The 72,089-nt window shown below is 42.0% G+C and overlaps 2 protein-coding genes across 3 annotated transcripts; both read right to left on the minus strand.

Annotated features, from left to right (window-relative positions):
* Window positions 1-10,894: 10,894 nt before the first annotated feature.
* Window positions 10,895-20,383, minus strand: LOC120930925 (gastrula zinc finger protein XlCGF8.2DB-like). Of its 2 annotated transcripts, XM_040342063.1 has the most exons (3): window positions 20,276-20,383; window positions 18,099-18,219; window positions 10,895-12,162 (listed from the first exon to the last, which is right to left on the minus strand). In XM_040342063.1, exon 3 carries the CDS (start codon window positions 12,113-12,115, stop codon window positions 11,042-11,044), a length of 1,074 nt encoding a protein of 357 aa, XP_040197997.1. In that variant the 5' UTR covers window positions 12,116-12,162; window positions 18,099-18,219; window positions 20,276-20,383; the 3' UTR covers window positions 10,895-11,041. The 2 variants fall into 2 exon arrangements, with proteins under 2 accessions (XP_040197997.1, XP_040197998.1); XM_040342064.1 differs by lacking the exon at window positions 18,099-18,219 and having other exon boundaries at window positions 20,277-20,382.
* A 12,059-nt stretch (window positions 20,384-32,442) lies between these two features.
* LOC120930926 (gastrula zinc finger protein XlCGF71.1-like) lies at window positions 32,443-40,454 on the minus strand. The gene is made up of 2 exons (XM_040342065.1): window positions 40,334-40,454; window positions 32,443-33,477 (listed from the first exon to the last, which is right to left on the minus strand). Exon 2 carries the CDS (start codon window positions 33,429-33,431, stop codon window positions 32,724-32,726), a length of 708 nt encoding a protein of 235 aa, XP_040197999.1. The 5' UTR covers window positions 33,432-33,477; window positions 40,334-40,454; the 3' UTR covers window positions 32,443-32,723.
* Window positions 40,455-72,089: the final 31,635 nt, after the last annotated feature.

A 72,089-nucleotide genomic window follows, 5' to 3' on the forward strand; every position in this document is an offset into this window, starting at 1 on the left:
TTTTTGGAACGGGTCGGGGACTTTTTTCCCCGCAAAAAGCAGCGTTTTGCATGTAATAGAATTCAATGGACCTGCATCCAAAATGCAAGCACAGCGTTTTTACCGCGATTTGCGTTTTGTGTTTTTTTTTACCTGTTTATAGGAAATGTAAAAAAATTTAAATTGATGGCAAAAAAAAAAAAACGCAAATCGTGGTAAACACACGGTAAAAACGCACGTCAAAAAACGCAACAAGCACTGCAAAAAGCACTGCAAAAACGCTCAAAGGGAACATGCATAGGTGTGAATCGAGCCTAAGTGCACTAGTAGTGCAATGTGGATTTGCCTTTCGTCAAAATAACCCCCCATGTCTTTTCAGTTAGGGTTTAGATCTGCTTTAAATGACTATAATGCTGTGTTTACACCTACTGTATGTGAATTGGATGTGGTTTTCCCTGCCGCATTTAATTTGCATTGTAGGAGATTGTGACTGTCTCTCTTTGGAGCCGGTTCACATATCTTCTCTGCAGCTCCGGTACGAATTTGCACAGTGGTCCTTTTGTTTTTTTTCAGGTCTGAATTCAGCCCAAAATTTGGTCTGGAATGAGATCTGAAATGGTGAACAGGAACGCACCGGCTGTGAGCCGCATGCGGAAATAGTGTGAACCCAGCCTCAGGATCTCCCCTTCTGTTTAATTCCTATATAAACTAATAGATTGTAAGCTCTTCCATATTCTGTATCCTTCCTTTATGCCCTAACAGGATGTATGCGCCTCTACCTTAAAGATTGCTCCTCTATTCCACTCGAAAATTCTTAAATAGGAAGGGGTGGGTCAAATTTAAATTAGGGGGTGCATGAGTTTAGTCAGGCCTAGGGCAGCACAAAACCTAAATACACCACTGCGGCTGGGTTCACACTGGTGCAATGCGAGAAAACCATGCAATCCGATTCCAGTGCGGACCAAAAAAATGGTTCTGTACCCTTCTGGTCCGAATTCAATGCAAATTCAGCCATTCAAACTATATGGCTGAATTTGTATCGGACAGATATCTCATGTAATCTGCACATGCAATGTCTATTCGCACCAGCGTGACCCCAGCCTACATGTTTTTGCTTAAAGAATATATGGTGACACACCTCACAAATTCATTGTTATGAGCCTTAACTAAGAACACAAAACATTCCTTTACTATTCCCTGTATCTTTTGTAATATAATCATAGTATCACTTGTTTATGCTAATGATGTGAAACATTCTTTTCATTTAGGGTTCCACCCTATTGTTTTCCCTTTACATAGAATGTTAAAAGGGTTCTAAAGGAAAAAAATGTTTCCCTATATAGCTTCCTTTACCTTAGTGCACTCCTCCTTCACTTACCTCATCATTCGATTTTGCTTTTAAATGTCCTTATTTCTTCTGAGAAATCCTCACTTCCTGTTTTTCTGTCTGTAACTCCACACAGTAATGCGAGGCTCTCTCCCTGGTGTGGAGAAAGCCTCTTGAGGGGGCGAGCAGGAGTGTCAGGATGCCCACTAACACACAGCTCCTTTCTCTATCTGCAAAGTAGAGTGTCCTGACACTCCTTCTCGCCCCCTCCCCCCTCAAGATGCTTTCTCCACACCAGGGAGAAAGCCTCACATTACTGTGTGGAGTTACAGACAGAAGAACAGGAAGTGAGCATTTCTCAGAAGAAATAAGGACATTTAAAAGCAAAATCGAATGATGAGGTAAGTGAAGGAGGACTGCACTAAGGTAAAGGAAGCTATTTAGGTAAAACATTTTTACCTTTACAACCCCTTTAATTAACTTGTCCTGGCTGTGACTGTGTAGCTGAAACTTTCTATAAAAAAAAAAAAAAAAAAAAATGAGATGAAACTTTATTATTTAAGTAGATTGCACCCTTTCAGCCAATCAATTAGTCAAAGGTGGTGAAATAAATAAAACGTGAAGCTGGGTTGAGTCTGCTACAAGAACTGCTGTACAAAAAACTTCTGCATGACCCTAGTCTACATTATACCAGTTTGGTACAGTTTTTTAAGCTTTGTCCAGGTTTTGTAATTAGGGCCTGGAGTTTGAAGGTTCCAGAGAGTGTCTTAATTGGGGTGGAACCTTCAGGCCGGGTTCACACTGGTGCAACAAACGCTCCGACATTGGGAGCTCATGTCTCATGACGTGTGAAAATTAATGTTTCCCTATAGGAGCCGTCTTAACTGGTTCGGCTGGTCGGACCGACTTTGAAAATGCTCCCTGTACTACTTTGGTTCGACTTTGATCCTATTTCAGCCCATTGAATATCATTGAAGTTGGATCAAAGTCGGAACACTGTCTAGCATGCTCCAACTTTGGCATGCGACTTGTGCACTGCTGATCTTAAGGGGGAACTCCACACCAAATTTTTTATTAACCGGTTAGCAACCGCCCTATAGACGAAATACGTCTACAAGGCGGTTGCTTAACTCTGGGAGGGCGTCAATGTACGTCCTCCCAGAATCGCGCTCCCGCGCGCCCTGTGGGGCGCGCACACGGGAATCTCTGTGACCTCCGGACCCGGCTGATCACGGATCACGGTAAATCGCTGCTGATATCGGCGGTTTACCAGGTGATCGCTCCATCCAATGACGGAGCGATCACTAGTAAACAAACCGGCGTCATGTGATGACGCCGGTTCCTCCCTCTCCTCTCTGTACCGAACGGTACAGTGTGAGAGAGGAGAGGGGAGAGAGCGCATGCAGCAGCAGCTGCTGCGGGCTGGATCTGTGACACATGCAGTCACAGATCCAGCCAGCCATCCATGCCTCCCTGTGCAATACTCTGCAATGCCCCAGCAATACTCTGCAATGCCCCAGCAATACTCTGCAATGCCCAAGCAATACTCTGCCATGCCCCAGCAATACTCTGCAATGCCCCAGCAATACTCTGCAATGCCCAAGCAATACTCTGCAATGCCCCAGCAATACTCTGCAATGCCCCAGCAATACTCTGCAATGCCCCAGCAATACTCTGCAATGCCCCAGCAATACTCGGCAATACACTGCAATGCCCTGGCAATACTCTGCAATGCCCCGTCAATACTCTGCAATGCCCCAGCAATACTCTGCAATGCCCCAGCAATACTCTGCAATACCCCGTCAATACTCTTGCAATGCCCCAGCAATACTCTGCAATGCCCCAGCAATACTCTGCAATGCCCCAGCAATACTCTGCAATGCCCCAGCAATACTCTGCAATGCCCCAGCAATACTCTGCAATGCCCCAGCAATACTCTGCAATGCCCCAGCAATACTCGGCAATACTCTGCAATGCCCCGTCAATACTCTGCAATGCCCCGGCAATACTCTGCAATGCCCCGGCAATACTCTGCAATGCCCCAGCAATACTCTGCAATACACCAAAATACTCTGCTGCAATACCCCAAAATACTCTGCTGCAATACCCCAAAATACCCCACAATACCCCGCAATACCCCACAATACTCCACAATACCCCACAATACTCCGCAATACCCTGCAACGTTGCCTATGGGGATTCTTAGGTAGCGAAGTTTGGCGCCATTCCACGAGCGTGTGCAATTTTGAAGGGTGACATGTTGGGTATCTATTTACTCGGCGTAACTTCATCTTCCACATTTATGCAAAAGAATGAAGAAAAAATACAAAATTTACTAAATTTTTTAACAGAAACAAAGAAAAATTCTTTTTTTTTACAGAATTTTCAGTCTTTTTTCTCTTATAGCGCAAAAAATAAAAAACCCAATGGTGATTAAATACCACCAAAAGAAAGCTCTATTTGTGTGAAAAAAAGGACGAAAATTTAATTTGGGTACAATGTTGTATGACTGAGTAATTGTCATTCAAATTGTGAGAACACCGAAAGTTGAAAATTGGTCTGGTTATTAAGTGGGTTTACGTGCCCAGTGGTCAAGTGGTTAAAAACCGGCATGGGTTCCCCCTCCAAGAGCATATCAGGCCCTTGGGTCTTGTACGGATTTTAAGGTTTTTTACCCCTACGCTATAAAAAAACGTGTGGGGGTCCCCTCACAGATCCATACAAGACCCTTATCTGAGCACGTAGCCCGGCCGGTCAGGAAAGGGGGTAGGGACGAGCCGTACCAGACCGCATACCCTCAAAATGGGGGGTAGGTGCTTTGGGGCAGTGAGGCGCCCTGCGGCCCCCCACCCCAAAGCACCCTGTCCCCATGTTGATGAGGAAAAGGGCCTCTTCCCGACAACCCTGGCCATTGGTTGTCTGGGTCTGCGGGCGGGGGGCTTATAAGGGTGCCCCCAGACACCGGCCCCCACCCTATGTGAATGAGTATGGGGTACATCGTACCCCTACCCATTCACCTGGGGGGGAAAAAGTATCAAGAAAAAAAACACACTACACAGGTTTTTAAAGTAATTAGGCAGCTCCATGGGTCTTCTTCCGACTCCGGGTGGTCTCTTCCGGATCTCTAGTGCCTTCTCTGCGCTCTCTGGTTCTTCTCCCACTCTCCGGTGCTTTCTGCCTTCTGCCAGGCACCTCCGCTATCTTCTGCCAGCTCTTTTGCTAGTGGTGGCCCGGTCTTCTCAGTTGTCTTCTTCCGATGTTGACTCAACGCTCTCTCCCGCTGTAATGCCCTGTGCGTGGTGTGCAATGATTATATGTCATTTGATGACCCTGCCCCTTATGACATCACAGTCCCAGGGCATGACACTGTGACGTCATAAGGGGCGGGCCAACGCTAGTAAAAGAGCTGGAAGAAGATAGCGGAGGAGCCCGGCAGAAGGCACCAGAGAGCGGGAGAAAAAACAGAGCGGAGAAGTCAGAAGAGACACCGGAAGTAGAAAGAAGACCCCCAGAGCTGCCTAATAAATGACTTTAAAAACCTGTGTAGTGTGTTTTTTTTTCTTGACACTTTTTTCCTCCAGGTGAATTAAAGGGGGCTCACGGATTTCGATAAGCTCCCCGCCCGCAGACCCTGACAACCAACGGCCAGGGTTGTCGAGAAGAGGCCCTTGTCCTCATCAACATGGTGACAAGGTGCTTTTGGGGTGGGGGGATCGCAGGGTCATTCATATATTGTACTGATGTTTGTTATTTTTCTATGTTACTCCGTTTAATATTGGCATTGTTCATGTATTATTTATTAAAGCTGATCTTCAGCTTTTAGTGAAGTTTCATTGCTTCATTTGCACCAAGCTGGTCCAAATGAACAAATTACTTAAGACAGGCAGGGACCATCAGCACTGTGTGTAACCTCAACTACATACAGGTCATTTTCAGAAAATTAGCATATTGTGATAAAGTTCATTATTTTCTGTAATGTACTGATAAACATTAGACTTTCATATATTTTAGATTCATTACACACAACTGAAGTAGTTCAAGCCTTTTTATTGTTTTAATGTTGATGATTTTGGCATACAGCTCATGAAAACCCAAAATTGCTATCTCAAAAAATTTGCATATTTCATCCGACCAATAAAAGAAAAGTGTTTTTAATAAAAAAAAAGTCAACCTTCAAATAATGATGTTCAGTTATGCACTCAATACTTGGTCGGGAATCCTTTTGCAGAAATGACTGCTTCAATGCGGCGTGGCATGGAGGCAATCAGCCTGTGGCACTGCTGAGGTGTTATGGAGGCCCAGGATGCTTCGGTAGCGGCCTTAAGCTCATCCAGAGTGTTGGGTCTTGCGTCTCTCAACTTTCTCTTCCCAATATCCCACAGATTCTCTATGGGGTTCAGGTCAGGAGAATTGGCAGGCCAATTGAGCACAGTAATACCATGGTCAGTAAACCATTTACCAGTGATTTTGGCACTGTGAGCAGGTGCCAGGTCGTGCTGAAAAATGAAATCTTCATCTCCATAAAGCTTTTCAGCAGATGGAAGCATGAAGTGCTCCAAAATCTCCTGATAGCTAGCTGCATTCACCCTGCCCTTGATAAAACACAGTGGACCAACACCAGCAGCTGACATGGCACCCCAGACCATCACTGACTGTGGGTACTTGACACTGGACTTCAGGCATTTTGTCATTTCCCTCTCCCCAGTCTTCCTCCAGACTCTGGCACCTTGATTACCGAATGACATGCAAAATTTGCTTTCATCCGAAAAAAGTACTTTGGACCACTGAGCAACAGTCCAGTGTTGCTTCTCTGTAGCCCAGGTCAGGCGCTTCTGCCGCTGTTTCTGGTTCAAAAGTGGCTTGACCTGGGGAATGCGGCACCTGTAGCCCATTTCCTGCACACGCCTGTACATGGTGGTGGCTCTGGATGTTTCTACTCCAGACTCAGTCCGCTGCTTCCGCAGGTCCCCCAAGGTCTGGAATCGGTCCTTCTCCACAATCTTCCTCAGGGTCCGGTCACCTCTTCTCGTTGTGCAGCGTTTTCTGCCACACTTTTTCCTTCCCACAGACTTCCCACTGAGGTGCCTTGATACAGCACTCTGGGAACAGCCTATTCGTTCAGAAATTTCTTTCTGTGTCTTACCCTCTTGCTTGAGGGTGTCAATGATGGCCTTCTGTACAGCAGTCAGGTCGGCAGTCTTACCCATGATTGCGGTTTGGAGTAATGAACCAGGCTGGGAGTTTTTAAAAGCCTCAGGAATCTTTTGCAGGTGTTTAGAGTTAATTAGTTGATTCAGATGATTAGGTTAAGAGCTTGTTTAGAGAACCTTTTCATGATATGCTAATTTTTTGAGATAGGAATTTTGGGTTTTCATGAGCTGTATGCCAAAATCATCAATATTAAAACAATAAAAAGGCTTGAACTACTTCAGTTGTGTGTAATGAATCTAAAATATATGAAAGTCTAATGTTTATCAGTACATTACAGAAAATAATGAACTTTATCACAATATGCTAATTTTTTGAAAATGACCTGTACAGTGCCATGTTCCAGCAGTGGAATTAAAACTGCTTGTCCCACATCCAAACCAAATTGAGTAGGGCTGCTCACCTATTCACAGGGAGCTTTGTATTTCCTGAATTAATGCAAAGCTTCCTCTGATTTCGGCAGACATCTTAATATTATCTGTCTGACTTTCTTCCTTGAGCAATCACAGAAAGCTTTGTATTCATTCATAAAATACAAAGTTCATTGGTAATTGCGGAGCAGCACTTAGTACGACTCAATTTTCTGGGTGTGGGATGGGAAATTTTTATCCCACTATCAGAACACAGAGCTCTATACTGTACTGCTGAGCATCTTATTGAATAAAATAATTCACTTGGACCAGCTTGGTCCAAACAAACAATTTCACAAAAAGTTTCGATCAGCTTCAATCCTTTCGCTGCCAGAGACGTTTTTTGTATTTTTTTTTTGTACAAGTTTAAAACAATTTTTTTTCTGAAAGCACACACTCTAGTTAATAAAATAGTGATAAAAAATGTTTAACTATGACACTTGTGTAGCACCCTCTAGTGCAGGGATATGCAATTAGCGGACCTCCAGCTGTTGCCAAACTACAAGTCCCATCATGCCTCTGCCTCTGGGTGTCATGCTTGATGCTGTCAGAGTCTCGCTATGCCTCATGGGACTTGTAGTTTGGCAACAGCTGGAGGTCCGCTAATTGCATATCCCTGCTCTAGTGTGTTCTAGAAGTTAGTATATGCAAACCATACTTTGACTCACATTTTTAGCTGGGTCAGGGTTTATTAGTTCAGAGCTGGGTGATTTCTTCTGGCAGCACTCTGGTATCTCCCCCTGGTCTAGAAGGTTGGAGAATCTTCTAGAACTAGAGGATGGTATTTAGGAGGAGCTGCCCTGAATATTTATGGGGCCTTGGTCAATCCTCAGCAGTAGGCTGAGACTACTTCATAAATAGACTTGGGCCATGCCAGCAGGGACAGTTGGATGGAAGATGGAGATACAGTCTTGAGGAGGCCGTTGGTGGCCCTCAGGGGTGTCCCCTAGTCTGAGGGGTGTTCTGCCTTGGGCCAGGTCACAGGTGCTGGAAGGATCCTGCCAAAAACACACAGAAGGAAGCTTTCCTGGAGACACGGGAGCAAGTGAGGACAGAGTGAGTAATGCAACAGTGTTTGGGACTAGCAAAGGAGGGGGAGACTGCCACATTTAATCCTTCACGAGAGTCAGTAGGGTGGACTGGTGTAGAGGCACAGACAGGAGGGCTGGTGAAAGGGGCAGCTACAGCTATGGGCCAGCAGTGCCTGAAGAGGTGGTGCTGGGATCAGTGGCCACAGAGGAGAAATTACATGCCGTTTCACTACATCTGTGCTACACTAAAAGGTGCTGTGAGTTCCTGCCTTTAATGGGTTGTTGTTAATCTGACTGGATCTTGTCAGATCATTTTTGGAGTGATTTTGATGAAGCAAGGGAGTGTGCCGGAGGAAAGTGAAGGAGACTGTATATAGGAATGTGTCCCCGAAGTTAAGAGGGCATCCCATAACTTTGCATCTCTATCCAAGTTATTAACCCTCTAACAAATAACAGACATAAAAAAAACAAAGCTACGGATTTGGTGTGCCTGGCTGTGCAGGCGCGGGAGATCCAGATAATCTACAGCTCCTACGGGGGTGTGCTACACTTGATATTACTGCAAAGGTCCAGGAAATGCAACATTTCTGTAAAAAAATAAATACCACTAAATTGAATTTTAGCACAAACAAATGCAATAAACCACAAAACCATTTTTTAACTATAAAAGACGAGGTTGCACCGAATAAATAGATAACCCACATGCCAAACCTTAAATTTGTGTGTGCCTGTGAAATAGCGACATATAGATCATCCGTTTTGTGTTACAGAGGAGGTCTTTTATTGTTATCACTCCAGCATGCACAGCGTGTAACAGGTGCATCGCAATCAACATTTTCACATGTAGGCACCCCCAATGTCTGCGTTTCCATTCATACATGTGTATATGTGGGGGTAGACATATCATTTTTTGTGATCCCTTTTATAGGGATACACAATCGATGACGTCACACCTACAGCCACACCCCTCTACAGTTAGAAACAGACATGAGGTCATACATAACCCCTTCAGCGCCCCCTTGTGGTTAACTCCCAAACTGCAATTGCCATTTTCACAGTAAACAATGCATTTTAAATGCATTTTTTTGCTGTGAAAATGACAATGTCCCAAAAATGTGTCAAAATTGTCCGAAGTGTCCGCCGTAATGTCGCAGTCACGAAAAAAAATCACTGATCGCCGCCATTAGTAGTAAAAAATAAATAATTAATAAAAATGCAATAAAACTATCCCCTATTTTGGAAATGCTATAAATTTTGCGCAAACCAATCGATAAACGCTTATTGCAATTTTTTTTTACCAAAAATAGGTAGAAGAATACATATCGGCCTAAACTGAGGACATTTTTTTTATATATATATTTTTGGGGGATATTTATTATAGCAAAAAGTAAAAAATATTGAATTTTTTCAAAATTGTCGCTCTATTTCTGTTTATAGCGCAACAAAGAAAAACCACAGAGGTAATCAAATACCACCAAAAGAAAGCTTTATTTATTGGAAAAAAAAAAGGATGCCAATTTTGTTTGGGAGCCACGTCGCACGACCGCGCAATTGTCAGTTAAAGCGACGCAGTGCCGAATTGCAAAAACTGACCAGGTCCTTTAGCTGCCTAAAGGTCCGGGTCTTAAGTGGTTAAATAAAATATATTTCTATTTAACCCTTAATCAACTCCAATATGGTGTAGTCAACACTAATACTGTACTTAAATGTATCCCCCCATTTATAAAATGTTTCCATTTCCAAAGAAAATAAAATAAAAAAATAACACAAAACATATACCACAGTAAAAAATAAAATAAAAAGGCCTTTTTTCCCCCCACTATTTGCAAATAACATTTCCGGATCATATTTTTTTTTTACATCATTCTATACAGGACAAAATCAAATAAATTGTATATTTTTTATTTTTATTTACAGCAAAACTTTTTTTTCGAAAACACTGCTCAAAATAGAAAACCAAGCATTTTATTTTACTTTACAGATTTTGTTTATAGATTGCAAAGAAAAGTGTTTGCAAGACTATATTGGCAGAAGAAATCCAGTGTATAAACCCAAACACCCCCCCCCCCCCCCAAAAAAAAACACCCACCCCACACGCACGTACACTAAACATTACTTTATTATATTAAGTAATGGTTGTACTGTAAAAATTCCAATTTAACACATCTTTTAGAACTGCCAAATACAGTAATTTTATGGAGACTAGAAATCAGTAAATGTGGCATTCACCAAAGATTAACTGCAGGTGACTTTTCCCAGTGAATGTATTTTAAAGTACAGTGATAAGATTCACAGTCAGTGAATGTAATTACTATTGTATACAAAAAAATGCCCCTTAACATAACATTATATTTCCATACACTTCTTCCGAATACTAAACAGAGATGCTTCATGCAAGTATAAAATGTGTTTTGCTAAGGTATGGTCAGACTACTTCAGTTTTTAATGGTAGATCACATAAGGGTTATATAATATGGAGTGTGAACCATTTTTTTTTAAAATTTGTATCATTAAAGTGGAGGTTCACCCGGAAATGTAAATCTTTAACATTAGATTGATGCTCATTTTGTCTAGGGGAATCGGCTAGTTTTTAAAAAAATGAAGCAATACTTACCGTTTTAGAGAGCGATCTTCTCCGCCACTTCCGGGTATGGGCTGCAGGACTGGGCGTTCCTATTTGATTGACAGGCTTCCGACGGTCGCATCTATCGCGTCACGATTTTTTGAAAGCAGCCGAACGTCGGTGCGCAGGCTCGTATAGAGCCGCACCGACGTTCGGCTTCTTTCGGCTACTTGTGACGCGATAGATGCGACCGTCGGAAGCCTTTCGGAAGACTGTCAAATAGGAACGCCCAGTCCCGAAGACCATACCCGGAAGCGGCGGAGAAGATCGCTCTCTAAAACGGTAAGTACTGCTTAGTTTTTAAAAAAAATAGCCGATTCCCCTAGACAAAATGAGCATGAATCTAATGTTCAAAAAAAATTTTCGGGTGAACTCCCGCTTTAAGGATTTTAAACGTAGTCTAGAGGAGGGTCACATCACGACCCTGCTGTCTAGGGTCTGCGAATTAAAAAAATTACAAATCTCATAAAAACATACTGGATAGACTTCCAATATTTGGGTTATTCAGCATTTCCAAGGATCTCGCTGCAAGAGTTGTGATGCAATCCTGTTCAGTGCAGAAGCCAGAGGTAAGGCAAGTACAGTTTCCCCCCCGCGGGTGTGTTATACTACAGCCATCATATGATGGGAGGGAGGCCTGATCTAATGAGCGGACCTGGTTTTCTTGTTCAAAGTATCCGAATGGCTTCTCGGCTGTGTGCATCGTCTGATGTTTAATAAGATCTTTCTTGTCTGTAAAGCATTTATCACATGTAGAACATTTAAATGGTTTCTTTACTTTGTGAATTTTCTGATGTCGAATGAGATTTGACTTTTCTATAAAGCCCCGGTCACATTCTGAACATTTAAATGGGTCCTCTCCTCTGTGAGTCTTCTTATGGGTTGCAAGATGCATCTTTCTAGCAAAGGAAAGGCCACATTCTGAACATGTATATGGCTCCTCTCCTGTGTGAATCCTCTGGTGTACAGTAAGATTGTGCCTTTGCGCAAAGTACAGACCACATTCTGAGCATCCATATGGCTTCTCTCCTGTGTGAGTCCTCTGGTGTTTAGTAAAATCTCCCTTGTGAGTGAAGCACTTGCCACAGGTTGAACATCTAAAGGTCTTTTCTCCTGTGTGAATCCTCTGGTGTTCAGTAAGTTCTGCCTGTTTTGTAAAGCTCCTGTCACATTCTGAACATATAAATGGCTTCTCTCCGGTGTGAATCCTCTGGTGTAGAATAAGAGCCGTCCTTCGTGAATAGCATTTGTCACATTCTAAACATTTAAATGGCTTCTCCCCTGCGTGTCTCCTCTGGTGATTAATAAGAAATAACTTTTTTGCAAAACACTTGTCACATTCTGGACATTTAAATGGCTTCTCTTCTGTTTGCATCCTCTGGTGTCCAGTAACACTTTGATTTTTTTTGAGGCATGCTTCCCATTCAAACCATGAACGCGCTTTCTCTTCAGTATGAATCATCTGTGGAACTGTGTGATCTGACTTAAAATTGAAAACGTCCTCATGTTGAAAGCACATATCTCCTTTGTTGGTCATCGCGTGCTGCTAAAAAACAGCTGAGAGTAATGCACTTTTCGGACCTCCTGTTAAGGAAAGAAAGAATACATTGTTTAAAGTGGAGTTCCACCCATAAATATAACATTACATCAGTAGTTTTAAAAAAATGTCATTAGTCCTTTATGAAAACATTTTTTTTTTTTAGATGCCTTCAAAGTGTTGTTGCTAGGCAGAATAGTTAATCTTCCTACTTCCTGCACCTAGGTGCTTAAGGCTTCCTAACCTACACCGCACAGACTCCTGGGAATGTAGTAGGTGTAACTTTCCAGTAGTCTGTGCACTCCCCAGTCTCAAAGAATCATGTGACTTGGACAGCACAGGTGCTGAAACCTGATCTGACACTGCTTGTGCCACACTGAGCATGTGCGAGATTTACAAGGCTGAAATCCAGGAAGTCATACAGTCTGGCTTCATGATGCCCACACTTAAGATGGCCCCAGTCAATTTCTATTTTATAAAGTGTCTAAATGCTGTAACAACCCAACAAAACGGACCTTAGTTTACAGACTAACTTTACTAGAATACATTAAGCTTGTGTATTACAGGGGTATTTATATTTAAAAAGTGAAATTGTGGCCGGAACTCCGCTTTAACCACTTCCATACCAGGTACTTACGCAGCTTCCCGCCCAAGCCAATTTTCAGCACTGTCGCACTTTGAATGGCAATTGCGCGGTCATGCTACACTGTACCCAAACAAAATTGGCGTCCTTTTTTCCCCACAAATAGAGCTTTCTTTTGGTGGTATTCGATCACCTCTGCGATTTTTTTTTGCGCAACAACTAAAAAAAGGCTGAAAATTTGGAAAAAAAATTACGTTTTTATTTTTTTCTGTTAATTTTTTTGTAAATACGTTTTCTCTTTCAATTACGGGCACTGATATGGCGGCACTAATGGGCACCGATGAGATGGCACTGATGGACATCGATGAGGTAGTACTGACGGGCACAGATGAGGTGGCACTGATTGGCGGCGCTGGTATGCGACACTGATGGGCACACATAGGCGGCACTGATGGGCACACATAGGCGGCACTGATGGGCACACATAGGCGGCACTGATGGGCACACATAGGCGGCACTGATGGGCACACATAGGCGGCACTGATGGGCACTCATGGGTGGCACAGATGGGCACTGATAGGTGGGCACTGGGCATGGATGGGCACTGTGGGGTGGCACTGATGGACACTGGGGTGGCACTGATGGACACTGGGGTGGCGCTGATGGACACTGGGGTGGCGCTGATGGACACTGGGGTGGCAGCACTGATTTTTGCCAGGTTGCCAGTCAGTGCCCATTTGTGGGCACTGACTGGCATCTTTTTTTCTTTATGCTTTTTTTTTTTATTTATTTTTTAGACTTTTTTTTTTTTTTCTGGCATTTATTTTTTTTTTGCCCACCCTGGTGCTCCAGGGTGGGCATCCCTGGTGGTCCAGTGTGGCGATCCGAGGGGGGGCTGCGCTGATAAACAATCAGCGCTAACCCCCCCTGTCAGGAGAGCCGCCGATCGGCTATCCTCTACTCGCGTCTGTCAGACGCGAGTGAGGAAGAGCCATCGACGGCTCTTCCTGTTTACATCGTGATCAGCCGTGGTTGGACACGGCTGATCACGTGGTAAAGAGTCTCCGCTGGAGGCTCTTTACCGAGATTGGAGATGCAGGGTGTCAGACTGACACCCCGCATCACCGATCGCCGCGATGCGCGCCCCCACGGGCGCGCGCGGCATGAAATCCTGCAGGACGTTCTAGAACGTCCTGTCAGGATTTCATAACCACTTCCCGGACGTAAATCGGCCATAGGCCGGGCGGGAAGTGGTTAAGCATGATAAACAAGTCTGGCCCAAACCTTGGCTGTTCAGGAGTTTGGCAGTACCACCACTATGTATAATAGCAATATTACTACCATTATTGTACATTACAGCTTCACACCATCAATAATTGTTATGGATGATGGTGGGTGCAGGCACCACTGAGTCTTTACCAACCAGTCATGTCATTATCCCTACACACATTGTTGGGGGATGGTTTAAACACTCGAGCCCCGGAAGGATTTACCCATTAACCACTTCCTGCCCGGTCAATAGCAGATTGACATCCGGGAAGTGGTTCTGTTATACTGGCTGGACGTCTATTGATGCTCGTAAAAAACACCAGAAAAATGGCCAACAAGCAAAATCCCATTTATTTAAATGGCCCTGTTTATATCCAAGCGTTTTGTAGCCTGAAGCACAATGACTGAATCTCAAAAAAGTACATGAGCTTCTTTTTGCGCAGATTACAGGAGATTTTTTGCTTTTTACATTGGTGACCTTTTGACCAGTGCAAAAACACGCGACTTTCTGCCTGAAATTAAACACTCAGGCGACTTGTCATGTGACTTCAAAGTCGCATGACAAGTCGTACCATATGATTTCCAATGAGTACCGTTCATATCTGTATGACTTCAAAGTAGCCCCCGCACTACTTTGGTCCAACTTTAATGTGACTTGAGGTCCATAGACCAAGAATACACAGGCATTGCTTCAAGTCCCATCAAAATTGCGGCAACAAAAAAAAAACCTCACGACTTTCAGGTCGCAATTGTGGAAACCTAGGCTTAAAGGATCACTAAAGACGATTTTTTTTTAAAATAACAAACATGTTATACTTACCTCCACTATGCAGCTCGTTTTGCACAGAGTGGCCCGAACCTGTTCTTCTGGGGTCCTTTGGCGGCTGTCTCGGCTCCCCCCGCAAGAACTCAACAACTCATGCGAGCGAGCTTGCATGGTGTTAAGTTCTTGCGGGCGTGCTCCCGTGATACAGCCAGCGGCCATAGCCGCTTACTGTATCACTCGGCCCCACCCTCCCCGGCGCGCCGTGTCATTGGATGTGATTGACAGCAGAGCAAGCCAATGGCTGCGCTGCTTTCAATCGACCAATGAATGAGCCGGGAAGACGGCCGAGAAGCCTGCGCGGGACTTTCGAGGGGTCAGGTAAGTTAACGGGGGGGGGGGGGGGGTAACTGGGGGGCCACTAATACTCGGATTTTTTTTCACCTAGAATGCATAGAGTGCATTAAGGTGAGAAAAACTTTTACCTTTACAACCCCTTTAACCACTTCAATACAGGGCTTTTATACCCACCTCCATATCAGGACTATTCTGGCACTTCTCTCCTACATGTACAAATCATCATTATTTTGCTAGAAAATTACTCAGAACCCCCAAACATTATATATGTTTTTTAGAAGACACCATAGGGAATAAAATGGCGGTAATTGCAACTTTTTATCTTGCATGGTATTTGCGCAATAATTTTTCAAACGCTTTTTTGGGGGAAAAAAATGGTTTCATTAATTAAAAAATTAAAAAACAGTAAAGTTAGCCCAATTTTTTTGAAAAATATGAAAGATGATGTTACGCCGAGTAAATAGATACCCAACATGTCACGCTTTAAAATTGCGCACACTCATGGAATGGCGCCAAACTTCGTTACTTACAAATCTCCATTGGCGACGCTTTGAAAAAATTCACAGGTTACCAGTTTAGCGTTACAGAGGAGGTCTAGTGCTAGAATTGTTGCACACGCTCTAACGCACGAGGCGATACCTCACATGTGTGGTTTGAACGACGTTTACATACGTGGGCGGGACTTATGTGTGCGTTCGCTTCTGAGCGTGAGCTACCGGGGACGTTTTAATTTTTTTTATTTATTTATTTTTTATTTTACTTATGTATTTTTTACACTTTTTTTACATTTTTTTTTGATCGCTTTTATTCCTATTGCAAGGAATGTAAAAATCCCTTGTAATAGGAATAGTGTGAGACAGGTCCTCTTTAAGGAGAGATGCGGGGTCAATAAGACCCCACATCTCTCCTCCAGGCTGGAAAGCATAAGATTGTGAAAAAAAATTCACAGATCTCATGCTTACTAGCCGCAATTGCGGCTTTGTTTACTTACAGGTACCCGGGCGGGACATCATCACATCGCGCCCGGGCCTCTGACGGTCATAGAGATGACTGGTGACCATCTGCTTCCTATCCGGCGCAGGGCGAACCTTTCTCCGGGCCCCCGATGGCACGGGGGAGCCCGGAGAAGCACCGAATGGCGAGGTCCCCTCCCACCGCCTATAAGAACGATCAAGCGGCGGAACCGCCGCTATGATCATTCTTATGGTGTGCAGGATCGCCGCTGGAACACAATATCTGAATGATGCCTCTAGCTGCAGGCATCATTCAGATATCATCATACAAAGTCCAGGACGTCATATGACGTCCACCCAGGATAGGAGATCCCCTTTGTGGACGTCATATGACGGTGTGCGGTATTGAAGTGGTTAATGATAGATTGTATATGGTATAGAGGGAGTATAAATGTTGTCCAGATATTACCACTGGAGTTGATATCATGCATATTATAAAAAGGTAAACATTGGAATAACAGATCATGTGATTAAGGAGTATACATTGTACTTCCTACTTTAGGACCCGTTTACACCTGAATCACACGGGGACATGGTGCTAGTTCCAGTGAAATGCAGTTTGGCAGCCCATTCATTTGAATAAGCTGCAAATTGTACCAAATAATGCAAAAAAAAAAAAAAAAGGGGAGCATGGTGCGTGCACTAGTATTCCAAAACACATCACACCAAATCACAATGCAAATGCAACCACCATGCGATGTGACACAGGCAAATGCACTGCATTTGTGATCTGCATTTGGAATGTCCTTTATAATAGATTGATACCCAGAGCAGATCACAAAGGCAGTGCTTTTAAGCCCCATGCACACCATCAGATTTTCTGCAGATATTTGTCCTCAGATTTACCAAAACCATATAATAATATGAGGTCAAACCTTAAGAGTTTCAATTTGTATGCAATCTGCAGATAATCTGATGGTGTGTACGGGGCTTTAAACACAGTGTGGGAACTTCTCACCGATCACTCCTTTCCGGCACCATGTTCTGGTGTAAGGCTCCATTCACACTAATGCTTTTTTTGATGCATTTTGCATTTTGCAGAAATGCAGGGAAATTTTTTAACATGGTTTCCTATGGAACATGTTCACATCAATGCTTTTTGTGTGCCTCTGCGTTTTTGGAAAGAGTCAGGGACTTTTTTTCCTGCAAAAAGCAGCGTTTTGCATGCAATAGAATTCAATGGACCTGCATCAAAAACGCAAGTGCTGCGATTTTGCCGCAATTTGCGTTTTATTAACCTGTTTATAGCTGGTTGTTAAAGGAAATGTAAAAAAATAAAAATTACTGCCTAAAAAAAAAAAAAAAAATAAAAAAAAAAACGCAAATCGCGGTAAAATCATGGTAAAAACGCATGTCAAATGCAGCAAGCACCACAAAAAGCATTGCAAAAACGCTCAAAAGCAACATGCATAGGTGTGAATCGAGCCTTAAATCTTTTTTTTTTTAACATTAGATTGAGGCTCGTTTTGTCAAGGGGAATCGGGTGTTTTTTTTTTTTAACAATTGAAGCGGTACTTACCGTTTTAGAGATGCATCTTCTCCGCCGCTTCTGGGTATCGGCTGCGGGACTGGGCGTTCCTACTTGATTGACAGGCTTCCGACGGTCGCATACATCGCGTCACGATTTTCCGAAAGTAGCCGAACGTCAGTGCACAGGCGCCGTATAGAGCCGCACCGACGTTCGGCTTCTTTCGGCTACTCGTGACGCGATGTATGCGACCATCGGAAGCCTGTCAGTCAAATAGGAACGCCCAGACCCGAAGACCATACCCGGAAGCGGCGGAGAAGATCGCTCTCTAAAACGGTAAGTACTGCTTCGATTTTAAAAAAACTACCCGATTCCCCTTGACAAAATGAGCATCAATCTAATGTTAAAAACATTTTTTCGGGTGAACTCCCGCTTTAACCAGCCCTAAAATACTTTACCATCACTTACAAAATGCACTGAAATACTCTCTGCTGCTAGATTATCTCTCAGTTCAACATACAAACACCAACCTGCAATGGAGTAGTATAGGGATCCCTCAGTATCTCCCTGGCAAAGCAATTTTTCAAACTACCCAAGCTCTCTCTCCTTTAATTCATCTCCATTCACTAGCGTGTGCTGGCTTCTGATTGGCTAAAAAAAAAAAAGTTTAAGTGTATTTTATTACATTTTTTATTTGCCTTTAATATATTTAAAGCGGTTGTATACCCTCTTGTCATACACGCACCTACAGGTAAACCTACATTAAGACTTACCTGTAGGTGCTTGCAATATCTCCTTAACCCACATAATTAAGGAGATATTTGCAGAAAAGCAGGCACTGATGTCTTTGGCGCATGCATGCCGTAGACAACAGCACAGGCGCACTGAGCGCCGGGGCTCTTGAATGGGAGCCTGCCGGTAATGTGGGCATGTGCGTGGATCGTGACGTTTTGGGTGTATGCGCGTGAGTGAGTCATCACCAGAGCGGCGATACCCGGAAGTCACTCTGGGTATTATGGCGGCGATGGAGGACATGTCCGAGGACCGCTGCAGGGGCTTCGATCTAAGATAAGTAATTGATAATGAGCTAGTATGCTAGTCATACTGTCTCATTATGCGCTTGCCTTGCATGTATAAAAAAAAATGGGGTATACAACCGCTTTAAATTGTCAATGTCCTTTGACAGTACCAACAAAAATTCCGCTGCCCCATTGCATTCCAAATTCCCTACTATATTTTGGGAAGAGGGTACCCATATAACAAATTCTATACACTCACACGGAGCAACTGTCTATATAAAGCCTCATACACACGATCTGACTTTCTGCGGACAAAGCCTCTGACTTTTGTCTAAAAGGGCGTTGGCCGTGAACTTGTCTTGCAAAAAAACGGCAAAGAATTGTCAGCCAGCAAACATAAAACTATGTGGTTTTTCAGCTCTTTAGCGCCACCCTTTGGGCAACTTCTGCTATTGTTGTGTTATGGTGAACCTGAGCATGCGTGTTTGTACTTTGGAGTTTTGTCTGATAGACTTGTGTACACACGATTGGATAATCCAACAACATACGTTTGTTGGCGGACAATTTTAAAGCATGCTATCCAACATTTGTTGGCAAAAAGTCTGACAATTGTCCGATGGAGCGTACAAACGGTCGGATTTTCTGACAACAGCCTGTAATCAGACAATTCCCGTTGGATTATCCGATCGTGTCTACGAGGCTTAAAGGGTCACTAAAGGAAAACATTTGTTTTGCTGAAATGACTGTTTACTGGGTATAGAGCCATAAAAGTTAACTGATTCCCTTTAAAAATGATTACAAATAGATAAAAATCAATCATATAATGTGCCTGCAGGTTAGTTTCACTTTTAAACTGGTTTCATGTTCCTGTGAACTAGAGAGACACACAGAACAAAAACAAACAAATCCAGGGCAGTGTTTTGTTTTTAAAATGAATCTGATTGGTTCTGTTAAGTTTTAGACACACAGTAATGACAGCTTAGACCACAGTGAAAATCTCCCAGTACGATGGTTATAAGGAAACAGACAACCAGGAAGTGTGGAGATCACAGCAGAATTACAGCTACTTCAAAGCAAAAACGAACAATGAGGACATGAAACCAGTACTGCAGCAAGGTAAAGGAAGCTATTTAGCTAAAAAAAATTCCTTTAGTGATCCTTTAAGTGTATTTTTTCCTGAAAATGTGTGTTTGATAAATGGCTGTGCAAACATCGTGTGACATTAAAAATTGCAACAACCATCATTTTATTACCCATGGCCTTAAGGATTCTAAGTCATTTTCTAGCAAAAAAATATAAATGATTTTTTTTTTAATGGATGTGAAAAGTGTCAAAACTGGCCCAAACTGGAAGCTTTTAAGGTGACTGCATTGTTGGTGGGATAATGATCAATGGTGTTTCAAGAGGTGGAAAACTATTTTTGTTGAGGGTATATGGACCAAATTTTGGGTTAAATATCTTTCTATTTAAAGTTTTTAGAATATTTGTACAAAAACTTAGTGAAGCTATTTGTAACATCAAACACAACATATCTCCTATGTTTTAAGGTGAGCACACACCCTGCACGGGTGGTGTTGAAATATACAGAGTGTACATTCGTTTTCAGAACATGCAAGAACATTGGCTGGGGGTCAAGAATCCCAATTCATTTTAACAAAAAGCCCTATGATATATTTGTTATTGCTTACTTTCTGAGTATACCCTGCCTGGAATGATGGAGCATTACTGATCTGGAAGATATCTGTGCAACAAAGAGTCGGCATCTGATCTACAAAAAGGCTAATTTGAGACCAGAGTAGTAATTGGCCCAATACGCAAGGTGAGAGTACACCTGATCTTTAACCACTTCAATACAGGACACTTTCCTCCCTTCCTGTCCAGGCCAATTTTCATCATTCAGGGCCGTCACACTTAACCACTTAAGCCCCGGACCAAAATGCAGCTAAAGGACCAGGCTCCTTTTTGCAAATCGGCACTGCGTCGCTTTAACTGACAATTGCGCGGTTGTGCGACGTGGCTCCCAAACAAAATTGGCGTCCTTTTTTTCCAACAAATAGAGCTTTCTTTTGGTGGTATTTAATCACTTCTACTTTTTGCTATAATAAATATCCCCCAAAAATAAATATATAAAAAAAAATGTTTTGCTCAGTTTAGGCCGATACGTATTCTTCTACCTATTTTTGGTAAAAAAAAAAAATCGCAATAAGCGCTTATCGGTTAGTTTGCGCAAAATTTAAAGTGTTTACAAAATAGGGGATAGTTTTATTGCATTTTTATATATTTTTTTTACTACTAATGGCGGCGATCAGCGATTTTTTTCGGACAATTTTGACACATTTTTGGGACCATTGTCATGTTCACAGCAAAAAATGCATTTAAAATGCATTGTTTACTGTGGAAATTACAGTTGCAGTTTGGGAGTTAACCACAAGGGGGCGGTGATGGGGTTATGTGTGACCTCATGTCTGTTTCTAACTGTAGGGGGGTGTGGCTGTAGGTGTGACGTCATCGATTGTGTCCCCCTATTAAAGGGATCACACGGTCGATGACGCCGCCACAGTGAAGAACGGGGAAGCTGTGTTTACATACAGCTCTCCCCGTTCTTCAGCTCCGGGGACCGATCGTGGGACTCCAGCGGCGATCGGGTCCCACGGTCACGGAGCTTCGGACCAGGTCATGGGCGCGGGCGCGCGCCCATGACCCCACGCTTGGGCTTAAAGGGCAACGTACATATACGTTGATGTGCCCAGCCGTGCCATTCTGCCGACGTATATCGTCGTGCAGCGGTCCTTAAGTGGTTAAATGACAATTCCGCATCATGCTTCACTGTACCCAAACAAAATTTTTATCATTTTGTTCCCACAAATAGAGATTTCTTTTGGTGGTATTTAATCACCTCTGGGGTTTTTATTTTTTGCTAAACAAATACAAAAAGCTCATTTTGAAAAAAAAATAAGTATTTTTTTTAGTTTCTGTTCTAAAATGTTGTAAATAAGTATGTTTTTTCTCCTTCACTGATCGGCACCGATGAGGTGGCACCAATGAGGTGGCACTGATGGCCACTGATGTAGGGTTCACACCTATGCGAATTGAGTGCGGCTTAAACCGCATCCAATTCGCATAACATTATAAAATACATTGATTTTAATGAGGCTGGTTCACATATGTGCGATGCATTCACACTGCGCATTGCCCAAAAAACATGTGCGTTTTCTAGGCATTGCGATGCGGTTCAGGTGCAAATTCAGGCCCATTATCTTCTATGGGCACGCATCTGATTTGCAGGTGTGTTCATTTCTCATCAGGATTTCTCTCATTCAACTCAATACACTTCCCCCCCCTCCCCTCTCCCAGGTCTCCAAATTCTCAGATAAAACTGAGATGATCTGCTGAACAGTTTTCTTATCTCTTGGCAGAGATAACAGAGCTGGAATTCGCACCGCACAAGTGTGAATCCAGCCTTATATGCAGCACTGATATGAGGCACTGATGGGCACTCATAAGTGGTGCTGATAGGCTCTAAACGGCGACACTGATGGGTACATATGGGTGACACTGATGGGCACTAATAGATGGCACTGATGGGCATCACTTGCATGCATTACTGATGGGCACTGTGTGGCATCATATATGGGCACTGATTGGCATCCCTGGCGGCCATAGGTGGTCATCCTCAGGGGGGCTGCGCTGATAATAAAATGAGCGCAGACCCCGCCCACTCAGAAGAGCAACCGATCAGCTCTCCTCTACTCGCTTCTGTCAGACGGTAGCGAGGAAAAGCCGATACACGGCTCTTCCTGTTTACATCGTAATCAGCTGTGATTGGAAACAGCTGATCACGTGGTAAAAAGTCTTCAACAGAGACTCTTTGCCGAGATTGGTGTTGCGGTGTGTTACACGCCGGCTGTTATCCTGAAAGGCTTCATATAACGTTCAGTCAGGATAATGGAACCACCGCCCAGCCATCATTTAGCCGGGTGGGAAGTGGTTAAAGAAACTGATTTTGAATGATGTGGAGCTTCATGTGAATATTCAATTCAGGCTGGGTTCACACTATTGCAAAATGGATGTGGTTACCTCTGCATCCAATTCACACAGCAGGAGACTCCGACCGCCTCCTTATGAAGGCGGTTCACTTATCAGCGTGCGTCTTTTTGGTCCATTTCAGGCTTGAATTCAGCCAAATATTCATGCTGAAATCGGACCTGAAACAGTGAACAAGGACGCATCCAACTCCTGCTGAGAGCCGCTGCGTTCTCATATGTGAACTCAGTCTAAAGCCTCGTACACACGATCGGATTATCTGACGGGAATTGTGTGAATTGCGTGATGGCAGGCTATTGTCTGAAAATCTGACAGTTTGTATGCTCCATCGGACAATTGTTGTCATTTGTCTGCACAAAATCTGTGGGATAGCATGCGCTAAAGTTGCCCTTCAGACAAAAGTCCTATGCTTTGTCTGCAGAAAGTCCAATCGTGTGTATGAGGCTTTAGGCCTTAGGCTCATTGGACATTATAGACGGCAGTAGCTTTGCAGTGATTTTTTCAAAAAACTTTCAACGTTTTTGCAATAGAGTTTTTTGTGTTTTCAGAGTTAACATTTTTTTTTTTTTTTGCGTTTTTTTTTTTCAATTGATCAAAAACATAAAAAAATGCTAGTGAGCGGCTGGTGTGCAGAAACCCGGACAGATGTCTCTGAAATTACCCCCGGAATCGGGACTGACATAAGGGAATGAAATCGTATTTTTGTTTATAGCGCAAAAAATAAAAACCGCAGAGATGATCAAATACCACCAAAAGAAAGCTCTATTTGTGGGAAAAAAGGGACGCCAATTTTCTTTGGGAGCCACGTTGCACGACCGCGCAATTGTCAGTTAAAGCGACGCAGTGCCGAATCGCAAAAAGTGGCCTGGTCATTGACCAGCAATATGGTCCGTTAAATTCCCGAAAGATGGCTACAGCACAGGCTAACTTTGCCGGGAAGATGTGCAGGGACCTCCTCCCGTGATCACGCTGGGCGTGCGGCACGCTCTGTGATTGCGGAGACCTTTGAACTCAGCTGATCACAGATCGGGGTAAAGGGCCAATTACAGTGACCCTTTACCATGTGATCAGCTGTGTCTAATGACAGCTGATCATGATCTCAACACAAGCCAGCTATCGGCTTTCCTTTTCTCACACTGACAGTGTTAGGAGAGGAGAAGAAAGATGATAATCAGTACATTTTAACGCAAGTCAGTTATCGGTGTATTCCCAATATTGCCCACCAGTGCTGCCAATCAGTGCCGCCTCCTCAGTGCACAGCAGTGCCGCTTCATCAGTGCCACCTATCAGTGCTCATCAGTGAAGAAGAAAAATTACTGTTTGCAAAATTGTATAACAATTTTTGGTATTTTTTTGTTTATTTAGCAAAATAAATTAAAATAAACAGTGGGATTAAATACCACCACAAGACAGATCTATTTGTTTGAAAAAAAAAATCATATGAGTGCAGTGTTGCATGACCGTGCAATTGTCATTTAAAGTGTGACAGCGCTGTAAGCTGAAAATTGTCCTGGGCAAGAAGGGGGTAAAAGTGCCTGGTAAGCAAGGGGTTAACCACTTCAGCCCCAGAAGGATTTACCCCCTTCCTGACCAGAGCATTTTTTTTTGATAAGGCACTGTGACGTTTTAACAGACAATTGCACGGTTGTTGCACTCAAACTAGAAGAGGAATTTTTGTTATGCATTGAGGGATGACGACAACTACACCCACAGTCACATAAACTTATTTTTCAGGATCTATCTTGCAAGTCTGTACCCACTGTGAGGGCACACTGAGAAGAGTCTAGGAGGTGTTTGTGGGAGAGCCCCGATGCTCGCTTAATCACCGCCCCCACATTGCTTGATGGCCACATCGCTCTTCTATCGGGCCTCGCACTTACTCCATCCAGGTCACGGCTTCACCTGGCGTCTCCTCCTGAGTCCCGGCAGTCTCTTGTCCCCCGGCCAATTAGGTCTCGGGACCCGTGGTCGGAGTTACGGAGCTTGCGTGTGCATCTACAATTCCACTTCTTAAAAGGGGACACGTGTACGTGTGTGTGTGTGTGTGTGTGTGTGTGTGTGTGTGTGTGTGTGTGTGTGTGTGTGTGTGTGTGTGTGTGTATATATATATATATATATATATATATATATATATATATATATATATATATATATATATATACATACACACACACACACACACACACGTCCTTTTGCGCAGCCGTGCCATTCTGCTGACGTATATCGTCGCAGGGCGGTCAGGAAGCAGTAAAAAAAAACACTCTGCTCCATTACCTCTGCCATACTTCCTGGACAGACTTTAGGTCATGACACTGGAAGGACTTGACCAGCTGATCTTATTAGCACACACCCTGCATCATCTACCCTCAGCTGGTCAACTCCTTCCTGTGTCATGACCTAAAGTCTGACAAAGATGTTAGGCAGATGTAATGGAGCAGCGTTTAACAGCAATGAAGAGTGTGAGGTAAATCTGTGTAGAATAAATGTAAAGCTGTTTAATATAATTTTTATTTATTTTGGAAAAAAACAATCAATGCTATATTGGTACAAAGGGAGCTGGAATAAAAATATATAAAAAAAAAACAAAAAAAAAAAAAAAGGTGGACAAAAAAAAAAGTCTTTAAAGCCTTGGCCAAAATATTCCAAAGATAAAACTGGTATTTTTGTATTTGTTTGTGGTTGTGTCACTATGGGTATTACACAGTATATATTTTTTTTATCTTTACCCCCAACAGTTCATCTGTACCTGATCCTGTCTGACATGATTTAGCCAAGTGTACTTGAGAAAAGTTGAACAACTGGGATATATCCAAAACGTACCATTTATTTTAAGGCACACAGGGAAGTGTTCTTCCTCCTCTATAGGCACACCCATGCAAGTTCAACCAATGCAAAAAATGTATAATATCTATAGATACATTTGTAATATTTATTACTGTCAGTTAGGGATGAGCTTTGAGTTAGACTCGAACATTGGCTGTTTGCCATTCGGCGAACAATTTGGAGTGTTTGCGGCAAATTCGAAAAGCCGCAGAACACCCTTTAAAAGTCTATGGGAGAACCCAAAAGTGGTAATATGCAAGTTATTGTCATAAAAAGTGTTTGGGGACCTGGGTCCTGCCCCAGGGGACATGTATCAATGCAAAAAAGTTTTTAAAAGCGTCTGTTTTTTCCCAGGAGCAGTGATTTTAATAATGCTTAAAATTAAACAATAAAAGTGAAATATTCCTTTAAATTTTGTACCGGGGGGTGTCTAAAGTATAGCATGTTACCATGTTTAGAACTGTCCCTGCACAAAATGTAATTTCTGAAGAAAAAAAAAAAAATAGAATTTTTGTACTCACCATAAAATCATTTTCTCTGAAGTCCATGGATGGACACAGCTTCCTTATACTCTTGACTGTAGGGTTATGTTCTGTCTACAGTCGAGAGTAAAAGGGAAGCTGTGTCCGTCCATGGACGAGAGAGAAACCAGAGAGAAAAGTCATTGAAAAAAGAAAAAAAAAAAAAAAGACAGGAGTCTCCCCCCATTATCATGCCCTTAGGGTCTGGTATGAATATTTGTTTCAATGATTTATCTGTTTTTACGGGACCCAACAATTCATTAATAGCATGAGTAGTTTTAAAAAAAAAATTTGAAGGGAAAAAGTGTGGGGGTTCCCCCCCCCAAATTCCATAACAGACCCTTCAGGTCTGGTATGGATTTTAAGGGGAACTCCCCCGAAAAAATCCATACCAGACCCTTATCCGAGCTTGCAACCTGGCAGGCCGCAGGAAAAGAGGTGGGGAATGAGAAAGCGCTCCCCCTCCTGAACCCTACCAGGCCACATACCCTCAACATGGGGAGGATATGACCCCCAAAGCACCTTGTCCCCATGGGGACAAGGGCCTCATCCCCACAACCCTTGCCCGGTAGTTGTGGGGGTCTGCGGGGGAGGGGTTATTGTAATCTGAAAGGGGACCCCCCCAGATTCCAGTCCCCCCTATGTGAATTGGTAACAGGGTACATTGTACCTCTACCATAAAATAATAAAAAACACACACGTTCGTTAAAGGGGGTTGTAAAGGTAAAAAAAAAAAAAAATTCCCTACATGGCTTCCTTTGCCTTAGTGCAGTCCTCCTTCACTTACCTCATCCTTCGATTTTGCTTTTAAATGTCCTTATTTCGTCTGAGAAATGCTCACTTCCTGTTCTTCTGCCTGTAACTACACACAGTAATGCGAGGCTGTCTCCCTGGTGTGGAAAAAGCCTCTTGGGGGGGAGGGAACGAGCAGGAGGGTCAGGACACTTTCTACTTTGCAGATAGAGAAAGGAGCTGTGTGTTAGTGGGCATCCTGACACTCCTGCTCGCCCCCTCCAGAGGCTGTCTCCACACCAGGGAGAAAGCCTCACATTACTGGTGTGTAGTTAGACAGAAAAACAAGAAGTGAGGATTTCTCATAAGAAATAAGCACATTTAAAACGCAAAATCAAAGGATGAGGTAACTGAAGGAGGACTGCACTAGGGTAAAAGGAAGCTTTTTTTTTACCTTTACAACCCCTTTAAATTAAAAATAAATACAATTCCAGTGACGTACATCTTTCCACGACCCGGGCCCACACTACCCGCTGCTATAATCGATACACCCTTCTCCATAGAAGGCTCCCGGGCGAATGACGCGTGAGCTGTGTGAGATTTCCTTTATAACAGAGGGCGGGGCCGCCCGTGACGTGGACGAGTGACCCCGCCCCATTCTGATGCAAGAGGGTTTCTGGCGCGTCATGGGAAACCCGTGGTCTGGTATGGATTTTTGGGGGAACCCCATGCCATTACTTTAATTTTGGCGTGGAGTTCCCCTTAAAATCTATAACGGGCCTGATATGGAATTTGGGGGACCCCCACACATTTAATTTTGGTTCCCTGCACAAAATGTTATTTTTGAGGGAAAAATTAATTTAAAACTACTCGCTCTATTAATGAATTGTCGGGTCCCGGCAATACAGATAAAAGTAATTGAAAAAAAATATCAGGGGTCATTTTTTTCAATGACTTTTCTCTGTATTGCCGGGACCGTCCATTCATGAATAGCCACGAGTAGTTTTAAATTACTCCCCCCCCCCCTTCAGAAATGACATTTTGTGCAGGGACAATTCTAAACATGGGAAACATGTGCTACTTTACATGCACACTTTAGACACACCCCAGGTGTGAAACTTAAGGAATATTTCACTTTAAGCATTATTAAAATCACTGCTCCTTTTTTGCATTGATACATGTCCCCTGGGGCAGGACCCGGGTCCCCAAACACTTTAGTACAATAACTTGCATATTAGCCTTTAGAATTTGCACTTTTGATTTCTCACTATCGAGTCTCATAGCCTTTACGGCAGGGATCCTCAAACTACGGCCCTCCAGCTGTTGCGGAACTACACTTTCCATGAGGCATTGTAAAACTCTGACATTCACAGACATAACTAGGCATGATGGGAATTGTAGTTCCTGAACACCTGGAGGGCCATAGTTTGAAGACCCATGCTTTACAGTGTTCGAATGTTCGCGTGAACTTTTGGTCTATTCGCATGTTCTGGATGCAAACCGAACTGGGGGGTGTTCGACCCATCCCTACTGTCGGTGTCACTTGCTCCACATTAGCAGAAAAGTTTTAGCAGCGCTTTTCAACCACCAGTGGGGTGCTTTTAACCCCTGCTAGCGGCCAAAGGGTTAAGGGTGCTCAAAAAGCTCTTATGCCAAAGCGTTTTACAGGCACTTTGGCAACGGTGCCCCCCCCCCCAATTTCAACAGGCAGGGGCGGTGGAGGAGCGGTGTATACACAGTTTCAAAGTTGCTGCTTGCAGGACTTTGACATCCTGCAAGCGCACAGATCCAGTGTGGAAGCACTTGGTCTTTAATACTGGGGCTGCAGGGGAGGCATTTTTCAGGCGCTATTTTTAGCACCTGAAAAATGCCTCCAGTGTGAAAGGGGTCTCACTGTTGAGTCACCCTTTTTTGTCCCGTTTGTGTTTAGTGAATAATAGTTCAGGAGAAAAAAAGATTCAGGGTGGAATTATATCAAAACTGGGGAAGCTGTATATAGCAACCAATCAGTTTTTATCATCTTGAGCTTGTTCAATTAAACTTGAAAATTAAAAGATAGAAGCCGATTGGTTGCCAGATACTGATGCTCCAGTTTTGATAAATCCCCCTCAATGCAAGCTTTACTGAGTGATCACTGTGATGGCAACCATGGGATCCCAAATGCCCATCATTAGTACAAGACCAGAGCTGGGACTACATTATGAAGAATGCTTGAAACATAAGTGTCAGAGTGTACATATGTTGCCCACCTCCATGATGCCACATATACAGTTTGTGTGGGCCTTGAAGAACACTGAAGACACTTTTTTGTTTAATAGCCATTTTTATTATAGACCAATTGTAGTTTATTTAAGCATTTGTTGTAGGTTACACATTTGCAGATGTATTGAGCACACTTATGGTTTATGCATTTATATAACCATGGTGTTCACACACAGGTACAGTATCTTTATTGTTTGTTTTGAGCAGATTGGTGCACTTTATATTGATTTGCAGCACCATTGCTGTTTGAACACAAGTAAATAGATCTCAGGTTGTTTAAAACTCACTCATACCAAACATTTCCTGCCAAACAAACAATGAATCTAAAGATTAGGGATACGTTGCCAATTATATGGCAGGAGCAGAGATTCATACAGTATTGGTATTAGTGGTATTTATAGTGACCATCTATTCCAGCTGAAAATGCTGGCAAAGGAAATGGTCGGTGCTGCCATATCATTAGCAACCAGTAGCATCACCTAACTGAGTGATGGCAAACCTTGGCACCCCAGATGTCTTAGAACTACATTTCTCATGATGGTCAACTACAAATGTAGCTCCAAAACATCTGGGGTGCCAAGGTTTGCCATCACTGACCCAGCCCCTTTTATTTATCATCCTGAATTCTCTGGCCATGTAAACAAAGGGGATGAGATAGTGTGATGTCAATGACCAAATATAGTCAATGAAGTCACCCGGGACTTTTTTGCCGATTCCAGTAAGCCCCCCTCCATTGAGATGTGGGAGACATTCAGAAAATGTGTTGTACCCCCTTTGATGAAATTAAAGCGGAGTTCCGGCCACAATTTCACTTTTTAAATATAAATATCCCTGTAATACACAAGCTTAATGTATTCTAGTAAAGTTAGTCTGTAAACTAAGGTCCGTTTTGTTAGGTTGTCACAGCATTTAGACACTTAATAAAATAGAAATTGACTGGGGCCATTAAGTGTGGGCATCATGAAGCCAGACTGTATGACTTCCTGGATTTCAGCCTTGCAGATCTCGCACATGCTCAGTGCTGCACAAGTAGTGTAATAGGTTTCAGATCCGGTTTCAGCACCTGTACTGTCCAAGTCACATGATTCTTCGAGACTGGGGAGTGCACAGACTCCTGGAAAGTTACACCCACTACATTCCCAGGAGTCTGTGCGGTGTAGGTTAGGAAGCTTAAGCACCTAGGTGCAGGAAGAGGGAATATTAACTATTCTGCCTAGCAACAACACAACAAAAAAAGATAATTCTTAAAGGATTAATGAATTTTTTTTAAAACTACTGATGTAATGTTATATTTATGGGTGGAACTCCACTTTAACCACTCTATGGCCCCTAAATGTAAGGGATATGGCCTAAAAAAGTTTCTAAGACATAACTCTTTGGTCCTGCTCCTCTCCTTCTGCAACTGCGCACCCCCATCACTGTTACAGGATATTACCAGCTGCTGAAATGACAGGTGTTAAAGAGGTTATAAAAGGTTTATTTTCCAAATCGTTTCCTTTAAGCTAGTGAATTGTTGGTTCACTAACCTTTTCCTTAGATTTCTCTTCTAAATGTTTTTTTTCTTTGTCCAAATTTCTCACTTCCTGTTCTCCTCAGTAAGCTGTTCTGGCTGACTAACCCCCAGCCAGAACGGCTCAGATGATGGGGGCAAGCTTACTGAGGAACAGGAAGTGAGAAAATTCAGACAAACAAAAAAAAAAAACACACACACACACACACACACACTTAGATGGGAAATCGAAGGAAAAGGTAAGTGAACCAACAATGCACTAGCTTAAAAAAGGAACCCATTTAGAAACACACACACACACACACACACACACACACACACACTTTTAAAAAAGCCAAAAAGAAGGTACTCCTGTGAAAATAATGCCATTAAATAAAATTGGGAAACAATGCATTATATTCTTTTTAAGATTTAATTTATATGTGGATCAAAGATGTGACACTTTGGTTTGCATAAGAAATCTTATAAGTAAAAAGTTATTCCTATATAACCTTTAATTAAACCTCCCAAAACGCCTATAATAATTTGCATTGATTTTTCCTTAAATTCTCTCCCCCCCTTTTTTATTTGCAAACATCTTCAGACTATGCACCAGGAACATTATTTTATTGTCTTTCTATGCAGGACAAATAGAATAAAATGTATACTTTTTTTTTCAATTTACATTCAGCCCAGGTTCAAAACTGGGCTGCGGGAATTAAGCCGTGCAAATTCAGCTGAACTTGCACGATTTCCCTCCTGCTTGTGACTTGTCAGTCCCGATTTCGGCCACAATTACAGAGACATATGTGCAGATGTCAATGTAAATTGTGGCCCAAAAGCACACAAAGTAATACAGAAACTACTTTTTGAAATCAGTGCAGCGCCGTTGATGCGGCATCACACCGATTAGGACGGTGCTATTGCCGGTGTGAACCAGGGCTAAAACATCTTTCTTTCCTTTTTAAAAACAATGGCAACATTTAAAAAAACAAAAAAAAAAATGTTTTAACAAACTTTGCCTATAGATTGCATAGAATATAATGTTTTTTTTGCAAGACAATATTGCCAAAAGAAAACCTAGTGTATACCCCAAAAACAATGTAAAGATTACTTTTTTTAGGTTAAATATTCACAGAATACACAAGCCCATTGCAGAAATATAAAAAAATGCTATGGTTTGGAACAGATATAAAAGTTCTAGATCCAAAGTGGTTAGAATTAATTTTCTGTGGCACCGTAAACATTCTCTGACTTAACACATCAATCTATTAAAAACTGCCAGATACAGTCAATTTGTGGAGGAGATTAGAAAGCAGTAAATGTGGCACCCACCAAAGTTTAACTGCAGAGGATTCATCCCAGTGAATGTGATTTAATATTCAGGGATATGATTTACCACCAGTAAATGGTACATTTACTTTTTTTTTTTAAATATCCCAAAAACCCCCCCCCCCAAAAAAAAAAAAAAAAAAAAAAAAAGATCTTTTTTTTACCTGTACCTACTGGTAAGCCAATAACAATGCTTCCCTTTAGGTACAGTGAATATCTCCTAAATTTGCATGCAGTTCAAGACATCAGCATCGCATTCGCTCTGAAGGGACGGCATAACGTGCCGTGCCTTCAGAGCTCCGTGCTGCGGCCATGACTCCCATGTGCATGCAGGGTTGCTTCATGCAAGTATGTAGTGTGTTTTACTAAAAAGGTATGATCCGACTATTTGAGTTTAATGGTATATCACAAAATGGGATTAGCAGGTAGTGTGAAACATTTTAAAAATTTGCATCATTCATGACTTGTAAACAGAGCATAGATGAGGGTGACATAACAACCTTTCCATCTAGAAAAGTTGATGTTGGAGAGGAACAAGAATGGACTTTATAGGCACCAATTGTGACATTAAAATACGTTCATTAATGCAATTTCCCACATCAATAAACGTATTTTAATGTCACAATTGGTGCCTATAAAGTCCATTCTTGTTCCTCTCCAACATCAACTTTTCAATATATGCAGGACGTGGCACTGCACTATTATAGAGACACCCACAGCTTCATCCTGTGTGTGGTGTACTTCTACTTTCTTTTTGAAACCTTTCTAAGTCCCGGGAATTAAAAGCATGATAAATATCATAAGAACATGCATTGTCTTCCAAGATTTGGAATACCCTGTTTCGCAGGATCTCGCTGGAAGAATTGTGGTGCAAGCCTATCCAGTGTAGAAGCTGTGGGTAAAGGTAGTACAGTTTTCCCCCCCATGGGTGTGTTATTCTACAGCCATCATATGATGACTTATAAAAAGAGAGATAGAGGTCGTATGTAACGAGCTGGCCTGGCTTTCTTGTTCAAGGCATTTAAATGGCTTCTCAGCTGTGTGGATCATCTGATGTTGAATAAGATTTTTGTAGTCTGCATAGCATTTGCCACATGTAGGACATTTAAATGGCTCCTCTCCTCTGTGAGTCTTCTTATGTTTAATAAGATGGGTATTTGTAGCATAGGAAATGCCACATTCCAAACACGTATACGGCTTCTCATCTTTGTGAAACCTCTGGTGTCTAGCAAGACTATACTTGAGCGTGAAGTATTTGCCACATTCTGGACATCCAAATGACTTCTGTCCCATGTGAATCTTTTCGTGTAAAGTCAAATTCTTATTGCTTCTGAAGGACTTGTCACATATTAAACATCTAAATGGCTTCTCTCCTGTGTGAATATTATGGTGGTGAACAAGAGTTGCCTTTCTTGTAAAGCACTTGCCACATTCAAAACATTTAAATGGGGTCTCTGATGGCTTCTCTGATGTGAGACTTGTCTGGTGTTCAAAGGAAATCAAGTTCTTAGTGAAGTGTTCTTCAAGTTCAGAACATGAAAATGGTTTCTCTCCAGGATTAATAATTTGGGGAACTGTATGATTTGACTTAAAAATGAAAATGTTCTCATGTTGAAAGCACTCATCTCCCTTGTGGGTCATCGTGTTCTGATGAAGACCAATTTAGAGTAACACACTTTCAGACTTCCTGTTAAGAAAATTCATATACACGGTTTAAGCATACGAACATATACACACACACACACACACACACACACACACACTAGAAAGAACATTCTGCAGTTCTAAATCATTACTCATCTATTCACAGCTCACATGGTTAGGACTGATGCCGCGTACAGACGGTCGTTTTTTGTGATGAAAAAAATGACGTTTTAAAAAAACGTAATTTAAAATGATCATGTGTGGGCAAAACGTTGTTTTAGGATTTAAAAAAAAACACACACACACACACACACATACACACACACACACACACAACAAAAAAAATTCGAACATGCTTGAATTTTTTGTGTCGTTTTTCAAAACGTCGTTTTTTGTTTCACAGAAATTGACCGTGTGTAGCAAACCAAATTAAACAGTCCAACAGTATGCGTTAAAAACAGGGGTTTAGTTGCACACATTTGCAAATACATGGGTAAGCTGCAGGGCCCGCCAAGGACCCGGGGGTTAAAGCAGGGTTCAACACTATTTTTGATCTTCAGTTGCCTATTGGGCTTCAAATGTAAACTTGCATGCCACAGAGGCTACACCGAGTAAATTTAATAACACAAAGATTACACGTACAGCATATGCCAACTGAGACCATAATTTTTAACAATCGTTAAAACATTTAATTGTTCAGCTGTCAATGGGTTTCCCCCACGACTCATAGGTTGTTAACCACTTGCCTCCCAATCCAATTCTGACACTTCTCTCCTACGTGTAAAACAATCTTTATTTTTTTTATTTTTTTTAATATAAACATTTATTTTTACACTTTCCCTTCAATTCCCCCCCCATTTTATGATCACTTGTTTTAAAAGGGCATGACAGGTCCTCTTTTTGGAAAGATCGGGGGTCTACAAGAGTACCACCCCACCAGTGCCCAGGTACCATGTGCCTCCTCCCTTCCAACCACCAAGAGGGAACCCCACCTGTGGAGCTGCAGGTGACAGGCAAGGGATGCAACCCCCTGGTCCTCCTTACCTTATGATGGCGGATGTCGGCCACGCCAGGATGGTCCCTGCCTCTGACACATTCCCGCCACAGAATTGTCTTGCCTCTGGAACCTCCATCCGCCTGTGCGACCTTTGCGACTCCCCATCAGACAAAGCCTGGTCCTCATTCAGCAAGCACAGCTGGAACGGGAAGTCACAGATACCCCCTTCCAGAAGTGACATCACCCACCATACGGCCCACCATGAGCTCTGTCGCGGCTCTCAAACAAAAATGCAAAGGGGGGGGCAGCATCTCCTCCTGAGTCTCCACTGAGAACCTGAAAACATGCCCCCAAAGCATCCCACGACACCACTTTTGGAGAGCTGGGGTGGCAACAGAAAAACATTGTGGCTGCCAGGTAACCACCCTCCAAGGCATCGCACCGCCACTAGTCCCCAGAAACCTCTGTCTCCTTCCCGGATGTACAGACTTCAGCCTCCCTGGCTGTCTTTGACCACGGTTCCTCACAGTGTCTCCTGCCGGAGGGAACACCAAAACTGTGAAGCCGGCGGGGAAGCATGCCTTCTAAATTTAGGCTGGACGGTGTTTAAGAAGGGAGGAGCCGAGGTCTCGCATAGGTGGCTGTCCTGAAAGACGATATGGGAAAAAGGGAAGGCGCCTTGTGCACAGTGCTCCAATCTGTATCTGCTGAATGTGTGCTCACATTAAAGCCTCATACACATGCTTTCCCCATATGCCAACCGCCGCACGTCGACAGAATGGCATGGGCAGGCACATTGGCGTACCTGTACATCCCGTTAAAATTTGGCACCCAGCAGGGGTGCACACCAGCCGCATGCCTCGCGAGTACGCTCACGGTAACTCGAATGTGGTCGGCACAAAGGCAGAACAGGGGGATGCCTTTGTAAACAAGGCATTCCCCTATTCTACCTAGTGACACTGTCACTGATGACTGTTCAGTGATTTGTCACTCGTAACTATGCCCCCCCTAACAGTAAGAATCACTCCCTAGTACTGACTTGACCCCTTCACAGTAATCAGTGCATTTTTATTGCACTGATCGCTGTAAAAATGACAATGGTCCCAAAAATGTGAAAAAGAAAAAGAGAAAGAAAAATAAACCATAAAACTATCCCCTATTTTGTAGATGCTATAACTTTTGCGCAAACCAATGAATAAAGGTTTTGTTCACCAAAAATATGTAGAAAAAACACGTATCGGCTTAAACTGTGGAAAACACATACATACATATACACACACACACACACACACACACACACACACACATATACACATATATATATATATATATATATATATATATATATATATATATATATACACACATATATACATATATACATATATACATACACACACACACAACTTTTTTTTTTTTTTAAGGATATTATAGCAAAATAAAATTGCATTTTTTTCAAAATTGTCGCTCTATTTTTGTTGATAGTGTTTTTTTTTTTGCGCTGTCCAGCTCGTCGTACAAATTTTTCCCATCCGATTTTCGTATGGTGTGTGCGGACCTTAACTACTAGTATATAACCTTACCCTAGGTTCACACCTATGCATTTTTCGTTTTGAAAACACATTACCAGTCCATTTAGCATTGTTTACTATGGGTCACGTTCACATCTGTATTTTTTTTGAAAGGACCAAGGACTTTATTCAATTTTTTGGTTCCATAGAATTTAATGGGTCAAAAATGTGTGTTGAAAAATGCACCTGGAATATGCAAACTGCAACCTGCATAGGTGTGAACAAGGCCTTATGAAGTAGAATATTGGCTGGAACATGTTGGCTTATGGATACTTTTTAAAGCGGAGGTCCTGCAGCAATAACATTTTTTTTATAAAAAAAATAAAATTACCATTAGATCAATTACCCCAATATAAATCGTTACTCTGTTTTCTTAAACCTCTGCAGTCCAGTATAGTTGTAAAGGATAATTTATAAAATTTGATGCCGGACGTTTCCCTTTTGCTTGTGGGCACTTGAAGCCCACAAGCACCCATTTCCTGTATGCGGTGAATGCTTCTTTCCAAGCATTCCCCGCTCGATCCCGCGCATGCTCATTGTTGATAGCGCACCTGTTGTGATGGCAACACAAGGAATACTGAAACACCCTTGTCACGTCGCCACTCCCTGTTTCTAAATCTCAGGAGATTTCGCTGGGTGTCCACACTGAATCTTGGAAAAGAGGACGCTCATCTCCCATGATGCAGTGCGGCACCTGGGGAATACAGGATATACGTCAACTCCCATTGGAGAGAAAGACCGGATGTTCTCCTAAAAACATAAATATAAAAAGTTATTTAAATATGAAATAATTGAATGTCAATGGCATACCTATGCAGTATAACGAATGCGATCAGATATCGTTTAAAATGTGGGTGGAACTCCGATTTAAGAACAATTAAATTTACATGCCATTGTGGGTCCAACAGGTTAAGGCGAGCACACACTCAGCACTTGGGAGGTACAGATTGGTGTTTTGTACATGAGTTGGTGTACTTTTAGTTTTTTTATCCATTTTTTTTTTTTTTACGTACAAGTTCAGCTGAACTTGCACACATTTCAAACCAGAATTTCAGGAGGACTTTGGGGGTGATTTGAGAGACATCTGTGCTGATTTCTGCACAGATGTCTATTGAAAATCACCCCCGAAGTTGTCAAAAGTAGCACAGGAACTACTTTTGGGAATCGGTGCAGCGCCGCAAAGTTGGTGTCGCACCGATTCAGACAGTGCCGTTGCTGGTAATAGGCTCCGATTTGGCAAGTCAAATAAGCCCAATGTGAACGTAGGTTAAAGCCTCGTACACACGATCAGATTTTCAGACAACCGTTCTTCTGTTTTTTTGTGGCATGCTAGTCTCATGTCCAAAGTGAAGAGGTTACTGACATACGAAAATTCTTGTATGACAGAATACAACATCAGAAGTAATGTGTTGAATAGTTTTGTATGTATTCTTTCATTTCTGAGCATGCGTAGTCTCGCTCTTACGTTTTTTTTCCCCGGACAAAAACCGTACTAATTAAATGCATGTACGACAAAAATGTTATAGTCTGCACATCTAGCTTTTGTCGGACGAATTTTTTTTTTTAACATACATAAATTTTACTTCCAATTTTCGTATCATGTGTAGGGGCCTTCGAGGTCAACTTGCTAAACCAGCTGAATTCACTTGGGGGGGAAATAAAAGCTATCCACATTGGCCTGAACTGCATCCAGGAGGAAAGGTGGCACACTCGTTTCCTTATGGGGACTGCATCTAACCGCTTGCCGACCAGCCGCCGTCAATACACAAGGGCAGGTCGGCACAATCCCGCAGCTGTACGTCGGTTCCTTTAAGCGGTATAGCAGGCGCACACCCAGTTAATATGACCGCCGGCCACGAGAGGCAGAACAGGGACACACACATCTCTGTTCTGAGAGGAGAGAGATTGGGAGGTCCTACAAGCCAATAACCACAATCTCTCATCTCCTATAGTCAGTCTCACCCCCCCCCCCACAGTTAGAACACACACACATGGAACACAGTTACCCCTTGATCACCCCCTAGTGTTAACCCCTTCCCTGCCAGTGGCATTTAGACAGTAATCAGTGCATTTTTATAGCACCGATTGCTGTATAAATGTAAAAAGTGTCCGATGTGTCCGCCATAATGTCGCATTCTCAATAAAAATCTCAAATCACCGCCATTACAAGTAAAACGATACCGGACTGCGGAGGTTTAAGAAAACAGAAAGAGTAACAATTTATATTGGGGTAATTAATCTAAATGGTAAAAAAAAATAATAATCGCAGCGGGACCTCCGCTTTAAAAAGTATCCATAAACCAAACATGTCGCAGACAATATTCTACTCACTAAGGCCTGGTTCACACCTATGCAGGTTGCACAATCCAGGTGCATTTTGCATTTTTCAATACACATTTTTGACCCATTAAATTCTATGGAACTAAAAAATAAAATTGTCATAAATCTATCCCCTTTTTTGTAGACCTATCAATATAGACTTTGTGATTTTTATTACTAAAAATATGTAGAAGAATACATATCGGCCTAAAACGAGGAATTTTTTTTTTTAGCTTTTAAAAGAATTTATAATAATTGGGGACATTTATTACAGCAAAAAGTACAAAATATTTAGTTTTTCAAAATTTTCGCTATTTTTTTGTTTATAGCACAAAAAAATAAAAACCGCAGAGATGATCAAATGCCACCAAAAGAAAGCTTGATTTGTGAAAAAAAGGGGAGGAGGAGATCAATTTTGTTTGGGTACAACGTTACACGACCGTGCACAGTGCCATATCGCAAACAATGGCCTGGTCATTGAGAAGCCAAATCTTCCAGGGCTGAAGTGGTTAAAATATGGGACTCATTCCCACCACAATGTGATTTGACAGTTGAAAGACAGAGAAAAAAAATAAAATTAAAATTTGCATGACAAGCCGCACCCTATTAAACACTAGTGCCTCACATTTAGGCCCCTTTCACATGGGGCGGATCAGTAATGATCCGCCCCGTGAACCTCCGCTTGCTCAGCGGGGATCGCTCCGTTGATCCCCGCTGAGCCGGCGGATGACAGGGCGGTCCCCGCCCTGTGCAGGGACAGCCCTGTCTTTTCTCCGCTCTCCCCTATGGGGGGGGTGGAAATCGGATGAACACGTCCCCGATAGACCAATGGAAAAGTAGGCTTTTCCTCTGTCACACTTTGGCGGATCGGAGCGGATGTCAGCGGGCATGTCACCGCTGACATTCGCGGCTCCATAGAGGAGCACAGAGCGCCTGTTCAGGTCCGCATAAAAAACTGGCAGGTGGACCTGAACGGGCCGACCATGTGAAAGAGCCCTTAATGTATTGTTCATGATAACAGGTTGATGTAAATCAGTGTTAGCTAATAAAAGGATGAGCTCTGGCGGGTTTGCAAGCTGCATGTGCAGAGCCCGCCAGGAAGCCGACACTGCACAGCACCAATATCAACCAGTGAGACATTGTCCCGATGCGCCGCTGCAGAGATGGGGAAATGTCTCACCGCTTGCGATTAGCGATGTGCAGTGGCGACTTCCTGGCGGGCGCTGCATGTGCGGCTTGCGAACACGCCTGAGCTCATCCTTTAAAAAGGCTAACATATATACTTATCAGGAGATAAACAAAATCAGATTACACTGGCATTATGGTCAAACAAAAAGACTAATAGGTATGATTTAATAATACTGACAATATAATTTGTTACAATCTAATGTTATAATATTGGTGAAATATCATTTGTTAAAAATGATACATTGTATAATATATAGAGCAAGTATAAAATGGTTATCCAGATATTACCACTGGAGTTGATATGATGCATAGCCAAGTTAAACATTGGAATAATAACTGATCATGGGTTTACTGAGTATACATTTTACTTCCTATTTTAGGACCTATTCACACAGGGACATGGTGCAAGTTCCTTTGCAATTCAGTGCAGTTTGGCAATCCATGCATTTAAAATTGGGCTGCAAATTGCACCAAATCATGCAAGAAGTAGTGCACTACTTTTTAAAAATGCACCACACCAAATCAATGCACTGCAGTACCATGCAATCTGATGCAGGCAAATGCACTGCATTTGTAATGTATTTAACAATGTATTGCCACCCAGATCACAAAGAAAGCACTTTTGAACAAAGTGAAGCAAACACACATGGATCACAACTTTCCAGCATTGTGTTCTGGTGTGAACAGGCTTTTTTTTTTTAACCATTACGATTAAACTGAACCATAAAATGCTTTAAAATAATCTCTGCTGCCAGAATATCAGTCAGTTCTATATAAAAGCACATACAAACATATCACCTGTACAATGTGTTCAATTCACCTACCTGCAATGAAGTTGTATAAGGATTCCTCAGTATCTCCTTGTCCAAGCAGTTTTTGTAACTGCCTAAGCCAGTGGTTCTCCACTCCTGTCCTCAGGACCCACTAACAAGCCAGGTTTGAAAGTTAATTGAAATACATGACAGGTGATATAATTTGCTGCTCAGTGATTGCAGTATTCTAGTCTGCATCTCCACAAGGGAATCCTTAAAATCTAGCCTGATAGTGGGTCCCAAGGACAGGAGTTGAGAACCATTGGCCTAATCTCTCTCTCTCTCTCTCTCTCTCTCACGCTATAAACAAAAAAAGAGGGCAAATTCAAAAAAAAAAAAAATTCTTTCCGCTATAAAAAATAGCCCCCCCCCCAAAAAAAAATCTTCATCAGTTTAGGCCGATATGTATTGTACATATTTTTGGTAAAAAAATTGCAATCAGCACATATTGATTGGTTTGTGCAAAAGTTATCACATCTACAAAATAGGGAATAGATTTATGGCATTTTTATTATTATTATTATTTTATTTTTTTAATAGCAATGGCGGCGATCCAAGTGTCACCAGCAACTCTGGCCAAATGCGGTACTGCACACCCCATTAGCTTGAATTCGGCTCGTTTTGCAAGAGAACACACGCAAACCGAGTCTTTCAAAATGCTTGTTAACCACGTTACTGGAAAACCAAGGTTCCACTGTATATATATATATATATATATATATATATATATATATATATATATATATATATATATATATATATATATATAAATAAAGGATACAGCAATGTAAAATTGGCCTTCAAAATTACAGTTTTAATCAGACATTCTATAGCTAATCATTCTATTTGTATACCAGAATAACTTCTGTTTTACCTATGCAGATAATTGGTTTGGTGTATGTACAGTAAGTGATATAATTTGAGGAAGTGTAGATGCACACTGTTTTTGCACTTTGTTTTTTGCCTTTAAAATTATGTGACAAAGGATAAGTGAGAGGAAATTTCTATAAAGTGAGGAGAAATAACATCTTAGACAGTTTTTACCATAACAGGTGCATTAGTGTCCTTTACATTCATATTTATTTTAGTACATATATACTTAAAGGTGTTTGCTTTACAAGAAGTCCTTTGTATTCCATTACACTTGTATAATACATTTTTGGTACATATATTAATAATGGTTAAACTATTGCCACCCATACTATATCCAAAAGATGATTACAACATGCCGGGAGGGCGTCCATGGAGGTGCTACCATCTTCGCGCTGCCCGTGCAACCCCTGCAGCATAGGGCAGCGCACTCTGTGATCGTCGAGTCCTTTGGACATCGGCTGACCACAGATCGGGGTAAGGGCCAATCACAGCATCCCTTTACATTTTGATCAGCTGCCAACCAATGACAGCTGATCACAGAATGTAAGCACAACTCATGCTAGTGCATTACCATGTGTTGTGAGGCACTGCAAAGCATGTGCATTGGAGCTTTGTATCCTTGATGCACTAAAGGTACCATTTAATGTTAGTTAACCAGTGTTGTTGTAACATGCACCTTAAAGTGTGTCTTACCGCAATCCACTGCACTGATAAGGTGTGAATGGGCGTTTATTGTTAGTATGTGTGCTGCAGTTATCTCATAAGTATATATGTTCTGTTATCAAGAGGTTTAAAACACTTCCCATGAACATTACAGCCCCTTAGGAGTAACATTCAAAACAACTTTTCTACATTTTATATATTTCTACATTCACACATCTAAAATTACTTTTCTAAATCCTATAAAATCCTTTTTTTAAATGTCTGGAATTAAAAACAAAAAACATGTCAAGTACTTATGTAGCGCTACCCCCGGAGGAGCCGCTGGTTAGATTTGGGACGGCATAATTATGTTACCTCTGTGATGTGTCTAGGGGTGATGATGGTGGTGAGAGCAGTGATGGAATGTCCAGACCGTTGGTTGACGTTTTCAATGCTTTTATTTCTGGTCCAACACGACCAACAGTCAACTCGAAGTAGATAGAATAGGTTGGTGAAAAGAATAAAAAATGTATACAAAGTGTTAACCAAAAAACATAAAACAAACCACAACCTAACGTGATTAGTTATGAGTAATGTATGTATACCAAAAACAGAGTAGGTGAAATAGCAATCTGTTAATAACCAAAAATAAATGAATAAGAATCCAAGGATGTGACATTAACACAAATAAGGTATAGGTGAATAAAAATGTCCATAAAACAGTTCCAAATAGGAGTGAGAAATGAATCCAAAAATCTTCTTATAGTGGGTCTTGTAATATTAGGGATTAAACCTCCTTCCACCAAGTGAGCACCTGAGTGAGAGAGATGTAGTCGCCTTACCAGACACAAATAGCCAGATTCAGGTAGTGTTATGCCGGCGTATCAGTAGATACGCCGTCGTAACATTTAGAGTTGAAAATATGTTTATTGGAATTTTAACATATTAAACATGAACAACATGAGGTGTCACAATCAGGGAACAGTTACAGATACATAGTAGTAAAGAGTCAGCGCAATGGCTATCGCCCACAGCAGGACTCCCACCAACGTATAACATGACAGGAACAATTATGACAAGAACCCGAAACAAAAATTGTGAGCGGCCAAAATGGCTTCTTAATAGATGACAACATTGCAACCAGAGTCTCCAGGAAGAAAACAATAAAATCAAAAGAAAAAATGACAAATAGGACAAAAAGAACAAAGATCAAAAAAAAAAAATAACAAGAAAAATAAAAATAAAAATGGGAGGTCAAGAACCAGGGGTGTGAGAGGGCGGGGAGAAAGGGGAAGAAGGAAAGAAAGAGAGAATGGGGGAAAGAGAAGAAGAGAGAGAAGAAAGCTAGAGGGGAATCATAGGGTAGTGTGAGAGTTGCCGATAGAGCAATTGGAAGAGACAGTGTGAAGTAAGCGGGGGGAGGGGAACCTAGCTTGTCTCTAGGTGGTGACACATACGGAAGCGATCAGGAGTGATCATGGTTGGGTGGACAACATGTTCGCCAGGGTGTCAGAGGAAGAGAAGTGGAGCCAGACGAGCCACAGCAATGTATAATTATCAAAAGTGTCGTTATCAAGAGCCAGCATCTCCTCCATTCTCATGGTGTCGTTCATAATAGAGACCCAGCGTGACAATGGGGGAGTTGTGGTCGACTTCCAATAGGAAGGTATGAGCTGTCATTCTGAGGACATGAAGAAACGGAGGAGATTCCGCTTCTGCAATTTAACAGAGACTGGTAGTATAGAAAGAAGAGCAATTTTAGGAGAGGGAACCAGTGATTCATCGTAGATTTTGTTGTAACATTCAAATACCTGAGTCCAGAAGGGGCGGATCCTCTCACAATCCCACCAGACATGTAGATAAGTCCCCACAGCAGCGGAGCATCGCCAACAGGTTGCCGGGGTGTAAGGGAATATTTTGTGCAATACGGAGGGAACCCTGTACCATCTTGACAGAATCTTGTAGTTCTTTTCCTGTGCGTAACAGGAGATTGTGGACTTGTGAGTAAAGTAAAAAGAAGTCTGCCAGTCCGCCTGCCGGATGTCCTCACCCAAATCTGCAGACCACATCCCAGTGTAAGAGGGTAGCTCAGTGTGCGTGAGTGTTTTTAAGAGGCTATATACGGCCGAGAGTAGGTGTCTGGGCGTCTCCGAGAGGGAACACAGTCGTTCAAACTCTGTATGAGGGCGGTGTATCTGAGAGGAGGAATGTAGGTGCTTCCGTCGTAACATTTAAGTGTATTCTCAAATTGAGATACACTTAAATGTAGCTAAGATATGACTACCTGCGCCGTCGTATCTTAGCTGTCTAGTTCCGCCGGCCGCTAGAGGCGTGAACGCTGATATACGGCTAGAATGCGTTAAATCAGCGAGATACGCCTATTCACGAATGTATGCTTGCCGTCGCAGTAAAGATACGCCATTTACGTAAGGTGTTTTCAGGTGTAAAGTTAGTTCAACAAATAGCTGGCCTAGCCAATGTTAAGTATGGACGTCGTTCCCGCGTCGAATTTTGAAAATGTTACGCTGTTTGCGTAAGTCGTCCGTGAATGGGGCTGGACGTAATTTACATTCACGTCTAAACCAATAAGTCCTTGCGGCGTAATTTGGAGCATGCGCACTGGCATACGTTCACGGATGGCGCATGCGCCGTTCTTTCAAAAGGTCATTTACGTGGGGTCATGGTTTATTTACATAAAACACGCCCACCTCTTCACAATTTGAATTGGGCGCACTTACGCCGGCCCATTTACGCTACACCGCCGTAACTTAGGAGGCAAGTGCTTTGTGAATACAGCACTTGCCTCTCTGACTTACAGCGGCGTAGCGTAAATACGATACGCTACGCCGGCAGAAAGTTAAGCCAGTCTTTCTGAATCTGGCTATAAGATCACAAAGAGGCGGTCGGACCAGGCACAGGGGGCCAAATCCTCAAAAGAGATACGACGGCGTAACTGCTGTTACGCCGTCGTATCCCTGTTCCTAACTATGGAACTGATCCACAGAATCAGTTTTCCATAGTTAGGCAGAAGATCCGACAGGTGTAAGGGACTTACACTGCCGGATCTTAGGATGCAGTACCGCATCCGCCGCTGGGGGCATTTCGAGTCGAAATGCCGCCTAGCGTATGCAAATGAGCACTTACGGAGATCCATGAAGCGGTTTCGCTTCGTGAAATCTCCCTAAATGCTTACGCTGCAAGTGCAAAATTAGGGCTGCTTTTACAAAGTGTAAACTGTTTACACCTTGTAAAAGTAGACCCTTCTTCCTCGCGACGCGTTTTTTTTTTTTTTTTTCTTTTTTTTCCCGCCGTATCTTTTTTTTTTCCCGACGCAACTTTTTTACCCGGCGCGATCCTCAAAACTCGGCATATCGTAAAACCGCGCGATGCACGTCGGGAAAAATTACGTCACGAGCATGCGCAGTACGGCCGGCGCGGGAGCGCGCCTCATTTAAATGGGAATCACCCCCTGTTGATGAGGAACGCCTTGCGCCGGCCGGATTTAAGTTACACCGCTCAAAATTTCTAGGTAAGTGCTTTGTGGATCGGGCACTTAGTTAGAAATTTTGCGGCGGTGTAACTTAAATAGGAATATTTAAGTTAAGCCCGTTGGCTGAGGATTTGGCCCAGGGTTTTTAAAGTCTCCCAATAGACTCTATGCTGGAGCTGGTTCAAATGTGTTCAATCAGACGCTGATGGGGATCTCAGGTAAAAACACAGAAAAAAATTCCATAGTGTAGACTGTATATGACTGTATATGCCGCCGTAAGTAAGTGATATTGAAATATTTAAAAATTGTATTTCATTCCAGTTAATTTTGAAAGGCTTTAGCTTCAGCTAAAAAACAGTGATAATAAATTATAATCACTTGCAGAATTGAGCGATAGCGATTTGTGGGGAAATTCGTCATAAAAAAATAATAAGTAATGACAGCGACAATTCTGCAACTGAGCAAATTTCAGTGTTTTTGATTTGATTACATTATTGAATAATTTTTATTATAATTATATTATTATTTGTTATAATTATTTATAGTTATTTATTATAATATAATTTATGATTTTGTTTTTCAAACTTTATCATACCCGAGATGTCTACTAGACTCTTGTTTGGACAGATTTAAGTGAGTTATTCCTAACTACAGGCCTACAATCTAAAACGCCTTGTACCGCTTTCAGCACCTAAAACCAGAAAGAATCATAACGCCAGGGAGGTTAACATGTATGGAAATATTTACATGTTATGCTCCCCCTACATCTATGTACATCCCACTAAACATAACAGTGGAATAGCTCCAAAACACAAAGTGGGGGATCAGGGTGTTGGTATATAACAAAGGTGTGAATGTGGATCACCCGCTGGAGAAATATATTTTCCATTCCTTATGCAGGAGGCACAAGCAGATTCTCTAATTAAAGAAATGTAAATATAAAAGATCACCGTGACAAAGGAATTTTAATGTACTGTACATTTTCTAATGCTATACTGCAATGTTGTTTTTTTTCTTGTTTTATACAGATGTTATAATATGCTTTACTATATACAGCTTCAGCTAGTTTCAGATTTTATTATTCTCTCTTGTTAAAGGGAACCCACTGAGAAAGTGTAAAATGTATGTTGCATTTTGGTTGGTCCTTCTCACTCAGCTGCACCAAATCTCCATTCCCTCCGTGATAAATAGGATGAATAATACAAAATAACTTTTTCTATTGAAAAATAGATGTGTTGAACATGGCGAGATCTCCTTTGAAAAAGTGTGAACACCACTGTGATAAAAAAAAATGGATGTAAAAAATGTGCAAATGTTCTGCAGAAAGTTGTGTGAAGCTTGAGTAGAAATATTGATAAACAGACCCCTAAGGCCTCGTACACACGACCGAACATGTCTGCTGAAACTGGTCTGTCGGACCAGTTTCCGCGGACATGTCCGACCTTGTGTAGGGCCGACCGGACAGTTTTCCAGCCTAGCGGACAGGTTTCCAGCGGACAAATGTTTCTTAGCATGCTAAGAAACATGTCGCTGGAAATCTGTCCATCGGACATGTCCGATGGTCAGTACGACTCATCGGACATGTCCGCTGGCCCGAGAACCCGCGCATGGTGTCGAACTTCCGGGTTCGCGCACGTTGCCGCGTCATCGTCGCCGCTACGTCACCGCATCGTCACCGTGTTGTCTGTCCGCGGGGAATTTGGTCTGATGGTGTGTACAGCCATCAGACCAAATGATCCCAGTGGACATGTCCGATGAAAACGGTCCGCGGACCGTTTTCATCGGACATGCCCGCTCGTCTGTACGAGGCCTAAACCTTCTCCTAAACATCCCCAGTTGCTATATTTCCACATAACAATGAGAGGAAGTCTTTCTATCTCCAGCTATTATATAACAGAAATACCAGACATTGTCTGCCAACCAAAGAATGTATAAGGACAATAAGGAAGCCGGCAGGGTTGCTACTGAAGCTCCTCAAAGATGGACGTCTATTTGGAATTTTTTAGCACTTTATATGAACACATGAAAGATTAAGTGTTAGAATTTTTTATGCCACAAGCGACACAACGTTTTTCATTTTACATGTAAATCATCTGCATTGCCTCATTGAAATAGATAGACGCACTCACATATTTGTAAAATCATGTTTTGTATTTCGAAAATTCCAATAAAAGAAGCCAGTACTTAAAATCCTTAGTAAATTATTTATTGGGTACACATGTATTATGTATTTGTATTATAACATGAAAACAAGGCAAGAAATATTCTAACAGTACTTCTCATGAAATCAAAATGTATAATGGCTTATCAATACGCAGCACTCTGTATCTACTTTCATAACAAATTAGAGATTAGGTGTTAAAAAAAAAAAAAAATTATGTCAGAAGTGACACAACTTACATTTTACATTTCTTTACATTTTACATGTACGGTAAATCATTTTTCATTGTCTCATTGAAAGGTAATAGGCAGTAAAAAAAAAAAAAAATACACATACCATTGATGCACTTTTATGTTCTCAAACTGTTTTGTATTCACATATATTATTATAAAATGATAAAAAAAGACATACAACAGTACTTCTAATGAGATCAAAATGTATAATGGCTTATCAATACAAAGCACTCAATATCTACAACTAAAAAAATAAATAAAAAAAAATAAAAATAAATATATATATATATATATATATATATATATATATATATACACAAAAGCCTTTATTGTTGCTCATGACATCTAAATTAGCTACTTCAATACTAGGCACCTTTACCCCCTTTCTGCCCAGGCCAATTTTCAGCTTTCAGTGCTGTTGCACTTTGAATGACAATTGTGCGGTCATGCAACGCTGTATCCTAACCAAATTTTTTTCACACAAATAGAGTTTTCTTTGAGGCCTCGTACACACGATCAGTCCAAACCGATGAAAATGGACTGAAGTTCAGTTTCATCGGTCCAAACTGACCATGTGTACGCCCCATCGGTCTGTATTCCTTCAGTCCAGAAACAGAGACCTTGCTTTAAAATTGGACCGATGGACGCCTGACCGATAGGTCAAAACCGATAGTTAGGACGCAAAAGCATCGGTTCCAAACCCGGGCATGCTCAGAATCAAGTCGACGCATGCTTTGAAGCATTGAACTTCATTTTTTTCAGCACGTCGTCGTGTTTTACGTCACCGCGTTGGACTCGATCGGTTTTTGAACTGATGGTGTGTAGGCACATCAGACCATCAGTCTGCTTCATTGGTGAACCGATGAAACTGAACTTCACCCCGTTTTCATCAGTTTGGACTGATCGTGTGTACGAGGCCTTAGTGGTATTTAATTACCACTGGGTTTTTATTTATTTTTTGCTAAGAAAATAAAAAATACTGAACATTTTGAAATTCCTTTCTGTTATAAATGTTTTAGATAAATAATTGTTCTTCATAAATTTAGCTCAGACTGTATTCTGCCACATTTCAATGGTGAAAATAATCCAATTCATTGTTTATTATTTAGTCTGTGTGTTAGTACAAAAAAAGATGTTAAAATTTTATTTTTATATGTTTTTTTTTAACATACTGTGATCAGCGCAACATACTGTTACCATAGTAACAGTGTACTGCTCTGGGGAAGTGATCAGGATTTTTTTACACATTATGTTTCCTTATAGCACTGCATTATATTGCAATTAGCAAGAATTTTACTAAATAAAATTAATTAATTCAGTCTGTTTTGTTGTAATTTGCTGTGGTTGGTCAAAGTTAATCACATGGTACAGATGGGCTGTGATTGGCCCTGTCTGTACTATGTGATCAATTTGACCAATCACAGCACAATTGTACACATTGGATGGCAAGAAAGGAAGCCTTCCCCTGTGTACAATTGTAATGTGACCTGCAGTCACATGGTACCAGCAGCGAGTCGGTACTCTGATCAGTCATTGGCTGTGTCCCATGGATATGGCTGGCAACCGATTGCACCACTGTGCGGCCACGCTATCACAGCTTCTTGAGAGGACATCATATGACATACACTGAGATTAACAGAACCACCGCCCAGCCATCATTTGTCTATAGGCCGGGTGGGAAGTAGTGGAAAACAATTACAATTACACAGCCACACATGGAAAAAATAAATAAAAATTTCTGGTAAGATTTTTGGACCAACAATATGTACATAGAGGGGCAGATCCACAGAGCGAGTACACTGGCGTATCTACTGATACGCCGGCGTACTTTCAAATTAATCGCGTCGTATCGTTGTTTTGAATCCTCAAAACAAGATACGACGGCATCTAGGTTAGATCCGACAGGTGTACGCTGGGTGGCGTTCACATCGTTTTCCGCGTTGGGTATGCAAATTAGCTATTTCCGACGATCCACGAACGTACGAGCGGACGGCGCATTTTTTTACGGCATCTCTAGTCGGCTTTTTCCGGCGTATAGTTAAAGCTGGTATTTCGTCGCGTATAGTTAGAACTGCCATGGTAAGTATGGCCGTCGTTCCCGCGTTTATTTTGATTTTTTTTTTGCGTAAGTCGCCCGTGAATCGGGATGGACGTAATTCACGTCTATGTTAAAAAAAATGACGTCCTTGCGACGTCATTTAGCGCAATGCACAGCGGGAAATTTAGGGACGGCGCATGCGCAGTTCATTCGGCGCGGGGACACGCTTCATTTAAATGAAACACACCCCCTAATTGCCGATTTGAATTACGCGCCGTTACGCCGCCAGAGATAGACTACGCTGCCGTATCTTATGGCGCAAAATCTTTAAGGATTCAAACTAAAGCCAGGTAAGGTACGGCGGCGTAGCGTATCTCTGATACGCTGCGCGGGTGCAGATCTCTGTGGATCTGCCCCACTATCTTTAATAGAGATCCCTTAAAACACATGGGTAAGTAATATTCCAAAAGAACACATGATACCATGTAAATATTACTCCATAAAAAATATATATCATATCTTCTTTAACAATGTTTTAAAAACCCACCAAGGCCACTTCAGTTTTTAATCAACCAAAGCCACTTTAGTGTGCACTAAACAGTGTCTATTACATTGGTTTCACACACAGCAGCCACCCATCAAGGATGTCAAGCAATCTAATTAGAAGTCACTGTCCACTAGGTATTAGTGGCCCGGATTCAGAGAGATTTGCCCCCTTTTTACGGAGGCACAGGGCAGCATTTTTGCCCTGTGCCCCCGCAAATTTACTGCGCTACCCGCGATTCACGGAGCAGTAGCTCCGTAAATTGCGGGTGCGCTGTGTAAGCTTGCCCTGCGTAAGGGCGCCTAATGTAAATGATCCCGTAGGGGGCGGGAATCATTTAAATTCGGCGCGCTCTCGCGCCAAGCGTAGAGCGCATGCTCCGTCGGGAAACTTTCCCGACGTGCATTGCGGCAAATGACGTCGCAAGGACGTCATTTGCTTCAAAGTGAACGTGAATGGCGTCCAGCGCCATTCACGAATCACTTACGCAAACGACGTGAAATTCAAATTTCACGACGCGGGAACGGCGGCTATATTTTAGCATTGGCTGCCCCTACTATTAGAAGGGGCAGCGTTACGCTAAAGACGCCGTATGGAAACTCCGTACCTTGCGTACGCAGGGCTCGCGCAACATTGTGAATCGGTGGTAGTATGCAATTTGCATACTATACACTGAGCACAATGGGAGCGCCCCCTAGCGGTCATCGCAAGAATGCAGCCTAAAATCTGCGTGGCATAAGAGCCTTATGCCATGCAGATTTTAGGCTGCAGTCGGCGTTACGATGTTCCTGAATCAGGAGCATTCGTAACGCCGGAGCACGTCAGCAATTGCGCTGCGTAACTATGGTTACGCAGGCGCAATTGCTCTCTGAATCCAGGCCAGTATGTGTAAGGCCTGGTTCTCACTGGTGCGCTTTGACATGGGATTTGGCATGTCAAATCGCATGTCAAAACAACGGTAATTGCCGGCAATGGCACCGTCCTAATCGGTGCGACGCCGCATCTGCGGCACTGCACCAATTTCAAAAAGTAGTTCCTGTACTACTTTTTGCGATTTCAGGATGCGATTTACATTGACATCTGTGCAGAAACCTGCACAGATGTCTCTATAATCGCGGCCGAAATTTGGATGTGAGTTCAGGTGAACTCGCACGGCTTCACTCCCGCAGCCCAGTGTGAACCTGGGCTAAAACATCTTGTATGGCTAAATGTCCTCCAGTCCAAAATGACCAAAGAAACCGCACTGATGGTAATATCTATTTATGTCACCCAGGCATCTCAGAAATGCTGATGCAAATAAAAGCATTGTTACTGAAATGTCATTAAAACAAAATACATGAAGTTATACTTCAACCATAGAGGGCTGTAGAGGATAAGGAAGATAAAACCATAATGATGGAACCTTCTGAAACAAATACAGCTGGGTAAATATAACTATGTATTCCTAAAAAGTGGAATCCAATATTACTTTTTCAAATAAAGTCCCAGAAGATATCAGCCAGCTCTGTGTAGGTACAAGCTTAGAAGTTCATGAGATAATAAACCCAATTTTTTTTTATTTTAAATGCACTAGAGTGGGCGTCACTAAATGGTGACCCGCGGTCCGCGTCCGGCCCAAACTGCTGCTCTTTCCGGACCACGGCGATCGTGCCATTTAGTCGCCACTTTTGTCCCCAGCCCCCTCCTCCGCTATTATTAGCAGAGTAGAGGAGTGGACGGCGGGAGGCGGGACAATTATGGACTGTGGGCGGGACCAGAGAGGTAGCTGCCTGTCATGTTAGGTGATTGGCTGCCAGGAGGCGGTCCTAGCAGCCAATCACCAGTTCGCCGAAAAGTCAACCCGACAGCTCCAGCGCCTTCAGTTCATGATTGTCCCGCCTCCTGCTCTCCGCTCTGTGAAAGGTAGGAGTGGAGAGAGAAGGGAGGAAAATGTATGAAAAGGTTTAGGATGGGGAGTGGGGGCAGTGCTGTGTGTGTGGAGGGGGGGTCATGTAAAGGGGGCATCATGTAAAGGGGGCAGTACTGTGTGGGGGGATATGTGATGGGGCAATACTGTGTGGGGGGGGGGGAATATATGATGGGGCAATACTGTGTGGGGGGATATGTGATGGGGCAATAGTGTGTGTGGGTCATATGTGATGGGGCAATAGTGTGTGGGGGATCTGTGATGGGGGTCATGTAAAGGGGCAATACTGTGTGGGGGGATATGTGATGGGGCAATACAGTGTGGGGGGATATGTGATGGGGCAATACTGTGTGGGGAGATATGTGATGGGGTCATGTAAAGGGGGCAATACTGTGTGGGGGGATATGTAATGGGGCAATACTGTGTGGGGGGGATATGCGATTGGGCAATACTGTGTGGGGGGATATGTGATGGGGCAATACTGTGTGGGGGATCTGTGATGGGGGTCATGTAAAAGGGGCAATACTGTGTGGGGAGATATGTTATGGGGCAATACTGTGTGGGGGGATATGTGATGGGGCAATATTGTGTGGGGGGATATGTGATGGGGGATATGTGATGGGGCAATACTGTGTGGGTAGATATGTGATGGGGCAATACTGTGTGGGGAGATACGTGATGTGGGTCATGTAAAGGGGCAAAACTGTGTGGGGGGATATGTAATGGGGCAATTCTGTGTAGGGGATATGTGATGGGGCAATACTGTGTGAGGGGGATATGTGAAGGGGGTAATACTGGGTGGGGGATATGTGAAGGGGGTAATACTGTGGGGGGATATGTGAAGGGGGTAATACTGTGTGGGGGGATATGTAAAGGGGGTAATACTGTGTGGGGGATATGTGAAGGGGCAATACTGTGTGGGGTGATATGTGAAGTGGGGTAATACTGTGAAGTGGGGTAATACTGTGTGGGGTGATATGTGAAGTGGGGGTAATACTGTGTGGGGTGATATGTGAAGTGGGGGTAATACTGTGAATGGGGCAATACTGTGTGGGGGGATATGTGAAGTGGGGTAATACTGTGAAGGGGCAATACTGTGTGGGGGGATATGTGAAGTGGGGTAATACTGTGAAGGGGCAATACTGTGTGGGGGGATATGTGAAGGGGGTTAATACTATGTGGGGTGATATGTAAAGGGGGGTAATACTGTGTGGGGTGATATGTGATGGGGCAATACTGTGTGGGGTGATATGTGAAGGGGGACAGGGCTGTGGTGGGGAAGATGTGAAGGGGACAAGCAACTGCACACAAAATTAGGTGCTGCACAGAAAACGTGAAGGGGTACCATTGACTCCTAAATGCACTAAAATGCAAAGTGCAATTTTCTGCACATGGAAATTGCATGGTACAAACACATCATGCAGTTTCCATGTGGCTGTCTTTTTAAAAAGATGCCAGGACCTTTTCCCTGCAGAAAACGTAGGCACATCAGCCCATTCAAACAAATGGTGTGTCGTGCCTGCACACCTGGGCTGTGATGTAAAGAATTGGGGTAATCGCACAAAACTGCGATGCGGACCTCGGCTGGAAGAAAATTTTACTAATCGGACCTCCATGAATTTTAATTCAATACCCCTGCACTATAGTGATATCCATGCATGTGTGGCTGGGAAGAGACACCTGCATAGAGTACAATATATTTCTCATCTTATATGATTACTTTCTGAAGCAGTGCAGTAACAAATGTGCTCCATTTGCATATGAAATGTATACTGTATTAAAATATTATCGATATTCTTTATCTAACTGTAGCAGAAAAGTTAATACATTTTTTTGGCATTCAGGCCCTTTAGATGGCTTCTCTCCTGTGTGAGACGTGTTGTTTTTAAAGCGGGGGTTCACCCCAAAAAATGTTTTTAACATTACATTCAGGCGAGTTGTTAGAATGACAATCGGCTGTTTTTTTTTAAAATCCTTGCCGTACATACCGTTTTATATATATATGTTCACCGCGGCTTCTACCCAGATTATACCCAGAAGCCGTGGTGAACATTATATATATATATATATATATATGTTCACCACGGCTTCTGGGTATAATCTGCAGGACTAGGCATTCCTAATTGATTGACATGCTTCCGACCAGCGCATACAGCGCGACACGATTTGCCGAAAGAAGCCGGACTGCGAGTCGGCTCTATACGGCGCCTGCGCACCGACGTTCGGCTTATTTCGGCAACTCGTGACGCGCTGTATGCACCGGTCGGAAGCATGTCAATCAATTAGGAACGCCCAGTCCCGCGGATTATACCCGGAAGCCGCGGTGAACATATATATATAAAACGGTATGTACGGCAAGGATTTTAAAAAAAAACAGCCGATTGTCATTCTAACAACTCGCCTGAATGTAATGTTAATTATTTTTTTTGGGTGAACCCCCGCTTTAAGCAGATATGTGCTATATCTGAAATATTTATAACATTCATATTTAACTAATTGAATTGGCTTATTTCAGCAATGTGAATCATCTGGTGTCGGGTAAGACTTCCCTCTATTGCAAAACACTTGTCACATTCTGAACATCTACTGTATATGGCTTCTCTCCTGTGTGAATCCTCTTGTGTCGCGTAAGATGAATAATTTGTTTAAAGCACTGGTCACATTCTGGGCACATATATGGCTTCTCTCCTGTGTGAATCTTCTTGTGTCGCGTAAGATGAATAATTTGTTTAAAGCACTGGTCACATTCTGGGCACATATATGGCTTCTCTCCTGTGTGAATCCTTTGGTGTGTCTTAAATGAAGATTTGTCAGAAAAACATTTGTCACATTCTGAACATCTGAATGGCTTCTCTCCCGTGTGAATCCTTTGATGATTAAGAAGAATTGACTTAACATAGAAACACTTGTCACATTCTGTGCATTTAAATGCATTTTTTCCTTGGTGAATCTTCTTCTGGTGGTAAGACAGTTGTTCTGCCCGTGAGAAGCTCTCATTACATTCTGAACATCTGTACGGTTTCTCTCCTGTGTGAATTCTCTGATGTCTAGTAAGATTTCCCTTTGCTGAGAAACACTTATCACATTCTGAGCATTGAAATGGCTTCTCTCCCGTGTGGGTCCTCATATGTATAACACAATTCCCATTTTTTGCGAAATACTTATCACATTCTGTGCATTTAAACATGTTTTCCCGTATGAATCTCTTTCTGGTGGCAAAGATATGTCTTCTTCAAAAATTGCTTGTCAAATTCTGTACATTGAAAGTTCTTCTCTCCTGTGTTAATTTTCTATTATTCATTGAGCTTTGCTGAAGGATTTATTTTGAGTCATAAGATCAACTTCTCATGGGTCATAAGGTCTATGGAAGATATCTGTATAGGAATATAAAAATAAATTGTTATAAACTAAATGTTGAATAAAGATTAATATCGACTTGAGAATAACATTCTGGAATTTGATTTCCAATAATCACAGTGGAAATGGTGGATAAATGTTGTTTTGCTTGTTTGTATTAAACCTTAATATCCTGGGTTTTGGAATCCAGGATACAAGGCTGAGGCCTCGTACACACGACCGAGTTTCTCGGCAAAAACCAGCAAGAACCTTGCTGTGTACATTTTCGTCGAGGAAACTGTCGAGAACCTCGACGAGCCAAAAAGAGAGCAAGTTCTCTATTTCCTCGACGGGAGTCTGATTTGGCTCGTCGAGTTTCTGGTCGGGCTGGTTTTCGACGAGAAACTCGAACGTCTGTATGCTAAGAAACCCGCGCTTTCTCAGATTAAAGTATGAGACGGGCTTAAAAGTAGCATTTGTAATGGAGATAACACATTTTTAAAGCTGTAACAGACTGAAAAGTGCAAATCATCTCTTACCAAACTTTTAGTTAACACGCAAACACATGAAATTAGCAAAAGCAGCCCCAAGAGTTTAGCCAGTGGAATCGAACTTCCCCTGCCGTTGTATGTGTTGTATGTCACCGCGTTTGAGAACGAGGAGATTTTGGCTTGACTGTGTGTACGCAAAGCAAGCTTGTCGAGTTCCTCGTCAAGCCTAACAAGGAACTCCACGAGGAACTCGATGTGTTTCGCCCGTCGAGTTTCTCGGTCGTGTGTACGAGGCCTGATAGTTGTTTGCACCTCAAAGCTCAAAATAAATTGCACTGAAAGTAATCTACTACTCCAGAATGGTCAAACATTCCCATGGACACACTCCTAAACCTTGTCAACAACCTTACCAGAAGAGTTAAAGCTGTCATAGCTGCAAAGAGTGGGCCAACTCAATATTGAACCCTACGGGCTAACTTTAGTTAAATCTTTTGTCAATATGGTGTAGATGAAATGATGAATACATATTTTGCTTGTTTATATTAAACATTATTATGTTGGGTTTTGGATCGTAAGATCCAAGGCTGACAGTTCGCACCCCAAAGAAAAAAATAAGTTGTTCTGAAAGTAATCTACTACTCCATTACCCAACATTTACCCTCCGTCTTACCACAGCACTAATAACCTCCCATCTTTAAAATTTAGGCTCCATTTAAAATTATTTCTGGACACATTTTTTCCCTAATCTAAGTCCATAAAACAAGTTCACAAGCGTCATTCATGTAAATCTCAACCAAGTGAGATACTAATCTCCTACCCAGAATATTTCTGTATTTACCTAAAATTCAAAAAAGCGTAAATAAAGGTCTCTTATGGATATAAACGTAAGTACAAATACAGATTGTTTTCCTTATTTATGCAATGCAGACTGAATGAGGTTTATTTACTAGGTAAACTCCTGACTGCCATAGTCCAATCATATGCAAACAATTTTTTATTTTCCTTGCACATGATTGACTATTTTTTGCAGAGTGAATTTTCACCACATTCATAAAGCTAAAGAAATATTATGTTGCAAAGTGAAAAATCCCTTGCAAAGTAAACAATCTATTTGACTTTAGCAAAACCCCATCTGTGTGTGCAGCATGTGTATCGACCAAACCTAGTATTTTTAGTATCTACCACAGAAAATTAAACATGGATCTCTTATCATGGTTATTTCATTAAAAAATAATCTGCACTCTTTTATGACACTTATTATATAATATTTAAAAGGATGAAATTGCCATCAAGAACATGTCACATGTTCCACCCATTTATTTAGGTGGGACATGTAATATGTTCCCGATCCTGCAGAGTCCTATGTCTGACAGCAGTATGGGGAGGAGGTCCCTGTACGGCTGATTTCTGGTGCAATGCTTTCAAGGCTCCTTAAAAAAAATGTAATTGCAAATTTTTTTACCTGCAAAACGATGTGTATTTATAATTTTTTTTATTAAAAAAGTAAACTTAGCCTTTACGAAGTATCACACAATGGCATCAAAAATACAAATAAATAAAAAACTAATAACAGATCAGTGTAAGCTAAACAAAAATAACAGAAATAGAAATGATAAAAAATTATGTATGGATTGCATGGGTTGTTGCCGATATGTAGTGAACATTTCATGTCAATAGCACCTTTAGAGTTACTGTACCTAGAAAAATAACGTGTTCAATACTTGGTGCAGTGATCAAGGCGGTGTGCCAAAAAGCTTTTGTACTTTTTTAACATGTGCCAATAAAAGTATTTACATTTGATATGGACACAGATAGCCGGATTCAGAGAGTGTTACGCCGGCGTATCAGTAGATACACCGTCGTAACTCTGAATCTGCGCCGTAGTACATTTAAGTGTATTCTCAAATTGAGATACACTTAAATGTAGCTAAGATACGACGGCCTGCGCAGTCGTATCTTAGCTGTCTAGTTCCGCCGGCCACTAGGGGCGTGAACGCTGATTTATGCATTGAATACGTAAATCAGCGAGATACGCCTATTCACGAACGTACGCTTGCCCGTCGCAGTAAAGATACGCCGTTTACGTAAGGTGTTTTCAGGCGTAAAGTTAGTCAAACAAATAGGTGGCCTAGCCAATGTTAAGTATGGACGTCGTTCCCTCGTCGAATTTTGAAAATTTTACTTTGTTTGCGTAAGTCGTCCGTGAATGGGGCTGGACGTAATTTAGGTTCACGTCTAAACCAATACGTCCTTGTGGCGTACTTTGGAGCAATGCACACTGGGATATGTCCATGGACAGCGCATGCGCCGTTCGTTAAAAACATCAATCACGTCGGGTCACGAATCATTTACATAAAACACGCACCCCTGTTCCACATTTGAATTAGGCGCGCTTAGGCCGGCCCATTTACGCTATGCCGCCGTAACTAAGTGCTTTGTGAATACAGCACTTGCCTCTCTGACTTACAGTGGCGTAGCGTAAATACGCTACGGTACGCCTGCACAAAGATAAGCCAGTCTTTCTGAATCTGGCTAAGAGTTTCCAGCCCTTCTCTTTTCTACTAGTGTTCAATACTTATTTTACCTGCTGTATATATCACAAAGTAATCACTGGTAACTGCACCTTAAGACAGCAGTAATATTTATATGATCAAAATCACAAATCTTATGCCACGTACACATGACCGTTTCTAATGTCATGGAAAAAAACAACGTTTTTCTCAACATAATTCTTGTCAAGCCTGCCTTGCATACACACAATCGTGAAAAAAAGATGCTTGAGCAAAGTGCGGTGATGTACAACATATACGACAGGACTATAAAGGGGAAGTTCCATTCAAATGGCGCCACATTTTGGCCTTGATTATGCAAATTTCCCATCTCATAACTTGCTTCTGAGCATGCACGTTTTTTCCCCGTCGTTAAAGCCTACACGCGACGAGAAAAAATAGAGCATGTTCTAAATTTTTAATGCCCATTTTCACATTGTGAAAAATGCTCTGAAGCCTACACACGATCGTTTTTAATGACCATTTAAAAAATTGCATTTTTCTCATCATGAAAAACGGTCGTGTGTACGCGGCATCGGATTCTAAGATAGACATAGTTTCATATATATATTTAGAGGAACTGTACAGTGATCTTCTCAAACCCTTCTAAATGTCAGCTCAACACATGGGGGATTATTTACGAAAGGCAAATCCACTTTGCACTACAAGTGAAAACTACAAGTGCACGTGGAAGTGCAGTCACTGTAAAATCAGCAGAGCTTCCCCTCATTTCAGATCTACCCCTCAGATTTACAGCGACTGCACTTCCAAGTGCACTTGTAGTGCAAAGTGGATTTGCCTTTCGTAAATAACCCAATTGAGTTTTTTATTCTCAATCTCTGACTCCATCACCACCTTGCTTCAGTAATTATAGATATTATACATATTTCATTGGGACGTAAAACAAATTTATGGTAATGTATTCCTTCTGCACATGAACATTCTAAGCTACAATCACCTTAAACAAATTTAGTAAATTGGCCTGCATGCGGGTGTATTTCTATTACTATAGAACTTATATGCATTTTTAAATTATACAGAAATTTGAGAAGACTGTTGGTCTTTATAAATCAGAGTTACCTGTGAAACACATAACAAAACCATCACACGTTCCAGTATGAATAACTACTAGCCGACCAGCCACAGTCATTATACGGCGGCAGGTCGGCTCTCCTGGGCGAGAGCCCGTAGCTATACGTCCGCGCGCCCCCACCGCTCGCCCCCGACTCCCGTGCGTGTGCCCGGCGGGCTCGATCGCCGCCGGGCACCCGCGATTGCTCGTTACAGAGCGGGGACCGGGAGCTGTGTGTGTAAACACACAGCTCCCGGTCCTGTCAGCAGGGGAAATGCTGATCTTCTGTTCATACAATGTATGAACAGAGGATCAGTGTTTCCCCTAGTGAGGCCACCCCCCCCCCACAGTAAGATAACACACAGGGACATACTTAACCCCTTCCCCGCCCCCTAGTGTTAACCCCTTCACTGCCAGTGGCATTTTTATAGTAATCCAATGCATTTTTATAGCACTGATCGCTATAAAAATGCCAATGGTCCCAAAAATGTGTCAAAAGTGTCCGAAGTGTCCGCCATAATGTCGCAGTACCGAAAAAAAATCGCTGATCGCCGCCATTACTAGTAAACAAATATATTAATAAAAATGCCATAAAAATAACCCCTATTTTGTAAACGCTATAACTTTTGCGCAAACCAATCAATAAACGCTTATTGCAATTTGTTTGTACGAAAAATACGTAGAAGAATACGTATCGTCCTAAACTGAGGAAAAAAAATGTTTTTTATATATTTTTGGGGGATATTTATTACAGCAAAAAGTAAAAAATATTAATTTTTTTCAAAATTGTCGCTCTATTTTTGTTTATAGCGCAAAAAATAAAAACCGCAGAGGTGATCAAATACCACCAAAAGAAAGCTATATTTGTGGGAAAAAAAGGACGCCAATTTTGTTTGGGAGCCACGTCGCACGACCGCGCAATTGTCAGTTAAAGCAGCGCAGTCCCGAATTGCAAAAAGTGCTCTGGTCTTTGGGCAGCAATATGGTCCGGGGGTTAAGTGGTTAAATGTCATTATAAAATTATGGTATATGGATATAAATATATCTGATCATGAAACCCCATGAATGCTTATTGATGCACAAATGTTAAATGTAATATTTGGGTGTCACACAAACAAGAAGTGTATCGAAAGACAGCAAAATTATCACAAATATATTTAAAGAGTTAATAAAAAAAATACATATATTATGGAATTTTGTTATATCAAAATAAAAATCCTACTATGTGAAGTATATACTGTATAATTTCTGATTGCATCTGTTGCTTGGATTTTTTTGTATTAAAACCCAGCAGAAATATAGTGCTGCAATGTAGTTCACCAGCTGACACCATAGATCACGGTTCAATGGTCATAGATAAACATATACAATCATCTAAACCAGGGGTGGGCAATTATTTTTTCGAGGGGGCCACATGAGAAACTAAAAATATTTTGGAGGGCCGGGCCAAAAGGCTAAACTCAATACTGCATAAAATCAATTGTATTTCTTTATAAAAAGCAGTAAATATCATTGTTGGACAACTGGTACGAGTACTTGTTATAGACATGGCACAGGAGGGGGACAGAGGCTGGGGACATGGCACAGGAGGGGGACAGAGGCTGGGGACATGGCACAGGAGGGGGACAGAGGCTGGGGACATGACACAGGAGGGGGACAGAGGCTGGGGACATGACACAGGAGGGGGACAGAGGCTGGGGACATGGCACAGGAGGGGGACAGAGGCTGGGGACATGGCACAGGAGGGGGACAGAGGCTGGGGACATGGCACAGGAGGGGGACAGAGGCTGGGGACATGACACAGGAGGGGGACAGAGGCTGGGGACATGACACAGGAGGGGGACAGAGGCTGGGGACATGGCACAGGAGGGGGACAGAGGCTGGGGACAGGCAGCCACTGTTTAATCAATAACAATTGATTAAACAGTGGCTGCATGTGATGGCACAGTGGCTGCGTGTGATGGGCACAGTGGCAACAATTGATGGCACAGTGACTGCGTGTGTTGGCACAGTGGCTGCATGTGATGGCACAGTGGCTGCGTTTGATGGGCACAGTGGCTGCGTGTGATTGGCACAGTGGCTGCGTGTGATGGGCACAGTGGCGACAATTTATGGTGGCACAGACTCATGGGCGTCCGCTAAAACTTTTTCAGGGGGGGGGGCGCTTCAGCAGCGGCGATACACAGTCGCATTTTACCCTTTCATCGACTGCTAGCGGGGGTTAAAAGCTACCCCCCCACGTTAAAATTTAAAAACACCCCACTGTGCCCCCTGCATCTTTCAATATCTCTTTGTCCTACTGTGTACCCCGTCTCCACAACTGCACCTCTGGACCCCTTTACATTACACAGCACCCTGGATCACTGGACCTATTTCTATTATTACATAGCTATACAAAATTAAATGGTTCAACTCACCATAATGCAGAAACAGTTGGAGACCCGAGTGTGTCACTTGCCACCATCGCCTGCCACGCGTTGCGGATTGTCACTTGCCACGTCGCCTGCCACATGCTTATCACTTGCCACGTTGCCTGTCACATGTTGTGGATTGTCACTTGCCACGTTGCCTGCTGTCACATGTTGTGGATTGTCACTTGCCACGTCGCCTGTCACATGTTGCGGATTGTCACTTGCCACATCGCCTGCCACATGCTTATCACTTGCCACATTGCCTGTCACATGTTGTGGATTGTCACTTGCCACGTTGCCTGCTGTCACATGTTGTGGATTGTCACTTGCCACGTCGCCTGTCACATGTTGTGGATTGTCACTTGCCACGTTGCCTGCTGTCACATGTTGTGGATTTTCACTTGCCACGTTGCCTGCTGTCACATGTTGTGGATTGTCACCTGCCACGTCGCCTGTCACATGTTGTGGATTGTCACTTGCCACGTTGCCTGCTGTCACATGTTGTGGATTGTCACTTGCCACGTTGCCTGCTGTCACATGTTGTGGATTGTCACTTGCCACGTTGCCTGCTGTCACATGTTGTGGATTGTCACTTGCCACGTTGCCTGCTGTCACATGTTGTGGATTGTCACTTGCCACGTTGCCTGCTGTCACATGTTGTGGATTGTCACTTGCCACGTCGCCTGTCACATGTTGTGGATTGTCACTTGCCACGTTGCCTGCTGTCACATGTTGTGGATTTTCACTTGCCACGTTGCCTGCTGTCACATGTTGTGGATTGTCACTTGCCACGTTGCCTGCTGTCACATGTTGTGGATTGTCACTTGCCACGTTGCCTGCTGTCACATGTTGTGGATTGTCACTTGCCACGTTGCCTGCTGTCACATGTTGTGGATTGTCACTTGCCACAGCGCCTGTCGCACATTGTGGATTGTCACTCGCCACATCGCCTGTCACATGTTTATCACTTGCCACGTTGCCTGTCACATGTTGTGGATTGTCACTTGCCACATCGCCTGTCACATGTTTACCACTTGCCACGTTGCGGATTGTCACTTGCCACGTCGCCTGTCACATGTTGTGGATTGTCACTTGCCACGTTGCCTGTCACACATTGTGGATTGTCACTTGCCACGTTGCCTGTCACACATTGTGGATTGTCACATCGCCTGTCACATGTTGCGGTCCGGACTGTCACTTGCCTGCTCCAATTGTCCCTTGCTGTGTCCCAGAGTCAGGACCAGGGTTGTCAGCAATGTCAGGCAGCAGAGAAATTATTTAAACTCTCTAAATTCCCGCGGTGCCTACACAGAGAGGAAGGGGGCTGCTGGGCGGGCAGTGAGAGATGATGTAATCTCTCTGCTCCCTCCCGCTTAACAGCTCGCTGATTGGCCAGCACTCGCTCAGGCATAGACACTCACCAAGCCAATCCGCCCAGCCCACAAGTTCTCTCACCTGACACCCGTCAGCGGAGCCGCCCGCACTTTTAGCTGTCACTCGCCCGCACACTATGTCACTCGCTCCCTCACCAGCCCACACAGCTGCCCACAGCCTGGCCTGCTAGCTCTCACCCATCCACGGCACTCACCGGCCATCCGCTGTTAGATTTCAGGGGGGGCCGTCCCGCTGACAGGGAGGGGGGGGGGCGATCGGGGGAGATATACAGTGCAGACACCTCACGGCTCTCCTCTCACTGTCACAGCGCCACGGCTCTATTTACCAGAGAACTCTGCAGCGGCGCTGTGACAGGGAGAGGAGAGCCGTGAGCTGTCTGCACTGTAATTCTCCCCCGATCGCCCCCGTCTGTCAGTGGAGCTAGCTCTAATTTCATTCATTTCATTCAATCATGACATTGGCACTGGTTTCTAGGGGGGGGGCGAGAGCCCTCCCTTGCCCTGTAGACACTCCCCCTTGGACGGATCTGTCCAATCGCGAGCAAGGGGGAGTGTCTATGCGACTCCCCCTTGCTCGCGATTGGACAGATCCGTCCAAGGGGGAGTGTCTATGCGCGGCGGGGAAAACAGCTGTTCAAACGAACGCTGTCTATAATGTTCCCCGCCGCGGTGATTAACGTGGCGGCGGCGATTTCGGCGGCGGCGGCGGGGGGCCGGATTAAAAAGTCCGCCGGGCCGTATACGGCCCGCGGGCCGTAGTTTGCCCAGGTCTGATCTAAACCGTAAAAATGTACAATCATAAAAAATTTACTCACCTGGTATAAAGTAGTATAGGATCCCTTAATTGCTTCCTTAGTAGTTCCGTTCACCAGCAGTTCTTGTAAGTGACTGAGCCCAGCCTCACCTTTTATTTATTTCACCACCATCCACTAACATGTGCTCGCTTCCCATTGGTTGAAAAGGGTGTGTTCTAATTAACAAAAGGCGTCTTCACAGTCTACATAGATAGTTTCAGCTTCTCTTTGTTTCAGCTCTCCATCACAATCACAGCCAGGACACGTTCATTAACATTTTAATATGTGGAGGGAAGACTATAGGAGTGTACCTTCATTGAAAATGAATGGCTGTTGTCTCATCATTAAGATAAACAACAGGTGACACTATACATATATTTTCAATGACAAAAGAGACTGGAGATGGTAAAGCAATGTTTTGTGATCCTCATTAAGATTTAGTCACGTGATCCCATGTAACCATACTGTTCTGTCTCTACAGATAAATGTCTACTTAGGCAGCCATTTGTAATGCTAAATTCATTTTTAAATGTAATATCAAACTATCAGCGTGGTTTGCACAACATAAAAAAAAAAAAAAAATTCACAGAGGAATTGCCAGCAGAGAAATACAATTTGTACCAGTTAGAAGACCATTTGGTATAGTGGGATCTGTCTTGGTTCAATTCAGTGACCCCAACATTAGTGGCAAATCCCAGTCAATGAAGGCTAAATCCTGGTAGTAAAATCTGGCTATTTTTTCGAACCAATAGGCAAACTACTGTATAAAAGACAATGGGTAGCTGGGCATTGCCATGGGCAATATTTAAAATACAGGAATGCCCAAAGTAATATGCTTGTGAAAGATGTATGTGATGTTACAGAACAGTACACAGAGAGACAGCATACACCGACCGTGAATATTTGGCTGTGGAATTGTTTTTTTTCTTTTACAATCGCCTTGCCCTACATATTACAGCACCTCGATCTGAATAATTTCTGTTTAAAAAAAATATTTTCAGGTGGTAGTGACATGTTTTGTCATCAAACAATAATAGACCTATTTTGTCCGGCAGATAGAGGTTTACCTTTAGTCTGTTGAAGCTGCCCCTCTTCTCCCCGATACAAAACTGTCCTGTCACAATTTATATCAAACTCTCAATATGAATTTAAAGACCGCAGATAATACAGCAGTGTACAATTGGCCAGCAGCAGTTCATTTTTATAAAGGGATAATTGGCTGATTTGTACTAGAGGAAAAAAGAACACAAGGAGGAGTTTCACTACAAGAATTAAGAGAAAGCAGATGACACAGCAGAGTAAAACAGGCCTGCAGCAAGACAATTAGAAATACTAACTTCGTGTTGGAAGTTACTGCCAGTCAGAGTGTATTGGGTACTCTTTCCCAGAACCAACCTAGTGGGAGTTTCTTCACTGCTGGGCATGCTGGGAGAGGGTACTTAAGGGGAGGACGCCATTTTCCTCGCTCTCTCGCCTCATGGTCACTGGGGAATGTGATCCTGAGTGAGTGAGTGAGAGACTTGATCACAGTATTAGTGTCACTGGTCCCCAAAACATGTCACTAAGGCCCAGTTTACACTGGTGCAATGCCACACATCGCATGTGATTTCGCACACCGCATTGCCGTTCAGATCACATGTGACATCCGTGCAATGCGATTTCAGCCATATAAAGTATATGGCTGAAATCGCACCGCATTTGGACCAAACACGCACAGGACCCTTATTTTGGTCCGCACCAGAATCAGATCGCATGGGTGTTTACACCTATGCAATCTGATTCATGTCCGAACTGTCAGTTCGCAGTGCGATATGCAAGCTGAAATGGGGGTGTTGTTAACATTGTATGACACTCCCCAGCAGTTTGCATATGACAGTGTGAACTGCGGTGCGAGTCGGGTGCAATGTGGCAACTCATAGTGGATTTGCAGGGTTCCCGCATCGCACCAGTGTGAACCGAGCCTTATTCTGAAATTTGTTTGCCGCAATGTCGCAGCCCCACTAAAAATCATTGATCGCCACCATTGCTAGTAAAAATAAAAATGCCATAAAAATATCCCATAGTTTGTAGATAATTTTTGTGCAAACCAATCAATATACACTTATTGGGATTTTTTTTTACCAAAAACATGTATCAGAATACATATTGGCCTAAATTGATGTAGACATGTGAATACATTTTTTTATTGGATGTGTTTTATAGCAGAAAGTAAGAAGTTTATTAGTTTAAGTAGTTTATTTTTCAAATGTTCAGTCTTTTTTTTGCTGTTAGCGCAAAATACTGCGTCGCTTTAACTGACAATTGCGCGGTCATGTGACGTTGCTCCCAAACAAAATTTATGTCCTTTTTTTCCCACAAATAGATCTTTCTTTTGGTGGTGTTTGATCACCTCTGCAGTTTTTATTTATTTATTAAAGATAGAGCGACAATTTTGAAAAAAAGCAATATTCTGTACTTTTTGCCTTAATAAATATCCCCAATTGTTTTTAAAAAAAAAGCAAATTTTTTCTCAGTTTAGGCCAATAAGTATTTTCTACATATTTTTGGCAAAAAAATGCATTAAGCATATATTGATTGGTTTGTGCAAAAGTTATAGCGCCTACAAAATAGTGGGTAGTTTTATGGCATTTTTTTTATTATTATTTTTTTACTTGTTATGGCGTCGGACACTTTTGACACTATTTTGGGACCATTCACATTTATATAGCGATCAGTGCTATAAAAATGCACAGACTCCAGTCTTTATGGTCGCCTGACTTAGCATTCACAAGAAACAAATAGTTGTTTAGCTAGAAAAGGATGAGAAAAAGACCTTGGAAAAATGACAGCTGAAACATGGCAGTGCATATTGGAACTTGTACAGTCTGTATCAGTATCTCCACAGCAATGCCTAACCCAATTATATATAATATATAGAGCTTATAGGACACTAGCTAAATTATACCAATGTGGGAGGTGGGATACATCTGAATGCACAAGATGTTCAAGAGTATCTTCTGATTTAATGCATATGCTTTGGAATTGCCCTAAACTGTTCAGATATTTGCAGAATGGCAGGTATATAAGAATATGGGTTTAGAAAATAAATTTAGTGAAATGTGGGAACCATGGCTGACGTTACCAGGTTTGTCACCATTTATTTTGTGATCAGATGGAAGTATAGGGGTTTAACAGATTATTTACTAGTTATAGAATAGTTAATGTATGATAACTCAAGAAGGTAGGGTTGGTGTGGGGGGCTTTTGGACGGGACGGGTTGGAGGTAACAGAGAGAGAATTTATATATATTAGGGAGTTTTTTGTGTGTGTATAGAATGTAATATGTTATTGTCGTATGTATTTTGGAATTTATTTTTCCATGTTTGTTTTATGTTGTGTTTGTGATGGAGAAATACATTAATAAATAGAGATTGAAAAAAAAAATCATTTAGAAATGCCTCGTTCACAGGTTATAGGCAATATAGAAAAGTACACACCATAGATGTATTTTTATTAGTAGAATCACCCATAAATTAAAGCACCTAATCCCAAATAAAAATATTGAATTTGAGACAAGAGAGAAAAGGGGATATTTTACGGTGCAAGGGGTAAGGCAGTAATGATGAGAAAGAACCTGTCTTTAAGAAAATACAAAATAATTTTATTACATATAAATATATAAAAACAAATTTCAATCAAATTTATAGTTTATGGTGGTCATTAACCTCCCTGGGGGCATGGTTCTTTCAGAAAAAAGGTGCTGAAAGCGGTACCATTATTTGCATGGAAATTTGGCGTTTTATATTGTAGGCCTGTAATTCTTAGGAATAACTCACTTAAATCTGACCAAACAGGAGTCTAGTAGGCATCCCGGGTATGATTTTTTTTTAAAAACAAAATTATAAATTATAATCTAATAAATAGCTATAAATAATTATAACAAATAATAATATAATTATAATAAAAATTATTCAATAATGTAATCAACTCAAAATCACTGAAATTTGCTCAGTTGCAGAATTGTCGCTGTCATTACTTTTATTTTTTTATGACGAATTTCCCCACAAATCGCTATTGCACAATTCTGCAAGTGATTATAATTTATTATTGCTGTTTTCTAGCTGCTCTAAAACCATTTTTGACATAAAAAGACACTTTTGGTTGCTAGGGACAATCTACAGTTTGCAGGGAGAAAAAACTGTTTTTATTTTATAAAGGTACATGTAGGACACTGGGCAGACCACTAGGGACAAGGGGGGGGGGTGTAATTTTTACATACAGTACTGTAATCTATAAGATTACAGTATACTGTATGTATAGTGTTTGTTTACTTTTTTGAATTTGTAACGTCGCAGGGAACGGAGATCGGCGGCACAGGAGGACGATGTGTGAATCGAGCGAGGTCCCGCTCGCTTAAACAGCGCGGTGGCATCGCTGGATCCAGGGATAAGATAAGTAAACCATGCCTGTGGATCTAGCGAGGCAAGCCCGAGCACAGAAATCTAACCCCGAGTCAGACTCGGGAACACCGCCAGGGGGGTTAATAAACATTTTTAACAATTTAAAACACGCGGAGATCGCAGATTTCCAACATGTTTCGCGATTTACGCTTCTTTAGGGGAAGACAAAAATCCGTACAAAAATGTTTATAACTAAATGAAAGAAAATAATTAAATTAGCCATGTATAATGTATAAAGATGTATTTTTATGTTCTCACACTTTTGTAATCTCATGTTTTTGTATTCATGCATTTTATTGAAATGAAAAAAATAAAAAATACAAAAGATATTTAAACAGAAAACAAATGTTCTCAATGCAAGTATGAAAAGTACACTTAAATAAAGCATTATGAATAATCTTTATCTAATTAGAGCACAAAAGCTAATACATATTTTGAAAAGAGTCATATCATGTACATTCTGCAAAGTGATTTTCTCTCTTGTGCTCCTTGTTGTATTTAAAGCTGATCTCCTGCTTTTAGTGATGTTTAAATAGTTTGTTTGGACCAACCGGGTGTAACAAACTATTTACATTACTAAGATATGCAGCTGCTCTTAGCGCTGTATAAGCTGTATGTATCCTCAACTACATACAGTATAAAGTGCTGTGTTCTGGCAAAGAGATGGGATCTTCCTGTCCCACACCCAGAACAAAAGCTTCTCAGCCATTCACAGGAAACTTTGCATTTTCTGAAGGAATACAAAGATTCCTATGATTGACTGTGGAGTGGAGAGGTGGGCGGGTGACATCAAATTCTCTGCCAGTCAGAGGAAGCTTTGCATTCATTCAGAAAATACAAAGCTGTCTGTGAGTGCCGATGCATATCTTAGTGAAATTAATAGTTAATTTGGACCAGATTGCTCCTAATTAAATATTTAAATTTAATAAAAGCCGAAGATCGGCTTTAAGCAGATATATACAACATATGAAATACGTATAACATTCATATGTAACTAATTGAATCAGCTTCTCTTTCTTTGTGAATCCTCTGGTGTAGAGTAAGAGCTGTAATTTTATTAAAACACTTTTCACACTCCAAACATTTAAATGTTTTTTCTCCAGTGTGAACTTTTTGGTGTTGAGTAAGAATTTTTTTTCACAAAGCATTTGTCACATTCTGAACAACTATACAACTTCTCCCCTGTGTGAACTCTTTGGTGTTGAGTAAGACTAAACATTATCACAAAGCATTTGTCACATTCAGGACATCTAAATGGTTTTTCTCCAGTGTGAATACTTTGGTGTTGCTTAAGTTTAGATTTTTCAGAGAAACATTTGTCGCATTCTGAAAATCTAAATTGCTTCCCTCCTGTGTGAATCTTCTTGTGTTGCATATAATGATTACTTTGTTTAAAGCATTGTTCACAATCTGGGCACATAAATGGCTTTTCTCCAGTGTGAATCCTTTGGTGTTTCTTAAGTTTAGATTTTTCAGCAAAACATTTGTCACATTCTGAACATCTGAATGGCTTCTCTCCTGTGTGAATCGTTTGATGAGAAATACGATGTGACTTCTTATAGAAACACTTGTCACATTCTGTGCACTTAAATGTATTTTCTCCTTGGTGAATCTTCTTCTGGTGGTAAGAAAGAGACGTCGATAGTGAAAAACTCTCATTACATTCTGAACATCTATACGGTTTCTCTCCGGTGTGAATTCTCTGGTGTATAGTAAGAGCTCCCTTTGATGAGAAACGCTTATCACATTATGAGCATCCAAATGGCTTCTCTCCGGTGTGACTCCTCATGTGTATAATAAGATGTGCTTTTGTTGAGAAATTCTTATCACATTCCAAACATTTAAACATGTTTTCCCCTTCTGAATCTTCTTCTGGTGGCAAAGAAATGTCTTCTCTGAAAAGCACTTGTTAAATTCTGAGTATTGAAAAATTCTTCTCTCCTGTGTTAATTCTCTGATGATTACTGAGCTCTGCTGAAGGATTTCTCATGGGTCATATTGCACAGATTAAGATCTATGGGAATATGAAAATAAATTGTTATGAAACAAATATTGAATACAGATGAATATCAATTTGGGAATAACATTATGGGATTCTAAACCAGAATTGATTGTTTTCAAATCACAGTACAAATGTGTATATACACTATATTGACAACAGTATTGGGACACCTGCCTTTACACACACATTAACTTTCATGGCATCCAAGTCTTAGTCCATAGGGTTCAATATTGAGTTGGACCACGCTTTGCAGATATAACAGCTTAAAAATTTCTGGGAAGGCTGTCCACAAGGTTTCGCAGCGTGTCCATGGGAATGTTTGACAATTCTTTCAGGTACGCACTGATGTTGAGCAAGAAGGCCTGGCTCACAGTCTCTGCTCTAATTCATCCCAAAGGTATTCTATCAGGTTGAGATCAGGATTATGTGCAGGCCAGTCAAGTTTCTTCACCCCTAACTTGCTCATCTATGTCTTTATGGACCTTGCTTTGTACACTGGTACAATTTATTTGGTGGAGGGGGAGATTGGTGTGGGGTTGTTTTTCAGGGGTTGAGTTTGGCCCCTTCATTCCAGTCAAATATTTTGGACAACTTTATGCTCCTAACTTTTTGGGAACAGTTTGGGGATGTCCCCCTCCTGTTCCAACATGACTGCCCACCAGTGCACAAATGTGCTTCCGGAACAATGGTCAAACATTCTCATAGACACACTCCTAACCCTTATGGTCGGCCTGCCCAGAAGAGTTTTAGCTGTTATAGCTGCAAAGGGTGGGCCAACTCAATATTGAATCCTACAGATCAAGACTGGGATGCCATTAAAGTTCATGTGTGTGTGTGTAAAGGCAGTGGTCCCAATACTATCGACAATATAGTATATATTTTTGTTCAAGAAAATTATTTAATTATTTCAAAGTAAAGCTGGACATGCACTAGTAGGGTTTTTCAAAAAAAAAATTTGTACAAAAAAATTGTCAGAACATTCAATTGTTATTCAAAAGTAGTTCAAGATTTTGTTTGCTTTTAACATATAATTTTGGAATGAATGGACTTTATCCACTTGCCCTCCAGAAGATTTACCCCCTTCATGACCAGGCAATTTTTTACAACACGACACAGAGTTATTTTAACTGACAATTGCATGGTCATGCAACGCTGTACCAAAATAAAATGTATGTCCCTTTTTCCCCTTAAATAGAGCTTTCTTTTGGTGGTATTTGGTCACCTCTGCAGTTTTTATTTTTTGCATTATAAACAAAAAAAGACAGAAAATTTGGAAAAAAAAACTATATTTTTTACTTTCTGCTGTAGAACACATCCAGTAAAAAAATAAAAATATTAAATGTCTATATAATTGTATGCCAATATGTATTGGTGCATGGGGAAATATGCTACA

The sequence above is a fragment of the Rana temporaria genome, chromosome 3 (genome assembly GCF_905171775.1).
Source record: "Rana temporaria chromosome 3, aRanTem1.1, whole genome shotgun sequence".
Lineage (NCBI taxonomy): Eukaryota > Metazoa > Chordata > Amphibia > Anura > Ranidae > Rana > Rana temporaria.

Bases quoted from the DNA above. Each gene is read 5' to 3' on its own strand.
- LOC120930925 (XM_040342063.1), bottom strand. From the start codon at position 12,115: ATGACCAACAAAGGAGATATGTGCTTTCAACATGAGGACGTTTTCAAT.
- LOC120930926 (XM_040342065.1), bottom strand. From the start codon at position 33,431: ATGACCCACAAGGGAGATGAGTGCTTTCAACATGAGAACATTTTCATT.